This window comes from Ascaphus truei, chromosome 11, assembly GCF_040206685.1.
Source record: "Ascaphus truei isolate aAscTru1 chromosome 11, aAscTru1.hap1, whole genome shotgun sequence".
Taxonomy (NCBI): domain Eukaryota; kingdom Metazoa; phylum Chordata; class Amphibia; order Anura; family Ascaphidae; genus Ascaphus; species Ascaphus truei.
The window spans coordinates 54,464,753-54,527,127 of NC_134493.1; the positions used below are offsets into that span (position 1 = coordinate 54,464,753).

The 62,375-nt window shown below is 47.8% G+C and overlaps 1 protein-coding gene across 4 annotated transcripts; it reads left to right on the top strand.

The window, feature by feature from the left end:
* The first annotated feature begins 27,287 nt into the window (after positions 1–27,287).
* On the top strand, positions 27,288–55,858 carry PRR35 (proline rich 35). 4 transcript variants are annotated; one of them, XM_075566389.1, is made up of 4 exons: positions 36,827–36,915; positions 43,127–43,247; positions 51,593–53,188; positions 54,099–55,858. In XM_075566389.1, the coding sequence occupies exons 3-4, from the start codon at positions 51,699–51,701 to the stop codon at positions 54,727–54,729; spliced, it is 2,121 nt and encodes a 706-aa protein (XP_075422504.1). In that variant the 5' UTR covers positions 36,827–36,915; positions 43,127–43,247; positions 51,593–51,698; the 3' UTR covers positions 54,730–55,858. The 4 variants fall into 4 exon arrangements, with proteins under 4 accessions (XP_075422503.1, XP_075422502.1, XP_075422501.1 ...); XM_075566388.1 differs by lacking the exons at positions 36,827–36,915; positions 43,127–43,247 and adding an exon at positions 27,288–27,366; XM_075566387.1 differs by lacking the exons at positions 36,827–36,915; positions 43,127–43,247 and adding an exon at positions 30,354–30,524.
* Positions 55,859–62,375: the final 6,517 nt, after the last annotated feature.

Here is a 62,375-nt window from a genome sequence, read left to right on the forward strand (position 1 = left end):
ATTGGGTTAGTACAGGATACTGTGTGTGCAGAGAGGATATTGGGTTAGTACAGGATGCTGTGTGTGCAGAGAGGATATTGGGTTAGCACAGGATCCTGTGTGTGCAGAGAGGATATTGGGTTAGTACAGGATCCTGTGTGTGCAGAGGATATTGGGTTTGTACAGGATGCTGTGTGTGCAGAGGCTATTGGGTTAGTACAGGATGCTGTGTGTGCAGAGAGGATATTGGGTCAGTACAGGATGCTGTGTGTGTAGAGAGCATATTGGGTCAGTATAGGATACTGTGTGTGCAGAGAGGATATTGGGTCAGTATAGGATACTGTGTGTGCAGAGAGGTTATTGGGTTAGTACAGGATGCTGTGTGTGCAGAGAGGATATTGGGTTAGTACAGGATGCTGTGTGTGCAGAGAGGATATTGGGTCAGTACAGGATGCAGTGTGTGCTGAGAGGGTATTGGGTTAGTATAGGATACTGTGTGTGCAGAGAGGATATTGGGTTAGTACAGGATGCTGTGTGTGCAGAGAGGATATTGGGTCAGTACAGGATGCAGTGTGTGCAGAGAGGATATTGGGTTAGTACAGGATGCTGTGTGTGCAGAGAGGATATTGGGTCAGTACAGGATGCAGTGTGTGCAGAGAGGATATTGGGTTAGTACAGGATGCAGTGTGTGCAGAGAGGATATTGGGTCAGTACAGGATGCAGTGTGTGCAGAGAGGATATTGGGTTAGTACATGATGCTGTGTGTGTGAAGAGAGGGTATTGGGTTAGTACAGGATGCTGTGTGTGCAGAGAGGATATTGGGTTAGTACAGGACGCTGTGTGTGCAGAGAGGATATTGGGTTAGTACAGGATACTGTGTGTGCACAGAGGATATTGGGTTAGTACAGGATACTGTGTGTGCAGAGAGGATATTGGGTTAGTACAGGATCCTGTGTGTGCAGAGAGGATATTGGGTTAGTACAGGATGCAATGTGTGTAGAGAGCATATTGGGTTAGTACAGGATACAGTGGGTGGAGAGAGGATATTGGGTCAGTACAGGATGCTGTGTGTGCAGAGAGGATATTGGGTTAGTGCAGAGAGGATATTGGGTTAGTACAGGATACTGTGTGTGCAGAGAGGATATTGGGTTAGTACAGGATACTGTGTGTGCAGAGGATATTGGGTTAGTACAGGATGCAGTGTGTGCAGAGAGGATATTGGGTCAGTACAGGATGCTGTGTGTGCAGCGAGGATATTGGGTTAGTACAGGACGCTGTGTGTGCAGAGAGGATATTGGGTTAGTACAGGATGCAGTGTGTGCAGAGAGGATATTGGGTCAGTACAGGATGCTGTGTGTGCAGCGAGGATATTGGGTTAGTACAGGACGCTGTGTGTGCAGAGAGGATATTGGGTTAGTACAGGATGCTGTGTGTGCAGAGAGGATATTGGGTTAGTACAGGATGCTGTGTGTGCAGAGAGGATATTGGGTTAGTACAGGATGCAGTGTGTGCAGAGAGGATATTGGGTCAGTACAGGACGCTGTGTGTGCAGCGAGGATATTGGGTCAGTACAGGATGCTGTGTGTGCAGAGAGGATATTGGGTTAGTGCAGAGAGGATATTGGGTTAGTACAGGATACTGTGTGTGCAGAGAGGATATTGGGTTAGTACAGGATACTGTGTGTGCAGAGAGGATATTGGGTTAGTACAGGATGCTGTGTGTGCAGAGAGGGTATTGGGTTAGTACAGGACGCTGTGTGTGCAGAGAGGATATTGGGTTAGTACAGGATGCTGTGTGTGCAGAGAGGATATTGGGTTAGTACAGGATGCTGTGTGTGCAGAATATATTGGGCTAGTACAGGATACTGTGTGTGCAGAGAGGATATTGGGTTAGTACAGGATGCTGTGTGTGCAGAGAGGATATTGGGTTAGTACAGGATGCTGTGTGTGCAGAGAGGATATAGGGTTAGTACAGGATGCTGTGTGTGCAGAGAGGATATTGGGTTAGTACAGGACGCTGTGTGTGCAGAGAGGATATTGGGTTAGTACAGGATACTGTGTGTGCAGAGAGGATATTGGGTTAGTACAGGATACTGTGTGTGCAGAGAGGGTATTGGGTTAGTATAGGATACTGTGTGTGCAGAGAGGATATTGGGTTAGTACAGGATGCTGTGTGTGCAGAGAGGATATTGGGTCAGTACAGGATGCAGTGTGTGCAGAGAGGGTATTGGGTTAGTATAGGATACTGTGTGTGCAGAGAGGATATTGGGTTAGTACAGGATGCTGTGTGTGCAGAGAGGATATTGGGTCAGTACAGGATGCAGTGTGTGCAGAGAGGATATTGGGTTAGTACAGGATGCTGTGTGTGCAGAGAGGATATTGGGTCAGTACAGGATGCAGTGTGTGCAGAGAGGATATTGGGTTAGTACAGGATGCAGTGTGTGCAGAGAGGATATTGGGTCAGTACAGGATGCAGTGTGTGCAGAGAGGATATTGGGTTAGTACATGATGCTGTGTGTGTGAAGAGAGGGTATTGGGTTAGTACAGGATGCTGTGTGTGCAGAGAGGATATTGGGTTAGTACAGGACGCTGTGTGTGCAGAGAGGATATTGGGTTAGTACAGGATGCTGTGTGTGCAGAGAGGATATTGGGTTAGTACAGGATGCTGTGTGTGCAGAGAGGTTATTGGGTTAGTACAGGATGCTGTGTGTGCAGAGAGGTTATTGGGTTAGTACAGGATGCTGTGTGTGCAGAGAGGTTATTGGGTTAGTACAGGATGCTGTGTGTGCAGAGAGGTTATTGGGTTAGTACAGGATACTGTGTGTGTAGAGAGGATATTGGGTTAGTACAGGACGCTGTGTGTGCAGAGAGGATATTGGGTTAGTACAGGATGCTGTGTGTGCAGAGAGGATATTGGGTCAGTACAGGACGCTGTGTGTGCAGAGAATATTGGGTTTGTACAGGATGCTGTGTGTAGAGAGGATATTGGGTTAGTACAGGATGCTGTGTGTGCAGAGAGCATATTGGGTCAGTACAGGATGCTGTGTGTGTAGAGAGCATATTGGGTCAGTATAGGATAGTGTGTGTGCAGAGAGGATATTGGGTCAGTATAGGATACTGTGTGTGCAGAGAGGTTATTGGGTTAGTACAGGATGCTGTGTGTGCAGAGAGGTTATTGGGTTAGTACAGGATGCTGTGTGTGCAGAGAGGATATTGGGTTAGTACAGGATGCTGTGTGTGCAGAGAGGATATTGGGTTAGTACAGGTTACTGTGTGTGCAGAGAGGATATTGGGTTAGTACAGGATACTGTGTGTGCAGAGAGGATATTGGGTTAGTACAGGATGCTGTGTGTGCAGAGAGGATATTGGGTTAGCACAGGATCCTGTGTGTGCAGAGAGGATATTGGGTTAGTACAGGATCCTGTGTGTGCAGAGGATATTGGGTTTGTACAGGATGCTGTGTGTGCAGAGGCTATTGGGTTAGTACAGGATGCTGTGTGTGCAGAGAGGATATTGGGTCAGTACAGGATGCTGTGTGTGTAGAGAGCATATTGGGTCAGTATAGGATACTGTGTGTGCAGAGAGGATATTGGGTCAGTATAGGATACTGTGTGTGCAGAGAGGTTATTGGGTTAGTACAGGATGCTGTGTGTGCAGAGAGGTTATTGGGTTAGTACAGGATTCTGTGTGTGCAGAGAGGTTATTGGGTTAGTACAGGATACTGTGTGTGTAGAGAGGATATTGGGTTAGTACAGGACGCTGTGTGTGCAGAGAGGATATTGGGTTAGTACAGGATGCTGTGTGTGCAGAGAGGATATTGGGTCAGTACAGGACGCTGTGTGTGCAGAGAGGATATTGGGTCAGTACAGGATGCTGTGTGTGCAGAGTGGATATTGGGTTAGTACAGGATACTGTGTGTGCAGAATATATGGGGTTAGTACAGGATGCTGTGTGTGCAGAATATATGGGGTTAGTACAGGATGCTGTGTGCATAGAGGATATTGGGTTAGTACAGGATACTGTGTGTGCAGAGAGGATATTGGGTTAGTACAGGATGTTGTGTGTGCAGAGAGGATATTGGGTTAGTACAGGATGCAGTGTGTGCAGAGAGGATATTAGGTCAGTACAGGATGCTGTGTGTGCAGCGAGGATATTGGGTCAGTACAGGATGCTGTGTGTGCAGAGAGGATATTGGGTTAGTACAGGATGCTGTGTGTGCAGAGAGGATATTGGGTTAGTACAGGATGCTGTGTGTGCAGAGAGGATATTGGGTCAGTACAGAATGCAGTGTGTGCAGAGAGGGTATTGGGTTAGTATAGGATACTGTGTGTGCAGAGAGGATATTGGGTTAGTACAGGATGCTGTGTGTGCAGTGAGGATATTGGGTCAGTACAGGATGTAGTGTGTGCAGAGAGGATATTGGGTTAGTACAGGATGCTGTGTGTGCAGAGAGGATATTGGGTTAGTACAGGATACTGTGTGTGCAGAGAGGATATTGGGTTAGTACAGGATGCAGTGTGTGCAGAGCCTATTGGGTTAGTACAGGATGCTGTGTGTGCAGAGAGGATATGGGGTTAGTACAGGTTGCAGTGTGTGCAGAGGATATTGGGTTAGTACAGGATACTGTGTGTGCAGAGAGGATATTGGGTTAGTACAGGATACTGTGTGTGCAGAGAGGATATTGGGTCAGTACAGGATGCAGTGTGTGCAGAGGATATTGGGTTAGTACAGGATGCTGTGTGTGCAGGGAGGTTATTGGGTTAGCACAGGATGCTGTGTGTGCAGAGAGGATATTGGGTTAGTACAGGATGCTGTGTGTGCAGAGAGGATATTGGGTTAGTACAGGATGCTGTGTGTGCAGGGAGGTTATTGGGTTAGTACAGGATGCTGTGTGTGCAGAGAGGATATTGGGTTAGTACAGGATGCTGTGTGTGCAGAGAGGATATTGGGTTAGTACAGGATGCTGTGTGTGCAGAGAGGATATTGGGTTAGTACAGGATACTCTGTGTGCAGAGAGGATATTGGGTTAGTACAGGATGCAGTGTGTGCAGAGGTTATTGGGTTAGTACAGGATGCTGTGTGTGCAGAGAGGATATTGGGTTAGTACAGGATGCTGTGTGTGCAGAGAGGATATTGGGTTAGTACAGGATCCTGTGTGTGCAGAGGATATTGGGTTTGTACAGGATGCTGTGTGTGCAGAGGATATTGGGTTAGTACAGGATGCTGTGTGTGCAGAGAGGATATTGGGTCAGTACAGGATGCTGTGTGTGTAGAGAGCATATTGGGTCAGTATAGGATACTGTGTGTGCAGAGAGGATATTGGGTCAGTATAGGATACTGTGTGTGCAGAGAGGTTATTGGGTTAGTACAGGATGCTGTGTGTGCAGAGGGGTTATTGGGTTAGTACAGGATGCTGTGTGTGCAGAGAAGTTATTGGGTTAGTACAGGATACTGTGTGTGTAGAGAGGATATTGGGTTAGTACAGGACGCTGTGTGTGCTGAGAGGATATTGGGTTAGTACAGGATACTGCGTGTGCAGAGAGGATATTGGGTCAGTACAGGACGCTGTTTGTGCAGAGAGGATATTGGGTCAGTACAGGATGCTGTGTGTGCAGAGTGGATATTGGGTTAGTACAGGATACTGTGTGTGCAGAATATATGGGGTTAGTACAGGATGCTGTGTGTGCAGAATATATGGGGTTAGTACAGGATGCTGTGTGCACAGAGGATATTGGGTTAGTACAGGATACTGTGTGTGCAGAGAGGATATTGGGTTAGTACAGGATGCTGTGTGTGCAGAGAGGATATTGGGTTAGTACAGGATGCAGTGTGTGCAGAGAGGATATTGGGTCAGTACAGGATGCTGTGTGTGCAGCGAGGATATTGGGTCAGTACAGGATGCTGTGTGTGCAGAGAGGATATTGGGTTAGTACAGGATGCTGTGTGTGCAGAGAGGATATTGGGTTAGTACAGGATGCTGTGTGTGCAGAGAGGATATTGGGTCAGTACAGGATGCAGTGTGTGCAGAGAGGGTATTGGGTTAGTATAGGATACTGTGTGTGCAGAGAGGATATTGGGTTAGTACAGGATGCTGTGTGTGCAGTGAGGATATTGGGTCAGTACAGGATGTAGTGTGTGCAGAGAGGATATATGGTTAGTACAGGATGCTGTGTGTGTGCAGAGAGGATATTGGGTCAGTACAGGATGCTGTGTGTGTAGAGAGCATATTGGGTCAGTATAGGATAGTGTGTGTGCAGAGAGGATATTGGGTCAGTATAGGATACTGTGTGTGCAGAGAGGTTATTGGGTTAGTACAGGATGCTGTGTGTGCAGAGAGGTTATTGGGTTAGTACAGGATGCTGTGTGTGCAGAGAGGATATTGGGTTAGTACAGGATGCTGTGTGTGCAGAGAGGATATTGGGTTAGTACAGGTTACTGTGTGTGCAGAGAGGATATTGGGTTAGTACAGGATACTGTGTGTGCAGAGAGGATATTGGGTTAGTACAGGATGCTGTGTGTGCAGAGAGGATATTGGGTTAGCACAGGATCCTGTGTGTGCAGAGAGGATATTGGGTTAGTACAGGATCCTGTGTGTGCAGAGGATATTGGGTTTGTACAGGATGCTGTGTGTGCAGAGGATATTGGGTTAGTACAGGATGCTGTGTGTGCAGAGAGGATATTGGGTCAGTACAGGATGCTGTGTGTGTAGAGAGCATATTGGGTCAGTATAGGATACTGTGTGTGCAGAGAGGATATTGGGTCAGTATAGGATACTGTGTGTGCAGAGAGGTTATTGGGTTAGTACAGGATGCTGTGTGTGCAGAGAGGTTATTGGGTTAGTACAGGATTCTGTGTGTGCAGAGAGGTTATTGGGTTAGTACAGGATACTGTGTGTGTAGAGAGGATATTGGGTTAGTACAGGACGCTGTGTGTGCAGAGAGGATATTGGGTTAGTACAGGATGCTGTGTGTGCAGAGAGGATATTGGGTCAGTACAGGACGCTGTGTGTGCAGAGAGGATATTGGGTCAGTACAGGATGCTGTGTGTGCAGAGTGGATATTGGGTTAGTACAGGATACTGTGTGTGCAGAATATATGGGGTTAGTACAGGATGCTGTGTGTGCAGAATATATGGGGTTAGTACAGGATGCTGTGTGCACAGAGGATATTGTGTTAGTACAGGATACTGTGTGTGCAGAGAGGATATTGGGTTAGTACAGGATGTTGTGTGTGCAGAGAGGATATTGGGTTAGTACAGGATGCAGTGTGTGCAGAGAGGATATTAGGTCAGTACAGGATGCTGTGTGTGCAGCGAGGATATTGGGTCAGTACAGGATGCTGTGTGTGCAGAGAGGATATTGGGTTAGTACAGGATGCTGTGTGTGCAGAGAGGATATTGGGTTAGTACAGGATGCTGTGTGTGCAGAGAGGATATTGGGTCAGTACAGAATGCAGTGTGTGCAGAGAGGGTATTGGGTTAGTATAGGATACTGTGTGTGCAGAGAGGATATTGGGTTAGTACAGGATGCTGTGTGAGCAGTGAGGATATTGGGTCAGTACAGGATGTAGTGTGTGCAGAGAGGATATTGGGTTAGTACAGGATGCTGTGTGTGTGTAGAGAGGATATTGGGTCAGTACAGGATGTAGTGTGTGCAGAGAGGATATTGGGTAAGTACAGGATGCAGTGTGTGCAGAGAGGATATTGGGTTAGTACAGGATGCTGTGTGTGCAGAGAGGATATTGGGTTAGTACAGGATGCTGTGTGTGCAGAGAGGATATGGGGTTAGTACAGGATGCTGTGTGTGCAGAGAGGATATTGGGTTAGTACATGATGCTGTGTGTGTGAAGAGAGGGTATTGGGTTAGTACAGGATGCTGTGTGTGCAGAGAGGATATTGGGTTAGTACAGGACGCTGTGTGTGCAGAGAGGATATTGGGTTAGTACAGGATGCTGTGTGTGCAGAGAGGATATTGGGTTAGTACAGGATACTGTGTGTGCAGAGAGGATATTGGGTTAGTACAGGATGCAGTGTGTGCAGAGGCTATTGGGTTAGTACAGGATGCTGTGTGTGCAGAGAGGATATGGGGTTAGTACAGGTTGCAGTGTGTGCAGAGGATATTGGGTTAGTACAGGATACTGTGTGTGCAGAGAGGATATTGGGTTAGTACAGGATACTGTGTGTGCAGAGAGGATATTGGGTCAGTACAGGATGCAGTGTGTGCAGAGGATATTGGGTTAGTACAGGATGCTGTGTGTGGAGGGAGGTTATTGGGTTAGCACAGGATACTGTGTGTGCAGAGAGGATATTGGGTTAGTACAGGATGCTGTGTGTGCAGAGAGGATATTGGGTTAGTACAGGATGCTGTGTGTGCAGAGAGGATATTGGGTTAGTACAGGATACTCTGTGTGCAGAGAGGATATTGGGTTAGTACAGGATGCAGTGTGTGCAGAGGATATTGGGTTAGTACAGGATGCTGTGTGTGAGAGAGGATATTGGGTTAGTACAGGATGCTGTGTGTGCAGAGAGGATATTGGGTTAGTACAGGATCCTGTGTGTGCAGAGGATATTGGGTTTGTACAGGATGCTGTGTGTGCAGAGGATATTGGGTTAGTACAGGATGCTGTGTGTGCAGAGAGGATATTGGGTCAGTACAGGATGCTGTGTGTGTAGAGAGCATATTGGGTCAGTATAGGATACTGTGTGTGCAGAGAGGATATTGGGTCAGTATAGGATACTGTGTGTGCAGAGAGGTTATTGGGTTAGTACAGGATGCTGTGTGTGCAGAGGGGTTATTGGGTTAGTACAGGATGCTGTGTGTGCAGAGAGGTTATTGGGTTAGTACAGGATACTGTGTGTGTAGAGAGGATATTGGGTTAGTACAGGACGCTGTGTGTGCAGAGAGGATATTGGGTTAGTACAGGATACTGCGTGTGCAGAGAGGATATTGGGTCAGTACAGGACGCTGTTTGTGCAGAGAGGATATTGGGTCAGTACAGGATGCTGTGTGTGCAGAGTGGATATTGGGTTAGTACAGGATACTGTGTGTGCAGAATATATGGGGTTAGTACAGGATGCTGTGTGTGCAGAATATATGGGGTTAGTACAGGATGCTGTGTGCACAGAGGATATTGGGTTAGTACAGGATACTGTGTGTGCAGAGAGGATATTGGGTTAGTACAGGATGCTGTGTGTGCAGAGAGGATATTGGGTTAGTACAGGATGCAGTGTGTGCAGAGAGGATATTGGGTCAGTACAGGATGCTGTGTGTGCAGCGAGGATATTGGGTCAGTACAGGATGCTGTGTGTGCAGAGAGGATATTGGGTTAGTACAGGATGCTGTGTGTGCAGAGAGGATATTGGGTTAGTACAGGATGCTGTGTGTGCAGAGAGGATATTGGGACAGTACAGGATGCAGTGTGTGCAGAGAGGGTATTGGGTTAGTATAGGATACTGTGTGTGCAGAGAGGATATTGGGTTAGTACAGGATGCTGTGTGTGCAGTGAGGATATTGGGTCAGTACAGGATGTAGTGTGTGCAGAGAGGATATATGGTTAGTACAGGATGCTGTGTGTGCAGAGAGGATATTGGGTTAGTACAGGATGCTGTGTGTGCAGAGAGGATATTGGGTCAGTACAGGATGCAGTGTGTGCAGAGAGGGTATTGGGTTAGTACAGGATACTGTGTGTGTAGAGAGGATATTGGGTTAGTACAGGATCCTGTGTGTGCAGAGGATATTGGGTTAGTACAGGATGCTGTGTGTGCAGAGGATATTGGGTTAGTACAGGATGCTGTGTGTGCAGAGGATATTGGGTCAGTACAGGATGCTGTGTGTGTAGAGAGCATATTGGGTCAGTATAGGATACTGTGTGTGCAGAGAGCATATTGGGTCAGTATAGGATACTGTGTGTGCAGAGAGGATATTGGGTCAGTATAGGATACTGTGTGTGGAGAGAGGTTATTGGGTTAGTACAGGATGCTGTGTGTGCAGAGAGGTTATTGGGTTAGTACAGGATGCTGTGTGTGCAGAGAGGTTATTGGGTCAATACAGGATACTGTGTGTGCAGAGAGGATATTGGGTTAGTACAGGACGCTGTGTGTGCAGAGAGGATATTGGGTTAGTACAGGATGCTGTGTGTGCAGAGAGGATATTGGGTTAGTACAAGATGCTGTGTGTGCAGAGAGGATATTGGGTTAGTACAGGATCCTGTGTGTGCAGAGGATATTGGGTTAGTACAGGATGCTGTGTGTGCAGAGAGGATATTGGGTCAGTACAGGATGCTGTGTGTGTAGAGAGCATATTGGGTTAGTACAGGATGCTGTGTGTGCAGAGAGGTTATTGGGTTAGTACAGGATGCTGTGTGTGCAGAGAGGTTATTGGGTTAATACAGGATACTGTGTGTGCAGAGAGGATATTGGGTTAGTACAGGACGCTGTGTGTGCAGAGAGGATATTGGGTCAGTACAGGATGCTGTGTGTGCAGAGAGGATATTGGGTCAGTACAGGACGCTGTGTGTGCAGAGAGGATATTGGGTCAGTACAGGATAATGTGTGTGCAGAGAGGATATTGGGTTAGTACAGGATGCTGTGTGTGCAGAGAGGATATTGGGTCAGTACAGGATACTGTGTGTGCAGAGAGGATATTGGGTTAGTACAGGATACTGTGTGTGCAGAGAGGATATTGAGTTAGTACAGGACGCTGTGTGTGCAGAATATATGGGGTTAGTACAGGATGTAGTGTGTGCAGAGGATATTGGGTTAGTACAGGATGTGTGTGTGCAGAGAGGATATTGGGTTAGTACAGGATGCAATGTGTGTGCAGAGAGGATATTGGGTCAGTACAGGATGCAGTGTGTGCAGAGTATATTGGGTTAGTACAGGATGCTGTGTGTGCAGACAGGTTATTGGGTTAGTACAGGATGCTGTGTGTGCAGAGAGGTTATTGGGTTAATACAGGATACTGTGTGTGCAGAGAGGATATTGGGTCAGTACAGGATGCAGTGTGTGCAGAGGATATTGGGTTAGTACAGGATACTGTGTGTGCAGAGAGGTTATTGGGTTAGTACAGGATGCTGTGTGTGCAGAGAGGATATTGGGTTAGTACAGGATGCTGTGTGTGCAGAGAGGATATTGGGTTAGTACAGGATGCTGTGTGTGCAGAGAGGATATTGGGTTAGTACAGGATACTGTGTGTGCAGAGAGGATATTGGGTTAGTACAGGATGTAGTGTGTGCAGTGTGTGTGCAGAGAGGATATTGGGTTAGTACAGGATACTGTGTGTGTAGAGAGGATATTGGGTTAGTACAGGATCCTGTGTGTGCAGAGGATATTGGGTTAGTACAGGATGCTGTGTGTGCAGAGGATATTGGGTTAGTACAGGATGCTGTGTGTGCAGAGAGGATATTGGGTCAGTACAGGATGCTGTGTGTGTAGAGAGCATATTGGGTCAGTATAGGATACTGTGTGTGCAGAGAGCATATTGGGTCAGTATAGGATACTGTGTGTGCAGAGAGGATATTGGGTCAGTATAGGATACTGTGTGTGGAGAGAGGTTATTGGGTTAGTACAGGATGCTGTGTGTGCAGAGAGGTTATTGGGTTAGTACAGGATGCTGTGTGTGCAGAGAGGATATTGGGTTAGTACAGGATCCTGTGTGTGCAGAGGATATTGGGTTAGTACAGGATGCTGTGTGTGCAGAGGATATTGGGTTAGTACAGGATGCTGTGTGTGCAGAGGATATTGGGTCAGTACAGGATGCTGTGTGTGTAGAGAGCATATTGGGTCAGTATAGGATACTGTGTGTGCAGAGAGCATATTGGGTCAGTATAGGATACTGTGTGTGCAGAGAGGATATTGGGTCAGTATAGGATACTGTGTGTGGAGAGAGGTTATTGGGTTAGTACAGGATGCTGTGTGTGCAGAGAGGTTATTGGGTTAGTACAGGATGCTGTGTGTGCAGAGAGGTTATTGGGTCAATACAGGATACTGTGTGTGCAGAGAGGATATTGGGTTAGTACAGGACGCTGTGTGTGCAGAGAGGATATTGGGTTAGTACAGGATGCTGTGTGTGCAGAGAGGATATTGGGTTAGTACAAGATGCTGTGTGTGCAGAGAGGATATTGGGTTAGTACAGGATCCTGTGTGTGCAGAGGATATTGGGTTAGTACAGGATGCTGTGTGTGCAGAGAGGATATTGGGTCAGTACAGGATGCTGTGTGTGTAGAGAGCATATTGGGTTAGTACAGGATGCTGTGTGTGCAGAGAGGTTATTGGGTTAGTACAGGATGCTGTGTGTGCAGAGAGGTTATTGGGTTAATACAGGATACTGTGTGTGCAGAGAGGATATTGGGTTAGTACAGGACGCTGTGTGTGCAGAGAGGATATTGGGTCAGTACAGGATGCTGTGTGTGCAGAGAGGATATTGGGTCAGTACAGGACGCTGTGTGTGCAGAGAGGATATTGGGTCAGTACAGGATAATGTGTGTGCAGAGAGGATATTGGGTTAGTACAGGATGCTGTGTGTGCAGAGAGGATATTGGGTCAGTACAGGATACTGTGTGTGCAGAGAGGATATTGGGTTAGTACAGGATACTGTGTGTGCAGAGAGGATATTGAGTTAGTACAGGACGCTGTGTGTGCAGAATATATGGGGTTAGTACAGGATGTAGTGTGTGCAGAGGATATTGGGTTAGTACAGGATGTGTGTGTGCAGAGAGGATATTGGGTTAGTACAGGATGCAATGTGTGTGCAGAGAGGATATTGGGTCAGTACAGGATGCAGTGTGTGCAGAGTATATTGGGTTAGTACAGGATGCTGTGTGTGCAGACAGGTTATTGGGTTAGTACAGGATGCTGTGTGTGCAGAGAGGTTATTGGGTTAATACAGGATACTGTGTGTGCAGAGAGGATATTGGGTCAGTACAGGATGCAGTGTGTGCAGAGGATATTGGGTTAGTACAGGATACTGTGTGTGCAGAGAGGTTATTGGGTTAGTACAGGATGCTGTGTGTGCAGAGAGGATATTGGGTTAGTACAGGATGCTGTGTGTGCAGAGAGGATATTGGGTTAGTACAGGATGCTGTGTGTGCAGAGAGGATATTGGGTTAGTACAGGATACTGTGTGTGCAGAGAGGATATTGGGTTAGTACAGGATGTAGTGTGTGCAGTGTGTGTGCAGAGAGGATATTGGGTTAGTACAGGATACTGTGTGTGTAGAGAGGATATTGGGTTAGTACAGGATCCTGTGTGTGCAGAGGATATTGGGTTAGTACAGGATGCTGTGTGTGCAGAGGATATTGGGTTAGTACAGGATGCTGTGTGTGCAGAGAGGATATTGGGTCAGTACAGGATGCTGTGTGTGTAGAGAGCATATTGGGTCAGTATAGGATACTGTGTGTGCAGAGAGCATATTGGGTCAGTATAGGATACTGTGTGTGCAGAGAGGATATTGGGTCAGTATAGGATACTGTGTGTGGAGAGAGGTTATTGGGTTAGTACAGGATGCTGTGTGTGCAGAGAGGTTATTGGGTTAGTACAGGATGCTGTGTGTGCAGAGAGGTTATTGGGTCAATACAGGATACTGTGTGTGCAGAGAGGATATTGGGTTAGTACAGGACGCTGTGTGTGCAGAGAGGATATTGGGTTAGTACAGGATGCTGTGTGTGCAGAGAGGATATTGGGTTAGTACAAGATGCTGTGTGTGCAGAGAGGATATTGGGTTAGTACAGGATCCTGTGTGTGCAGAGGATATTGGGTTTGTACAGGATGCTGTGTGTGCAGAGGATATTGGGTTAGTACAGGATGCTGTGTGTGCAGAGAGGATATTGGGTCAGTACAGGATGCTGTGTGTGTAGAGAGCATATTGGGTTAGTACAGGATGCTGTGTGTGCAGAGAGGTTATTGGGTTAATACAGGATACTGTGTGTGCAGAGAGGATATTGGGTTAGTACAGGACGCTGTGTGTGCAGAGAGGATATTGGGTCAGTACAGGATGCTGTGTGTGCAGAGAGGATATTGGGTCAGTACAGGACGCTGTGTGTGCAGAGAGGATATTGGGTCAGTACAGGATAATGTGTGTGCAGAGAGGATATTGGGTTAGTACAGGATGCTGTGTGTGCAGAGAGGATATTGGGTCAGTACAGGATACTGTGTGTGCAGAGAGGATATTGGGTTAGTACAGGATGCTGTGTGTGTAGAGAGGATATTGAGTTAGTACAGGACGCTGTGTGTGCAGAATATATGGGGTTAGTACAGGATGTAGTGTGTGCAGAGGATATTGGGTTAGTACAGGATGTGTGTGTGCAGAGAGGATATTGGGTTAGTACAGGATGCAATGTGTGTGCAGAGAGGATATTGGGTCAGTACAGGATGCAGTGTGTGCAGAGGATATTGGGTTAGTACAGGATGCTGTGTGTGCAGAGAGGTTATTGGGTTAGTACAGGATGCTGTGTGTGCAGAGAGGATATTGGGTTCGTACAGGATGCTGTGTGTGAAGAGAGGATATTGGGTTAGTACAGGATGCTGTGTGTGCAGAGAGGATATTGGGTTAGTACAGGATACTGTGTGTGCAGAGAGGATATTGGGTTAGTACAGGATGCAGTGTGTGGAGTGTGTGTGCAGAGAGGATATTGGGTTAGTACAGGATACTGTGTGTGTAGAGAGGATATTGGGTTAGTACAGGATCCTGTGTGTGCAGAGGATATTGGGTTAGTACAGGATGCTGTGTGTGCAGAGAATATTAGGTTAGTACAGGATGCTGTGTGTGCAGAGAGGATATTGGGTCAGTACAGGATGCTGTGTGTGTAGAGAGCATATTGGGTCAGTATAGGATACTGTGTGTTAGGGGCTTACCTTGGCAGCTAACGGTCTCGGCAGTGAAAATAACCGTTTATCCAGAGTGTGAAAATACAGATTAGTTGTTCCTACAATTATCGGTTCGGCACAGGTTTCTTTGCAGTTCCAAATATCAGTTATTATTCTAGAGGCAGTTACACATAAGCTTCAGGCATCAACAGGCATTTACAGGTTAAGAATGGAGGACATCTCCTCGGGCTGTGTATTTTCTGTTCTGATGCATCTACTCTATGAACACGATTCATATAGTTCTTTACCAAGCTACTAAATGAACCGCTGTTACAATGCAATTACACTGATACAATCCGGGCACACAGCCTATCTTATCCTAGCCTGGGACAGCCTTTGTTCTTTTCCCATAATTAATCTCCACGCATTTCCCCAGCTAATAGCACTGGCTCCTAAATCATCTTGCGGAGAGATTTGGAAAGAGTCAAGAGCTGTGGGTCCTACCTGGGACCCACCGGTTACTGCTTGGACCACTCTTCTCAGCCTCTGTCCCTGTGTCACATCAGTATGGAAAGTGCCATCAAGGTGTCGTGCCACCTCTTCCGTGCTATTGTCTATATGTGATGCTAGCCATAAATGTAGTGCTTGGCAGGCAACTTCATCCTTCAATTCAAACCTTTGCACACAACTTTCAAACACTTCCATATTTTAGAAAGGGACCTTTTTGCAACAGCGTACGGGGTCATAGATGGTACTGATTTCATTAGCACCTGTTTTTCTTTCAAATCAGTTTTGCGAAGTGGAAGGGGAACGCCCCTGTTTATGCTGGAGAGTTGTTCCCTTACATTTGTTTTTACGAGGAGGGGCTGGGGCTCCTCTCCCAGGAGGGGAAAATCCCAACCGGGGGAGATGGAAATTGTATGTCATCCATCACTTTTTTCTTTTCCTTTATCAGGTTAGAAGCTGTCATGTGGTCTTCTGTGTCATTATAATCTGGCCACTCAGGAGGGATCTGATATCGTTCGCCACCTCTCACTTCTCTAAAGTCTCTAAGGAATTTCTTTAAATCGTTCCCAAATGTCCTTCACATTAGGTTGAGTATCTGATATAGAAGCATCATCAGTCTCGTCATCACGACCTATAGTCCCCTCTGCTTTAGCCTCTGCATTGCCCACCATACATATCTTATGGATCGCAGATATGGTCTGGCAAATTCTGGAGCCTTTCTGTAATGAATCCTGCAGGTACCGATTCTGATACCATAAACCTGGGCATTTTTTTTTACAGGTAGAGTCAGTATCACATTTCTAAGGCCTCGGGCATGAGCGCTGACCTGTGCTGAGGCGCGCTGGTGCTTACCAGTGAGCCCTTATAGCTGCAATGAGAGCTGCTTTAGTAGGGGCTCGCCTACGCTTCCGCAAGCGCGCGGAAGCGTAGGTCTTATCCAAATTTTAGAGTTGGCGCACGCCGGAGCGCAGGGCCGTTCACGTGAGCGGTTCGCCCAATGAGGGCGAACCAGCTCCGTGACGTCACTGGCCCGCCTCCTACACGCGCGCGGTCTAAGGCCAGGGAAAGCACTTGCTTTCCCTCAGCCTCCGCGTGCCTCAGCACGGGAGAAGGCACACTGGACGCAGCCTTACACAAATGATCCTGACGTTTGGAAGATCTCACCTCTTGCTCAGGGATTAGCGCCACCTTGGCAGAAAACTGACATGTCTTTATGTCTTTAACAGCGCCAAACTTCTTGTCATCAATTTCCTCCAATGCGTAGATAACCTGCTTCCATGAGGAATCCCAGGTATCCACACACCCGGCATCTTTGGGTGGGATCAGCGAAAACCTTACTAACGTTTGCCTGCACCTCGATAAAACTCATGGCACTTTATGTAAAAACCCTTCAAACTATCACGGCGAATAGTGGGGTAATATATCAGGTTGCTTTCCAACTCTGAAGCTTTTATAATAGGACCGTCCTATTATATACACTTGAGCTCTAGTGAATATCCCCCGTCAAGTGCCTTTCAAAATAAGTAGGACCCCTTCACCAAAAGCTGTGGGTTAGCATTTTGAACATAGGAGCGCCTCACTTCGGATCTCTTTGAGTTTGTTCCTTCAGGAAGCTGCAGTCCTGAACACCTCGTGTGTCTCAGTCTTAATTAATCTCCGGAAAGCAAAGTCTTGAAATGTCTGTGTAATCACTGGATCTTCTTCTTCTTCTGGAAAATCTTACTTCGTCACGTTCGTTGATCAAGACCATGTACTTACAACATTGTTGAGAAAACAGTTTTGAGACTCACCCCTAAGACCCGGGGCTCTCCCTCCCGTCGTACGTACAGTGTGGCTCGGATTCGACTGTGGCTCGCCATGGAAAATAACCGTTTATCTATTGTGGGAAAATACAGAATCTTTGTTCCAATAATTATCGGTTCGGCACAGGTTTCTTTGCAGTTCCAAATATCATTTATTATTCTAGAGGAAGTTACACATAAGCTTCAGGCATCAACAGGCATTTACAGGTTAAGAATGGAGGACATCTCCTCGGGCTGTGTATTTTCTGTTCTGATGCATCTACTCTATAAACACGATTCATATAGTTCTTTCCCTAGCGACTAAATTAACCGATGCATAGCTTGTTACAATGTAATTACACTGATCCAATCCTCGCCCGGGCACACAGCCTATCTTATCTTGACCTGGGACAGACTTCATGTTGTGTACCCAAAATGTACTAGAAACAATGAACTTATTCTAACTTTTCTACCAAATAAGTTGTTTCCCTTAAATGTGTTCTTATATTGCACAATCTTTCCCAGTTCAGTCTGAATAGAGTGTGGAGAAACAAAATGGATACAAACAGACAACATGGATTCCAAAATCACTTGGATTCCATTTACAATATCTCTCATCTCTCCTTCTCTCTCCCCTCTTTCCCGTTCTCCCCTCTTTCTTTTCTATCCCTCTCTCCCCTCTATCCCTCTCTCACTCTCTATCCCTCTCTCACCCTCGATTGCTCTTCCCCATAAATATCTCATCTCCCCCTCTATCGCTCTCCCCCATATCTCATCACCCGCTCTATCTCTATTTTCTCCTCTCTCCCCTCTCTGTCTCTTTCCTCTCTCTCCCCTCTCTTTCCGTCTCTTCTCTCACACCCCTGCTCCCTTTCTCTCTATTTCCCTTCTCTCTTTTACATTCTTTTCTTTCTCAAGTACTCCACCCACTTCTCCCCTCGTTATCTCTCCCCTCGTTATCTCTCCCCTCGTTATCTCTCCTCTCGTTATCTCTCCCCTCGTTATCTCTCCCCTTACCTGTATTCTTCTACATTTCCCACCTCTCTTTTTCTGCTGTATTTCTCTCTCTCACACTCTTTCATACTCTCACACTCTTTCATACTCTCTCACACTCTTTCATACTCTCACACTCTTTCATACTCTCTCACACTCTTTCATACTCTCTCACACTCTTTCATACTCTCACACTCTTTCATACTCTCTCACACTCTTTCATACTCTCACACTCTTTCATACTCTCACACCCTTTCATACTCTCTCACACTCTTTCATACTCTCCCACACTTTCATACTCTCACACTCTTTCATACTCTCACACTCTCTTTCATACTCTCCCACACTTTCATACTCTCACACTCTTTCATACTCTCACACCCTTTCATACTCTCTCACACTTTCAACTCGCTCACACTCTTTCATACTCTCCCACACTTTCATACTCTCACACACTTTCATACTCTCTCACACTCTTCATACTCTCCCACACTTTCATACTCGCTCACACTCTTTCATACTCTCCCACACTTTCATACTCTCTCACGCCCTTTCATACTCTCACACTCTTTCATACTCTCACACTCTTTCATAGTCTCACACTCTTTCATACTCTCCCACACTTTCATACACTCCCACACTTTCATACTCTCCCACACTTTCACACTCTCACACTCTTTCATACTCTCTCACACTCTTTCATACTCTCCCACACTTTTATTCTCTCACACTCTTTCATACTCTCCCACACTTTCATACTCTCCCACACTTTCATACTCTCCCACACTTTCATACTCTCCCACACTCTTTCATACTCTCCCACACTTTCATACTCTCCCACACTCTTTCATACTCTCACACACTTTCATAGTCTCACACTCTTTCATACTCTCTCACACTCTTCATACTCTCCCACACTTTCATACTCTCCCACACTTTCATACTCTCTCATACCCTTTCATACTCTCACACTCTTTCATACTCTCACATCTTTCATACTCTCTCCCACACTTTCATACTCTCCCACACTTTCATACTCTCACACTCTTTCATACTCTCACACTCTTTCATACTCTCACACTCTTTCATACTCTCTCACACTCTTTCATACTCTCCCACACTTTCATACTCTCACTCTTTCATACTCGCTCACATTCTTTCATACTCTCCCACACTTTCATACTCTCCCACACTTTCATTCTCTCACACTCTTCATACTCTCCCACACTTTCATACTCTCCCACACTTTCATACTCTCACTCTTTCATACTCTCTCACACTCTTTCATACTCTCCCACACTTTCATACTCTCCCACACTTTCATACTCTCCCACACTTTCATACTCTCACACTCTTTCATACTCTCACACTCTTTCATACTCTCACACTCTTTCATACTCTCTCACACTCTTTCATACTCTCCCACACTTTCATACTCTCACTCTTTCATACTATCTCACACTCTTTCATACTCTCCCACACTTTCATACTCTCCCACACTTTCATTCTCTCACACTCTTCATACTCTCCCACACTTTCATACTCTCCCACACTTTCATACTCTCACTCTTTCATACTCTCTCACACTCTTTCATACTCTCCCACACTTTCATACTCTCCCACACTTTCATACTCTCCCACACTTTCATACTCTCCCACACTTTCATACTCTCTCACACACTTTCATACTCTCACACACTTTTATTCTCTCACACTCTTTCATACTCTCTCACACTCTTTCATACTCTCCCACACTTTCATACTCTCTCACACTCTTTCATACTCTCACACACTTTTATTCTCTCACACTCTTTCATACTCTCTCACACTCTTCATACTCTCCCACACTTTCATACTCTCCCACACTTTCATACTCTCTCATACCCTTTCATACTCTCACACTCTTTCATACTCTCACATCTTTCATTCTCTCCCACACTTTCATACTCTCCCACACTTTCATACTCTCACACTCTTTCATACTCTCTCACACTCTTCATACTCTCCCACACTTTCATACTCTCCCACACTTTCATACTCTCACACTCTTTCATACTCTCACACTCTTTCATACTCTCTCACACTCTTTCATACTCTCACACTCTTTCATACTCTCACACTCTTTCATACTCTCACACCCTTTCATACTCTCTCACACTCTTTCATACTCTCCCACACTTTCATACTCTCACACTCTTTCATACTCTCACACTCTCTTTCATACTCTCCCACACTTTCATACTCTCACACTCTTTCATACTCTCACACCCTTTCATACTCTCTCACACTTTCAACTCGCTCACACTCTTTCATACTCTCCCACACTTTCATACTCTCACACACTTTCATACTCTCTCACACTCTTCATACTCTCCCACACTTTCATACTCGCTCACACTCTTTCATACTCTCCCACACTTTCATACTCTCTCACGCCCTTTCATACTCTCACACTCTTTCATACTCTCACACTCTTTCATAGTCTCACACTCTTTCATACTCTCCCACACTTTCATACTCTCCCACACTTTCACACTCTCACACTCTTTCATACTCTCTCACACTCTTTCATACTCTCCCACACTTTTATTCTCTCACACTCTTTCATACTCTCCCACACTTTCATACTCTCCCACACTTTCATACTCTCCCACACTTTCATACTCTCCCACACTCTTTCATACTCTCCCACACTTTCATACTCTCCCACACTCTTTCATACTCTCACACACTTTCATAGTCTCACACTCTTTCATACTCTCTCACACTCTTCATACTCTCCCACACTTTCATACTCTCCCACACTTTCATACTCTCTCATACCCTTTCATACTCTCACACTCTTTCATACTCTCACATCTTTCATACTCTCTCCCACACTTTCATACTCTCCCACACTTTCATACTCTCACACTCTTTCATACTCTCACACTCTTTCATACTCTCACACTCTTTCATACTCTCTCACACTCTTTCATACTCTCCCACACTTTCATACTCTCACTCTTTCATACTCGCTCACATTCTTTCATACTCTCCCACACTTTCATACTCTCCCACACTTTCATTCTCTCACACTCTTCATACTCTCCCACACTTTCATACTCTCCCACACTTTCATACTCTCACTCTTTCATACTCTCTCACACTCTTTCATACTCTCCCACACTTTCATACTCTCCCACACTTTCATACTCTCCCACACTTTCATACTCTCCCACACTTTCATACTCTCCCACACTTTCATACTCTCCCACACTTTCATACTCTCTCACACACTTTCATACTCTCACACACTTTTATTCTCTCACACTCTTTCATACTCTCTCACACTCTTTCATACTCTCCCACACTTTCATACTCTCTCACACTCTTTCATACTCTCACACACTTTTATTCTCTCACACTCTTTCATACTCTCTCACACTCTTCATACTCTCCCACACTTTCATACTCTCCCACACTTTCATACTCTCTCATACCCTTTCATACTCTCACTCTTTCATACTCTCACATCTTTCATTCTCTCCCACACTTTCATACTCTCCCACACTTTCATACTCTCACACTCTTTCATACTCTCTCACACTCTTCATACTCTCCCACACTTTCATACTCTCCCACACTTTCATACTCTCACACTCTTTCATACTCTCACACTCTTTCATACTCTCACACTCTTTCATACTCTCTCACACTCTTTCATACTCTCCCACACTTTCATACTCTCACTCTTTCATACTCTCTCACACTCTTTCATACTCTCCCACACTTTCATACTCTCCCACACTTTCATACTCTCACACTTTCATACTCTCACACTTTCATACTCTCTCACACTCTTTCATACTCTCCCACACTTTCATACTCGCTCACACTCTTTCATACTCTCCCACACTTTCATACTCTCACACTTTTATACTCTCTCACACTCTTTCATACTCTCCCACACTTTCATTCTCTCCCACACTTTCATACTCTCACACTCTTTCATACTCTCACACTCTGTCATACTCTCACACTCTGTCATACTCTCACACTCTTTCATACTCTCACACTCTTTCATACTCTCTCACTCTCTTTCATACTCTCCCACACTTTCATACTCTCACACTCTTTCATACTCTCACACCCTTTCATACTCTCTCACACTTTCAACTCGCTCACACTCTTTCATACTCTCCCACACTTTCATACTCTCACACACTTTCATACTCTCTCACACTCTTCATACTCTCCCACACTTTCATACTCGCTCACACTCTTTCATACTCTCCCACACTTTCATACTCTCTCACGCCCTTTCATACTCTCACACTCTTTCATACTCTCACACTCTTTCATAGTCTCACACTCTTTCATACTCTCCCACACTTTCATACTCTCCCACACTTTCACACTCTCACACTCTTTCATACTCTCTCACACTCTTTCATACTCTCCCACACTTTTATTCTCTCACACTCTTTCATACTCTCCCACACTTTCATACTCTCCCACACTTTCATACTCTCCCACACTTTCATACTCTCCCACACTCTTTCATACTCTCCCACACTTTCATACTCTCCCACACTCTTTCATACTCTCACACACTTTCATAGTCTCACACTCTTTCATACTCTCTCACACTCTTCATACTCTCCCACACTTTCATACTCTCCCACACTTTCATACTCTCTCATACCCTTTCATACTCTCACACTCTTTCATACTCTCACATCTTTCATACTCTCTCCCACACTTTCATACTCTCCCACACTTTCATACTCTCACACTCTTTCATACTCTCACACTCTTTCATACTCTCACACTCTTTCATACTCTCTCACACTCTTTCATACTCTCCCACACTTTCATACTCTCACTCTTTCATACTCGCTCACATTCTTTCATACTCTCCCACACTTTCATACTCTCCCACACTTTCATTCTCTCACACTCTTCATACTCTCCCACACTTTCATACTCTCCCACACTTTCATACTCTCACTCTTTCATACTCTCTCACACTCTTTCATACTCTCCCACACTTTCATACTCTCCCACACTTTCATACTCTCCCACACTTTCATACTCTCCCACACTTTCATACTCTCCCACACTTTCATACTCTCCCACACTTTCATACTCTCTCACACACTTTCATACTCTCACACACTTTTATTCTCTCACACTCTTTCATACTCTCTCACACTCTTTCATACTCTCCCACACTTTCATACTCTCTCACACTCTTTCATACTCTCACACACTTTTATTCTCTCACACTCTTTCATACTCTCTCACACTCTTCATACTCTCCCACACTTTCATACTCTCCCACACTTTCATACTCTCTCATACCCTTTCATACTCTCACTCTTTCATACTCTCACATCTTTCATTCTCTCCCACACTTTCATACTCTCCCACACTTTCATACTCTCACACTCTTTCATACTCTCTCACACTCTTCATACTCTCCCACACTTTCATACTCTCCCACACTTTCATACTCTCACACTCTTTCATACTCTCACACTCTTTCATACTCTCACACTCTTTCATACTCTCTCACACTCTTTCATACTCTCCCACACTTTCATACTCTCACTCTTTCATACTCTCTCACACTCTTTCATACTCTCCCACACTTTCATACTCTCCCACACTTTCATACTCTCACACTTTCATACTCTCACACTTTCATACTCTCTCACACTCTTTCATACTCTCCCACACTTTCATACTCGCTCACACTCTTTCATACTCTCCCACACTTTCATACTCTCACACTTTTATACTCTCTCACACTCTTTCATACTCTCCCACACTTTCATTCTCTCCCACACTTTCATACTCTCACACTCTTTCATACTCTCACACTCTGTCATACTCTCACACTCTGTCATACTCTCACACTCTTTCATACTCTCACACTCTTTCATACTCTCTCACACTCTTTCATACTCTCCCACACTTTCATACTCTCACTCTTTCATACTCTCTCACACTCTTTCATACTCTCCCACACTTTCATACTCTCACACTCTTTCAAACTCTCACACTCTTTCATACTCTCTCACACTCTTTCATACTCTCTCACACTCTTTCATACTCTCCCACACTTTCATACTCTCTCACACTCTTACTTACTCTCCCACACTTTCAAACTCTCACGCTTTTTCATACTCTCCCACACTTTCATACTCTCTCATACACTCTGACATACTCTCACACCATCATACTCTCTCACACTTTCTTCTGTATTTCTCACACATACTCACACTCTCATACCCTCTCATATTTTCTCGCACTCTTTTTTCTGTATTTCATATTCTCTCACACTCATACTCTCTCATACACATTCCCTCTCACTCTCTCATACACATTCCCTCTCACTCTCTCATACACATTCCCTCTCACTCTCTCATATACACATTCCCTCTCACTCTCTCATATACACATTCCCTCTCACTCTCTCATATACACATTCCCTCTCACTCTCTCATACACATTCCCTCTCACTCTCTCATACACATTCCCTCTCACTCTCTCATATACACATTCCCTCTCACTCTCTCATACACATTCCCTCTCACTCTCTCATATACACATTCCCTCTCACTCTCTCATACACATTCCCTCTCACTCTCTCATACACATTCCCTCTCACTCTCTCATATACACATTCCCTCTCACTCTCTCATACACATTCCCTCTCACTCTCTCATATACACATTCCCTCTCACTCTCTCATATACACATTCCCTCTCACTCTCTCATACACATTCCCTCTCACTCTCTCATATACACATTCCCTCTCACTCTCTCATACACATTCCCTCTCACTCTCTCATACACATTCCCTCTCACTCTCTCATACACATTCCCTCTCACTCTCTCATATACACATTCCCTCTCACTCTCTCATACACATTCCCTCTCACTCTCTCATACACATTCCCTCTCACTCTCTCATACACACTCACACTCTTTATTCTGTATTTCTCATACTCTCTCATACACACTCATACACACTCACACTCTTCTGTATTTCTCATACTCTCTTATACACACTCAAACTCTTCTGTATGTTTCATACTCATACTCACTCATACACACTCACACTCTTTCTTCTGTATTTCTCATACACACTTAAACTCTTGATTCTGTCTATCTCAAAGAAACACACATGCTCTCTCATACACACTCACACTTATACTTGCACTCATACACACTCACAATCTTCTGTATATCTCATACTCACTCACACTTTCTTCTGTATTTCTCATACTCTCTCATACACACTCACATTCTTATACTCTCTCCTACACATACAGTATACACACACATACTCTCATACACACTCACAATCTTCTGTATTTCTCATACTCTCTCATACACACTCACATTCTTGTACTCTCTCCTACACATATACACACACATACTCTCTCATACACGTTCACACTTTATTCTGTATTTCTCATATACACTCACACTCATACTCTCTCATACACACTCAAACTCTCATACATACTCACACTCTCATACACACTCACACGTCCTTCTGTTTTCATATATATACACACTCACACTTTCATACACACACACTCTCTCATACACACTCACACTCTCATACACACACTTTCTTCTGTATTTCTAATACACACACACTCAGTCTCATAAACACTCACACTCTCATACTCTCACACTCTCATACACACTCACTCATACACACACACTCTCATACTCACCCATACACACTCACACTCTTCTGTATATGTCATACACTCTCATACACACTTTATTCTGTATTTCTCATACTCTCTCATACAGACTACAACTACTCTCTCATACGTTCTTCTGTATTTCTCATACACACACTCATACTCTCTCATACACATTCACACTCTCATAATCTCACGCTTTTATACACATTCATACTCTCACATACACTCATACACACACATACTCTGACACACACTCATACACACACTCTGTCACACTCTCATACACACTCACATTTTTCTGTACTTCTCATACTCTGTCATACTCTCTCATACACACTCACACACTTTTCTGTATTTCTCATACACACTCACTTCTGTATTTCTCATACTCTCTCATACACACTCACCCTTCTGTATTTCTCATACACACTCAAACTCTCATTATCTCTCATACTCACACACACTCACACTCATATTCTCACATATACACTCTCATGCACACTCATACAGGCAGTCCTCAGTTATCCAACGGAACCCGTTCTGGAAGTAGCGCTGGATAGTTAAACCGCTGTAAAGTGAGTCCCATGTTAATCAGTGGCGGTGAGCGTTGGATAACGCATTCAGGCGTCGGATAACACATTCCGGCGTCGGATAACGCATTCCGGCGTCAAAAAACGGCCCGTAGGGGAGGCATTGTAAAGCGTTGGATATGCCATTCCTTGTAAAGTGAAACGTTGGATAGCGTGGGCTACCTGTACACACACACACACTCACACTCCCATGCACACTCATACAGTACACACACACTCCTGTATTTCTCATACTCCCATACACACTCACACTTTCTTATTTCTCACTTTCTTTCTCATCTTTCTGCTCTTTCCTCATCTTTCTCTTTTCCACCCACTTTTCCTTTTTTCAGAAGTCTTTTCTTCCTCCCCCCTTACATGTTTATTCTCTCTCCCTCCTTCCCCCTCTCTCTCTCTTTCTTTCCCCCCTCTACTCCTCCTATCTCTCCCCCCTCTTTCTCCACCCCCCTCTATCTCTCCTTCTACCCTGTCTCTCTCTCCTCCCCATCTCTCTCCTCCTCCCTCTCTCCTTCCTCTATCTATTTCCCCTTCTCCCCCTCCTTCTCCATCTTCCCTCTCCTTCCCCTCGCTCTTTCTCCTTCCTCTCTCTTTGTCCCTCTCTCTTTCCCCCCTCTCTGGTCCTTTCTCTCCTTCTCTCTCTATCCCCTTTCACTGCCCCTTTTTCCCTTCATCCCTCCACCCTCTCTCCATCTCTCTCTCTCCCCTCTCCCTCTCTCTCTTTCCCCCTCTCTGGTCCTTTCTGTCCCTCTCTCTTCCCCTTTTCCCTTCCTCTCTCTCCTCAGCCTCCCCTCCTTTCCACCTCCTCCCCCCTCTCTCTTTGCCATGTGGATGATGGCTGGGGGCACTGAGTGGTACCCCACCCACCCATAGAGGGGCAGGGAAGTCCAGGGAAGGAAGCCCTAAGGCCAGACTAGCAGACAGTATACTTACTGCACCATCCACACACTTCCCATCCTCACACACAGCAGGCTGGGCAGCCAGAGACATAGGGACCAGCACAGAGGTGAGTTACACACACACACTGCCTTACCTGTCAGACACACACACACACACACACACACACACACACACACACACACACACACACACACACACACACACACACACACACACTGCCTTACCTCTCAAACACACACACACACACACACACACACACACACACACACACACACTACCTTTCCTGTCAGACACACACTGCCTTACCTGTCAGACACACACACACACACACACACACACACACACACACACACACTGCCTTACCTGTCAAACACACACACACACACACACACACACACACACACACACACACACACACACACACACACACACACACACACACACACACACACACACACTACCTTTCCTGTCAGACACACACACACACACACACTGCCTTACCTGTCAGACACACACACACACACACACACACACACACACACACACACATACACATACTGCCTTACCTCTCAAACACACACACACACTGCCTTTCCTGTCAGACACACACTGCCTTACCTGTCAGACACACACACACACACACACTGCCTTACCTGTCAAACACACACACACACACACACACACACACTACCTTTCCTGTCAGACACACACACACACACACACTGCCTTACCTGTCAAACACACACAAACACACACACACACACACACACACACACACACACACACACACACACACACTGCCTTTCCAGTCAGACACACTGCCTTACCTGTCACACACACACACAAATACTGCCTTACCTGTCAGACACACACACTGCCTTACCTGTCAGACACCCACACACACCCACACACCCACACACACTGCCATACCTGTCAGACAAATACACACACACACACACACACACACACACACACACACTGCCTTACCTGTCACACACACACTGCCTTACCTGTCAGACACACACACACACACACACACACACCATGCCTTACCTGTCAGACATATACACACACACACACTGCCTTACCTGTCAGGTACACACATATACAATGCCTTACCTGTCAGGTACACACACACACACTGCCTTACCTGTCAGGTACACACACACTTACACACACTGCCTTACCTGGCAGACACACATACACACACACACATATACAGTACATTTCAGCTTTGCATATATATGTACGTGTGTGTACGTGCACAACTTTGCATGCTTTAGTAATAAGTCCTTACTCAGCTATATACAGTATATATATACAGTATGGGCAGGCGTGTGTGCGGGGCTTTACAGAGACACATGCCTGTGTGCGTGTCCTTACTGTCACTGTGTACAAACCGCTCGTGTTGCAGGGGCTTTGAGAAGATGTTCTTATAATGAGGGGGCATTTCTTATATGGCTATTCCACACGGAAAAGTATGTTTAGGTTACAAAGGGGGGATTTTAGGTGATAAATGGATACCCTCATTAGGAGCACGTGTGTTTCTGCTATAGGGATGTCAGGGGAGGATGTCCTTATAACAGGGTTTCTCATATAGGATTAGACAAGGTGGTGTGAGGTGTTCTTATAAAGGTGGGTTTCTTATAACAGGGTTTCTCATATAGGATTAAACACAGTGTTGTGAGATGTTCTTATAAAGGTGGGTGTTCTTATAACAGGGGTTCCTCATATAGGATTAGACAAGGTGTTGTGAGGTGTTCTTATAAAGGTGGGTGTCCTTATAACAGGGTTCCTCATATAGGATTAGACAAGGTGTTGTGAGGTGTTCTTATAAAGGTGGGTGTTCTTATAACAGGGTTCCTCATATAGGATTAGACACGATGGTGTGAGGTGTTCTTATAAAGGTGGGTGTTCTTATACCAGGGGTTCCTCATGTAGGATTAGACAGTGTTGTAGGTGGGTGTTCTTGTAAAGGGTGATGTTGTAATAGGAAGGGTTAAGTGAGTAATAGGGTAACCTAAACTAGGAAGCTTCTTATATGAGGGATATGGCTTATAACAGGCATACCACACACAGGGTGGTGTAAAATGTTCTTATAACAGGGGTTTCCTTCTTGGTATTATGAGGAGGCGTTGTTATAAGAGGTATGTTCTTATCATAGGGGACCCTTCAATAGGAAATATTTAGACTGTTCTTATAAAGGGGTTCTTCTAAAATAATGTCAGACAATGTTCTTATAAAAGGGCTTCCTCTCTCAAGCAGGGATGCAGTAGGTTGTAATGTTCAGGAGATGTTCTTATAAGAGGGGTGTTATATCGGTGCCGTGATGGGATGTTAAGTTCCTATATAAAAAAAGGCTGCTCTTATAACAGGGTATCCTAAAATATGAAGCTTTGAAGGTGTGAGACGTTCTTATAAGAGGGATCTTCCCATAACGGTGGGTGTCCTTATAACAGCAGTCTTCTTATAAAGGGTGGGAGGGGGGGGGGGAATATTAGGAAGAATATTTGAAAACCTTTTCGGCAGGGGTTAAAAAGCTAATAATGTTGGCCCTAGAATAGGGAACGAGATAACCCCCCACCCTCACTCACCCCCCCTCCCCACCTCCCCACTCACCCCCCCCCCCACTCACCCTCTTTCCCACTCAGCCCTTCCCCCCATCACTCACACCCCCTTCCCGCGCCCCCCCCCCCCATTCCCCATTCACCCCCTCCCCCCCTTTCCCACTCAGCCCTTCACCCCCATCACTCACACCCCCTTCCCGCGCCCCCCCCCTCCCCACTCACCCCCTTGCCGCGCCCCCCCCCCTCCCCCACTCACCCCCCCCCCCTCCCCCACTCACCCCCTTCCAGCGATCTTACAGATAAGTAGGATTCTGGCATATTGGGGAAGGGGGGGGGGTGGGGGGGTGTCAGACCCCTATACATTTTTGATGAAGCCCCGGCCCTCCCAGGCAGAGAGAGAGAACTTCACAGCGCCCGCTGTGCTCCTCCTGCGCTCCCTGCAGCGCCGGTCCGGCGGAGTATTGATCCCGGGCTGGGTATTTGAACGCAGACCCCCCTCTCCCCTCCCCCCCCCATCCTAAAAACAAACCCTACATCTTTTGTCGCCTTGATCTCTGCGCCTCTTCTGATTGGCCGAGAGCTTTTGGTACTTGTTACTGCTGTATATGTAACCCTGTCAGTACCAGAAACACATACTTCTGCGCTGTTACTCCTGCCTGTCTGGAGTACTGGTACCCGGATCTGCTACTGTGCCGAGGTAATGTTACCCCTTGCTGTGTGTGCTGTTGCATGAATACCTTTGCTTGCTCCCATGCCGGTGCTGAGGTACTGTTACTCCTAAGTGCTGAAGTATTGTTCCTTGTGTGTATCCCTTTGCTGTATTGGTACTCCTATCTGACTTGTTCTGAAAAAGTATTATTACCCCTGACTTTAGATTTGCTTAAGTACTGTTATTCTTATCTATATTATTTAAGTAGTTACACTTGTGTATATATTTGCTGCTAGTGATGCTTTCTGCGGGTACTGATACTCCTATCCATAATTCTGTTGAAGTACTGTTACTCCTGCATGTAAGTGAACTACTGTAACTCCGGTCCACTACTTTTCTCGCATGTATACTCCCTGTTGGTATTGATACTCCTATCCCCAGCTGTGCTGAGGTACTATTACTTCTCTCTGCCACTTTGCTGGCACTAATACTCTAGTCGTACCCTTGGCTGTGCTGCAGTATAGACAGTTAATCCTGTCATTGTTGAAGTACAGTTACTCCTGTCTATCACTTCTCTTGTACTGATACTCCAACACCTAGCTATAATAAAATACTGTTACACCTAAGTATAACTTTGTCGGAGTACTGTTACTCCAATCACTTTGCTGGAGCACTGTTACTCCTACATATACCTAGGCTAAAATACTGCTGCTCCAGTATGTGTGAAAAGGAAAGATCCAGCGCTCCGCGGATTTGCAAAAGTATCACATTTATTGCGCCATACCCAACGACCGTTTCGACCTAGGTAGGTCTTTTTCAAGTGAAAAGGCATGATGCCTACGAAGGTCGAAACGGTCGTTGGGTATGGCGCAATAAATGTGATACTTTTGCAAATCCGTGGAGTGCTGGATCTTTCCTTGTCACAGTTCGCGCTTGGATATTTGTGACGGGTATCCCTTTGAACCAGCAGCACCGGTAATACTGCTTTTGTTTTGTGACTAATGGTGTGCAGCATATCACGGTTAATTTGACTATTGCTCCAGTATGTGTAACAGCGCTGCTTGTTACCCTCACATATATCTCGGCAGAAATAATGTTACTCCCTCGTGCACCTGTTCGGAAGTATCGTTACTCCTACCCGTGCTGTGTTTACTCCAATCTCTTGCTGTTCTGGAGTACCTTGTTCTGGGTCATTGTTACCCCAGGGATTCAGACTGACCGTATGAATGTGGCCGCAACAGGTTCTGTTATCTGTTACCTGTTCTGAAAGCGGTCCAAACTCCCGGGGGTTTGGGATATAAAGGTTTATGACCTGGCTAACCCCTTCCCTGCAGAGCATCGCTCCATTAACCCCATCCCGTCCACACCCTGCAGAGCATCTCTCCATTAACCCCTACTCGGCCGAGCATTGATTCATTAACCCCTTCCATAACCTGCAGAGCATCACTTCAGTAAGCCCTTCCACACCCTGCAGAGCATTGCTTCATTAACCCCTTCCCTTCTACACCCTGCAAAGCTTCACTCCATTAACCCCTTCACTCCTGCGCCATGCAGAACATTGCTTTATTAACCCCTTCAATGCTCTGCAGAGCACCGCTTCATTAACCCCTTCTCTTCTGCGCCCCTGCAGAGCATCCCTTAATTAAACCCCTTCAATACCCGGCAGAGTATCACTTCATTAACCCCTTCAATACCCTGCAGAGCATCGCTTCATTAACCCCTTCCGTACGCTGTAGAGCATCCCTTCATTAACCCCTTCCGTACCCTGCAGAGCATCACCCCATTAACCCCTTCTGTACCCTGCAGAGCATCGCTCCATTAACCCTTCACAAAAAAGAGCCCCCCCCCCCCTGATTCAATGGAGATTTTCCCCCAATAAATCCCGGGATTATTATTTTTTTGGTGACAGGGAACAGCGATAAATGCCCTTTCTGGCTAAATACATCATTATGTAATTACATGGGTAATACATACATTAAATTACATATATATATATAGCGCATAAAAATATCACGTGTGAGCACATTCACATGTCTTAGACAGGTCTGCAACCCGCCTTTCACCATTATCACCTAGGTATATATATGTGTATATATACACTTTATATAACATATATACATTATATGAAATTGTATTGCTGAATACTCAAATAATTCATATTTTAGGATACCCTGTTATAAGAGCAGCCTTTTTATAGGAACTTAACATCCCATCACGGCACCGATATAACACCCCTCTTATAAGAACATCGCCTGAAAATTACAACCTACTGCATCCCTGCTTGAGAGAGGAAGCCCTTTTATAAGAACATTGTCTGACATTATTTTAGAAGAACCCCTTTATAAGAACGGTCTTAATATTTCCCATTGAAGGATCCCCTATGATAAGAAAACTCTCTTTATAAGAACATACCTCTTATAACAACACCTCCTCATAATACCGATACGCTCTCGCTTAAGAAGGAAACCCCTGTTATAAGAACATTTTAGTCTCTACCCTTCTGTGGCATTCCCTGTTATAAGGACATCCCTCATATAAGAACATTTCAAAGCTTAGGACACCCTGTTAATCACAGCATCCCCCTGTTGTAAGAACACCCCCCTTTATAAGAACATCGCCTCACAACACCGTCAGGAAACCCTGTTATAAGGACATCACTCATACTGTATATGAACTAAATGCATTGAAGCTTGCTGGGGCATACTTCGAAAGGTATTGGGAGGACAGAAGTGACATATATATATATATATATATATATATATATATATATATATATATATATGTGAAACAGCCGTGTTAGTCCAGTTGTGATAGTGCAGAATAATTTATTTGGACTAACAATTTATGTCATAGGACAAGCTTCCGAGAGTTCTCCTCTCTACCTCAGGTCAGCAATACTGATTAACACAGGAATCTATGGTTAAAACAGAGGTTAGGAAAGCAGAAAACAAACCAAAAAACAAACAGATAATGTGGGGTGACAAATGGATGTCTGAAGACATTGGAAGGGTTAATAAAACAGTGACAAGTAACAGCATGGAGGGGAAGGGGATGCTGTGGGGGGAAAGTTGTGGATAAGAACATTGGCAGAGAGGCAGGCAGGATAATTACAAACAATTGTGATAGTGTGTGAGAAACCCCATATCCGCATTAAGTCCTCTTGTTTTGGTGTCAAAGAGTCTTATCATTCTGAGCTCAAATGTTTCCCGTTCTTGGGTGCTTTTAAACATTCCATTGAGGATTTTTATTTTTAAATAATTTATGGAATGATCTGGTTGTGAGAAGTGATGTCCCACAGGTGAGCAGTATCTTCCTTCTTCCTGATGGAGTATGGAGTGTCTGTGCATATTCATTCTGCCTTGAAGTTTTTGGCTTGTTGCAACACACGTTGCAAACTCTGCAAACATATTTGCCAAGATCCCACAGCCAGTCACAACCATGGAACACTCATGTTAAAGGATCATACTGCTGCACATCCAGGAACGTAGTTTATATGATTCAATGCAACAAATGTGACCAAGGTTGCTACATTGGGGAAACCAGTCAAAAACCTCAAGACAGAATGAATATGCACAGACACTCTATTCTCCACCCCAAAGAAGGAAGATACTGCTCACCTGTGGGACATCATTTCTCACAGCCAGATCATTCCATAAATGATCTAAAAATCATAATCCTCAATGGAATATTTAAACGCCTTCAAGAACGGGAAACATTTGAGCTCAGAATGATAAGACTCTTTGGCACCAAAACAAGAGGGCTTAATGCGGATATGGGGTTTCTCACACACTATCACAATTGTTTGTAATTATCCTGCCTGCCACTCTGCCAATGTTCTTATTCACAACTTTCCCCCCACAGCATCCCCTTCCCCTCCATGCTGTTACTTGTCACTGTTTTATGACCCTTCCAATCTCTTCAAACATTCCCTTTGTCACCCCTTTGTTATCTACAGAATCTGTCTGTCTGTCTCTCTCTCTCTCTCTCTCTCTGAACCACCTGTGCTGAAGCAGGGATATCCTGAGCACCTGGCCTGTTGGTGGCCCTTGAGGAGTGGAGTTGGCCACCTCTGAGGTCAACTTTTTTTTCCGGATGGGGGGGGGGGGGGTCTACCCCGTTACCCTGTTACCCTTTTTCGCTCTTCACCAAATTCTTCATTTTTTCCCCAATCCATTGGAATAGAATATGACATGATGTACGATGGAATATATGGATATTACACGTGTGTGCTGGGTGCAATCAGTGCACTTTGGTCCTAGGTGGGACTGCCGCATGAGAAAACGTCCCCCCTTTATAAGGACATCTTTTTATAGCCCGAACATGCGCCTTGTCTATAAGGAATCTTTTCTCTGAAATTATCCTTCTGATCAGGACACAGCTAATTGCTTTCTTAAACAGCCCCCAAGCCAGCCATGAAATAAACCCAAGGAAAAAAAGCGCCGGGTAAATGATTGAAAGCAGAAATAATATTTTATAAACAGCCATATTTTTTTCGTTCCGCTCAAATAAGTTTACCTGGTTTCCCTCCGACGGCGCGGAGGAATGCTTCAAATAAACAAGCTGGTAGTTGAGCGCGCGAATAAGTATAGTTTTTTTGTTTAACTAAGCGCTGATCGCAGGTGAGCGTGTGTGCATGCGCACGAGCGCTGCGCGCACCGCGTGAGCGGGGACTTACATATATCTATATATGTAAGTAAGCGCCGCCCGCTCAGCGCTAGCGTGGACGCAGCCTGAGAGGTAAGATGGGAGACTTAAGAGACATCAGGTGAGGGAATAAGTGCTGTAGGTGGCAATAATTGCTGTAGATGGGATGTGAGAGAGAAAAGAGGGAGGGGGGGATGTGAGAGAGAAAGGAGGGAGAGGGTGTGTGATAGAGAAAGGAGGGAGAGGGGGATGTGAGAGAGAAAGGAGGGAGAGGGGGTGTGATAGAGAAAGGAGGGAGAGGGGGATGTGAGAGAAAGGAGGGAGAGGGGGATGTGAGAGAGAAAAGAGGGAGAGGGGAATGTGAGAGAGAAAGGAGGGAGAGGGGGATGTGAGAGTGGGATGTGAGAGAGAAAAGAGGGAGAGGGGGATGTGAGAGAGAAAGGAGGGAGAGGGGGATGTGAGAGAAAGGAGGGAGAGGGGGATGTGAGAGAAAGGAGGGAGAGGGGGATGTGAGAGAGAAAGGAGGGAGAGGGGGTGTGATAGAGAAAGGAGGGAGAGGGGGATGTGAGAGAAATGAGGGAGAGGGGGGTGTGAGAGAGAAAGGAGGGAGAGGGGAATGTGAGAGAGAAAGGAGGGAGAGGGGGGATGTCAGAGAGAAAGATGGGAGAGGGGGATGTAGGGATGATTTTTCATGAAAATAGTAATCCTAGAACAAGAGGTCATTCTTTGATACTGTAACCTCATGGGCAATATGAAGGTTTCTTCACTAAAAGAGTAGTTGATTGATAGAACAGCCCCACAGCAGATGAGGTGAAGATTGATACAGTAAAGGAACTGAAAGCTGCTTAGCACAGACACAAGGGGATCCTAATTATTTTTACCCTCGGATATTTTCTTGTTTGCTCCAGTAAGGATTTTTTTTTTCACTACGCATTTAATCTTTGTTCTGAGAATTCCCCTAAAGCTAAATAATAACAGGTAGAAACAAATATTACCCCCTGCTAAAGAAACGTTTGTACAATCTTAAGATCATCTCAGGTTTAATGTCTGTGAGGTCTCTTTGCACTGGAAAAGACTAAAGGAAACTGAATTTAACTGGGCAGTCCCTCCTAGGAGCAACGTGTACTAATGATTGTGACATATTTAAGGGGTCAGTCCCTCCTACGGGCAACCTGTACTAATGGCAGTGACATGGTTAAGGGGTCAGTCCCTCCAAGGGGCAAAGTGTACTAATGGCAGTGACATGTTTAAGGGGTCAGTCCCACCTAGGAGCAAAGTGTACTAATGGCAGTGACATGGTTAAGGGGTCAGTCCCACTTAGGGGCAAAGTGTACTAATGGCAGTGACATGGTTAAGGGATCAGTCCCACCTAGGGGCAAAGTGTACTAATGGCAGTGACATGGTTAAGGGGTCAGTCCCTCCTAGGGGCAAAGTGTACTAATGGCAGTGACATGGTTAAGGGGTCAGTCCCACCTCGGAGCAAAGTGTACTAATGGCAGTGACATGGTTAAGGGGTCAGTCCCTCCTAGGGGCAACGTGTACTAATGGCAGTGACATGGTTAAGGGGTCGGATCATCGATTTTTACACCAAATACTTTTTAGGGGTGTAGGAAGATACGGGGCGGTCCTCCTCCGTGTGGGTGGAGCTTATGGGGTTGACTAACCAGCTGGCATGGGGCAGGGCCCCACATTCGATCAGAATGTCCCTTCAACTGAAGGCTGATTGGGATTTTTAAAGGGCGGGGAGACAGAGCAGCATTCGGACTGTGGATCCCATATACCAAACCCCAGCGACGTAAGTTCCCATCTTCATTACGTTGCGATCTGAATGCGTTTCCCTCTGGCCAGCGACAGGTTAAACACCGGGGTTTCTCACGCGATTGGTCGAATAGCCGAGGTTACTGGGAGGTCTCCGCAGCCCGGCAGGGGTTAATGGCGAAATGCTTTCTGCAGCCGAGACCCCCAGCTCACAGAGCAAGCGTAGAGTGCGTGTCCCGTCCCCCCCCCCCGACAGGGAAGGGGTTAATGGAGTGGTCTCTCTCCCCTAGGGTGACCCGTTTGACCCCTACAGGGTGCTGCCGGGCTCCCGTGGCACGGAAGGGGTTAATGGAGCGGTCTCTCTCCCCTAGGGTGACCTGTTTGACCCCTACAGGGTGCTGCCGGGCTCCCGTGGCACGGAAGGGGTTAATGGAGCGAGGATCGGTGAGTCTATGGGTTCATAATTACACGGTCCGCTGATAATTAGAGGTAATTAAGATGAATGAAACTATGGGAGCAGATCACCTGCTAATAACGAAACGCTCCAACGATTGCTTTTTTTTACGGTCCGGAGAGCAGAGATTTGGGGACAGACAAGACGTTTTTGGCGACCGGTTTTGAGACCCTCGTCCCGCATTCGGAGGGAGAAACTTTTTCAGTAGAGAGTTGGGGAGGAACGTGGGGTCGGTTTTTTTTGGTGGGGGGGGGAGATTTCTGCCTAACGACAAACTCCTGCACACAATTTAGGGCTTAAATGTGAAACGCGTTGGTTGGTAATTAACGAGGGTAACCCGAATTTGGGAAAATGAACAATGAAAGTGTTGTTCTTTTATATACAGAATTCAGTTAATTATTAGTGTTGTCTAAGTATGAATAGATAGATAGTGTGTGTGTATGTATGTATGTATGTATGTATATATATGTGTGTGTAGAGGTATCTGTACCGCATTAGCCGAGCTTAATAATCAAAAACAAATACTCAATACCGTTCTGTGGCTAACGAAATGCTTGTATTTGTGCGAGCTTTCCACATACACTGATCTCTTCTTCTAGCGATGCTGCAATCACCCGAAGAAGAGATCAGGGTATCTCGAAAGCTCGCACAAATACTATCGCTATTGGACTAACACGGCTATTTCCGTTTTATTGAAATATATATATATATATTACGGAGAGAGAGATTTTTTCATTATTGGTGCTAAAGCCTAAAGCAGCAGAACTAACTTGATGGACAAATGTCTAATTTTTCAACCTCATCTACTATGTAACTAAATACTGTACTTCTCTTATTATTTCTTTTGTTTAAGGGCTAATATTGTTTCGTTGTGAAGTAGTGGGTGTTTTCTAAATAGGTGGCAGATGTTGCATCTGTCCAAAACGGGAATAATTTTTACAAGTGTTTAGTGTTATGTAATACACAAACCCCATGCAACAGCTAATAGCGTATATACTGTATAGTGCAAATCCCATGCAACAGCTAATAGCGTATATACTGTATAGTGCAAATCCCATGTAACAGCTAATAGCGTATATACTGTATAGTGCAAATCCCATGCAACAGCTAATAGCGTATATACTGTATAGTGCAAATCCCATGCAACAGCTAAAAGCGTATATACTGTATAGTGCAAATCCCATGCAACAGCTAATAGCGTATATACAGTACTGTATAGTGCAAAACCCATGTAACAGCTAATAGCGTATATACTGTATATTGCAAATCTAGCAGCAGCCAAATATTCCACCCGTTTCCTTAAATCAAACTCGCAGGAAAATCTCAATAATGGTAATTATAGATAGGTACAAAGAATTAGAGATAGATATAATTATATAGATAGAAAACTTTAGAGATGGTTGAATGGATAGATACACAGATAGACAGACGGATAGATACACAGATAGACAGACGGATAGATACACAGATAGACAGAAGGATAGATACACAGATAGACAGACGGATAGATACACAGATAGACAGAAGGATAGATACACAGATAGACAGACGGATAGATACACAGATAGATACACAGAAAGACAGACGGATAGATACACGGATAGACAGACGGATAGATACACAGATAGACAGACGGATAGATACACAGATAGACAGACGGATAGAAAGAAGGATAGATACACAGATAGACAGACGGATAGATACACAGATAGACAGACGGATAGATACACAGATAGACAGAAGGATAGATACACAGGTAGACAGACGGATAGATACACGGATAGATACACAGATAGATACAAAGAATTAGAAATAGATATATAGAATTAGAGAGAGCGATAATTAGAAATACTGTAAGTATGTAGATAGACAAATAAACAGATCCAGACAAATGGGAAAAGAATTGCATGAAAGCAGTTGTCAAATTGCCTTAAAACAGGAGTAATACTCAGGTTTGAAAATGAGAAAGCACTGCTACCTTCCAGCACATCCCCATACAGACCGCGCTGCCGAATACTGCATGTGGGGAGGTATTTATCTGCAGGGTCTGGGCGCGGGGACTCATAAAGGCTACTCACAGCAAGATTAAAAGGCAAATGAGTGGAGATTATGTTATGGAATGGGGGTAATGTTAGGGGGGATATTATGGGGCACGATTTGATTGCAGAATAAACGTTAAAAATAATATGTATCTAAAATACTGAAAACTAGCAATGCATTGTAACAGCTGGAATATAGAAATACTTAATTAAAAGCCTCGTATCCAAAACAAAACGATAAAATATAGAATACGTACAGTAGCATTGCATTATAAAACAGGTATATAAAACTCTATATATATATATAATCGCGGGTCGGGGGAGGGGTGTGGGATCCCAAAGTTGGTGGGATCCCAAAGTAATAATGGTTTTGTAGAGAGCTCTTCTCACGACTCGGAGTGTCTTAAGACAGGGGTGGTTAACTCCAGTCTTCGCACCCCCCCCCCTCGCCCCAGCAGGACCAGGCTTTCAGACTATCCCTGCTTCAGCACAGGTGGCTCAATTAGTCCCTGCTTCAGCTCTGATTGAGCCACCTGTGCGGAAGCAGAGATATCCTGAAAACCTGACCTGTTGGGGTGCCTTGAGGACTGGAGTTGAGAACCCCTTTTTTAAGTGACCCTTTTTTTTTAGGGCTGAAGGTGTGGCTCCGTGAGTAAAGACACTGACTCCGATGGTGTCCCATGGAACCTGGTCGGAACCTTGAGCGAGTCACTTTATCTCCCTGTGCCTCAGGCACCAAGAATATAGAGTGTGAGCTCAGCGGGCCAGGGACCGGGGCCGGCACAATTCCATGTGCGCTACACAAGAAAAAAATATTATTATTATTAGGAGCGACGTTTCAGACGCGGGACGGGGGCATTCCTCAGGGCCTCGAGAAAGATGTGCGGAAACAGATAAAACCATCGGACCCCATTAACCCTTCCTCTGCTGTATAGCGTGATATTTCCTGACGGCGATCCGCTCACGAAACTGAAATCTCAATGTAAATGGCGCCGGTTTGCGTTCTATGTTGCTAGCCTGAGTCAGCGGCGCACAGAGTTGGCTGGCGCTGGGCGTGTTAGCGCAGGATAAAATGGAGTGTCTTTTTTTTCACGGTATGGCTCTTATACTAGGGCACTGATAATTGATCTTTACCAACGCTAGTTATAAATAATAAAAAATAAAGAAATACGCCTCATTCTGGTTTCATTTCAATTGTAGCCGTCGGGTGTTCGACACGGTGTCAACATTCATTTCAAACAACTAAGGCCGAGCTCACACTGCCTGCTACGGCCACGCGCTTCCATGCGCGCCTCCGCCGCGCGCTTCCGTACCGAGTTGGGTCGCGGCGATTGGGGGCGTGGCGGGGGGGGGGGCGTGACGAACGTGTCACGGAGCTGGTTCGCCTTTATTGGCTGAACCAGCTAACGTGACGCGACTGCAGCCCGAAATGTCAATTTGGGTGGTGGCGGCGGCAAAATGTCGCAGCGTCAACGCTGTAATTTGCCGCCACAAGCAGTTTCTAGTGTGACAAATGTCATCCACTAGCCTGAAAGAGTGCCGAGCGTGCGCACGTCGCGTAGCAGGCAGTGTGAGCTAGTCCTAAGTTTGCGTGGCGTCTTCATATCAGGCAGATTTTAGTTCGTTGTTAGTTCTTCAGCACCACCATTTAATACCCATAATGCATACCCACCGAGGGGAGGAGCGTTCCGATGCCCTCGCGCTCAGTAGAACAATATCGCATCCATACATTTTAACCGCCGTTTGGCCACTCGTATGCAAACCATATGCTAATGAACCTTTTACATAATATCGAAAATACTGAAACCTCCAGTAAAGCAGAAAAACGTGCGAAATCTTATATGCTTTAAAAAAAAAACAATCAGTTTTAGTAAATAGTTTTTTTTTAAATATATTTCTTTTTATTCAACTCTTAATGCCATTTTTATGAGTATTAAAACATCCTGTGATTTCTATAGCAGGCTTTAGCACACCTCCCCAGCAGTGCAAGATCTGTGCAACACTTTCCTGTTTGGGATAATGTGTTGCCAATGTTCCCAGCAGTTTGAGCTGCAAACTGTAACAATAGATAATGTTACGTTGGCTATATCAGGATACATTGTAGCTGCTGAGTTATACTGACTGAAGGATTGATTGAAACTGAAAGGCGGCCATTATGTTAGGCACACAAGCAGGATTGTGACAGATTTATAACAGGAGCACTAAACCAGGGGGGCGCAAAATTTTTTCCCTGCGCCTCCCTGCCGACAGTCTCGTCACTCCTGCGCCACCCCCACACCTCCGCTCCGGCGTCATGACGTCACGTTGCCATAGCAACGTGACATCACATGACCTCGCGGCTTCATTTGACACCAACGCGGGAAGGAAGCCGCCGGAGCCAATGTAAGTAAAGGCTTACCGAGGCTCTGCAGCTCTCCCGGCACTTAATTTAAGTGCCTTCGGGAAGCGCGCGGGGCCTCTGTAAACCCCGCGCCCCCCCGCCGGCAGTCTCGCGCCCCCCCAGTTTGCGCACCGCTGCACTAAACGATTGCCAGCTAAGGTAAGAATGTACAATTATACATTGCCACGCGCTTTACATACGGTATACAGATAATAGACAAGGGGGACGTAGTATTGCTGCTTTGTAATGTTATTCCCCTGCGCTAACGCCACCGTAATCAGGTCACAGAGAAACCTGCCGGTACCCACATCCCAGACCCTGATTAGCATAGCGTTATTTTCTGGAAGAACCTACCAGCCATGTGCTTTCGGACTTAACCCTTTCATTACAAAACGTTACACGTGTCATACAAAGATATAGACTACGGATCATATAAATGTCTGAAACACATCATAAACTAGACATGGCGCGGCCAACTGCAGGACACCAACAGGTTTTCAGGATATCCCTGATTGAAGCAGGGACTGATTGAGCCACCTATGCTGAAGCAGGGACTGATTGAGCCACATGGGCTGAAGCAGGAACTGATGGAGCCATCTGTGCTGAAGCAGGGACTGATTGAAGGGAGGGGCTTGAGAACTGGAGTTGGAGCAAAACCGTCTACTACGTCTGTACCCGCACTTGTATGGGATATCATACATTCTTACTTGAATGACCGTCCCCAGAAAATGACCTTCAGGTTACCTTCATCCTAAGCGCACAACCTGTTCTTCAGTCTTACGGTATAGTTCTGTTTAGAGAAATATATTCAAAAAGTCGATATAGAGTAGACGTGTGCCTCAAGAGGAAAGTTTTGGGTCAGTGTATTCTGCCCGGGGATGGGATGGAGACCCCAAGTGTGAAGATAATTCAGAAGCTCCAGATAATGCAAAGAAGTATGGTGAGAAGTTCAACAAATGGAACTAGAAGAAGTTGAAGACTGTGTCTACCTTGGTCGTCAAGAAGGAATGGATGGGAACCTTGGGAATTCACTGGGATGGAGGTATGTGGAAGAAACAAGACAATATTTCAACAGGACTTTCCACGGTGCCTGAAGAGGAAAGTTTTTGATCAGTATCCTGGCCGTGCTCACGTATGGGTGACCCGTGTATCCTGGCCGTGCTCACGTATGGATGTGACCCGTGTATCCTGGCCGTGCTCACGTATGGATGTGACACGTATGGATGAGAAACTTGGACCCTAAATGCGAAGATCATTCAGAAGCTTCAGACAACGTAAAAAAGTATGGAGACATGCATGCTGGGTATTACCCAGAGACATGAAACACAATGAATGGGTTTGTAACCAAACAAAAGTCTGTGATATCATCCCACAGGTGAAGAAATAAAAATGGCGGCTGGGCCGGACATATCACAAGAAGGAATTACCATCGTTGGACAGAGATGGCGCTCGACTGGATTCCAAGAGAGATTAAAAGACCAAGACAACGACCAAAAGTAAGAGGGGATGAGATCAGAACATGTGTGGGAGCGACATGGAGAAGAGAGGCTGTAACCGCAGTACCAGGGAGATCATTGGGGGGCTTCACCCAGCAGTGGGGAGACCAGGGCTGGAGAGGATGGGATGAGGGAATGTGTGGGAGCGACGTGGAGAAGAGGCTGTAACCGCAGTACCAGGGAGATCATTGGTAGAACAAGTAGTGATCCACCCCCAGTTGGTGCTGACAGTGTACGCAAAGCTGTACATAGAGTGTTGAGGGCACGAGTACCTGCAGAGCTTACACTCTAATTTTCACACAGAGCAGTTAAGGGATTTGCTCAAGGTCAAAAGGTGAAGCTGGGAACCAGCGTCCCCCCCCCACTTCAAAGACAAAGACCTTACCACTCATCTGCTGCTCCGGCCTCTGCGCCTCCTACTTAAAGGCTGTAATTAACCTATTACACATGGGCCCATGTTTACTAAGTGGTGGCCTTCAATACGACACCTTGCGGTCTATCCTAAAGAACGGAGCGTACGGTGTCTTCTGGAAAAGCCGTGCTTTGTAAACATGGGTCCATGCGACAATCCCTCCTGCTGTCCGAGCTCGATGTCCGCATAGGACTGGTGTGCATGTATATAACATACATAATATAATACAATACACACAGGGGGGGACTTCCCATCAGGAGGCCCGGGCGGCAGAAATGTCCGCCCCCATGTGCATGTGCCGCGCTCTCGGGCTCACATGTGCCGGCCGCCTCCTTGCTGCCGCCCTCTTTCCGATTCGCGGCATCAAGTGACGCCGCAGACCTCACCAACGTGACGTCACGCGGCGTCTCGTTGCCCTGGTAACGTGACATCACGGCGTCAAATGCCATCGTGTAGTCGCGTTACCATGGCAACGAGACAACGTGTGTGACTTCACGTTGCCGACGTCCTGACGCCGCAAATCGGAAGGAGGAAGAGGGTGATAGCAAGGGGGCGGCGGGCACATGTGACTTCCCATCAGGCCCGAGTGCGCGGCACATGTAATTGCGGTGGGGCGGCGGATTTTCAAATCCTGGATACACCCTGTGTTCAGTTAAAAACTGGACCCCTTTTATTTTTCGTCATATCTTGCAGAATAAACACGACTTTTTCCTGTATTTGAGTAATTATAAGTCGGTCACAGTATTACATTAAAGAACGATTTGCTCATCTAATAAATATTCTTTGGAATTGGGGACGGCGTGACGACCTCATCAAGTGCGCAGTTACAAAATGGTGTTTAGCGCAGAAGATAGGCGCGTTAGAAAGTGCTGGACACAGCGCAGGAATTATGGTCCAAAACGCTTCCATAAACTTTCTCCTGATAAAGGGCGGTCGCTGGGGGGACCGAGAACGCCTTCGTAAAACAACGCATCGTGCGGGAGCAGCTGGAAACGCGCGTTATCGGGGAAGGGATCAGCGCGTTATCGGGGATGGGATGAGCGCGTTATCGAGGATGGGATCAGCGCGTTATCGGGGATGGGATCAGTGCGTTATCGGGGAAGGGATCAGCGCGGTATCGGGGATGGGATCAGCGCTTTATCGGGGATGGAATTAGTGCGTTATCGGGGAAGGGATCAGCGCGTTATCGGGGATGGGATCAGCACGTTATCGGGGATTGGATCAGCGCGTTATCGGGGATGGGATCAGCGCGTTATCGGGGATGGGATCAGCGCGTTATCGGGGAAGGGATCAGCGCGGTATCGGGGATGGGATCAGCGCGTTATCGGGGATGGGATCAGCGCGTTATCGGGGATGGGATCAGTGCGTTATCGGGGAAGGGATCAGCGCGTTATCAGGGATGGGATCCGCGCATTATCGGGGATTGGATCAGCGCGTTATCGGGGATGGGATCAGCACGTTATCGGGGATGGGATCAGCGCGGTATCGGGGATGGGATCCGCGCGTTATCGGGGATGGGATCCGCGCATTATCGGGAATGGGATCAGCGCGTTATCGGGAATGGGATCAGCGCGTTATCGGGGATGGGATCAGCACGTTATCAGGAATGGGATCAGCGCGTTATCGGGGATGGGATCAGCACGTTATCGGGGATGGGATCAGCGCGTTATCGGCGATGGGATCAGCGTGGTATCGGGGATGGGATCAGCGCGGTATCGGGGATGGGATCAGCGCGGTATCGGGGATGGGAACAGCGCGTTATCGGGGATGGGATCAGCGCGTTATCGGGGATGGGATCAGCGCGGTATCGGGGATGGGAACAGCGCGTTATCGGGGATGGGATCAGCGCGTTATCGGGGATGGGATCAGCGCGGTATCGGGGATGGGAACAGCGCGTTATCGGGGATGGGATCCGCGCGTTATCGGGGATGGGATCAGCACGTTATCGGCGATGGGATCAGCGCGTTATCTGGGGATGGGATCAGCGCGTTATCGGGGATGGGATCAGCACGTTATCGGGGATGGGATCAGCGCGTTATCGGGGATGGGATCCGCGCGTTATCGGAGATGGGATCAGCGCGTTATCGGCGATGGGATCAGCGCGTTATCTGGGGATGGGATCAGCGCGTTATCGGGGATGGGATCAGCACGTTATCGGGGATGGGATCAGCGCGTTATCGGGGATGGGATCCGCGCGTTATCGGGGATGGGATCCGCGCGTTATCGGGGATGGGATCCGCGCATTATCGGGAATGGGATCAGCGCGTTATCGGGAATGGGATCAGCGCGTTATCGGGGATGGGATCAGCACGTTATCGGGGATGGGATCAGCGCGTTATCGGCGATGGGATCAGCGCGTTATCGGCGATGGGATCAGCGTGGTATCGGGGATGGGATCAGCGCGTTATCGGGGATGGGATCAGCGCATTATCGGGGATGGGATCAGCGCGTTATCGGGGATGGGATCAGCGCATTATCGGGGATGGGATCAGCGCGTTATCGGGGATGGGATCAGCACGTTATCGGGGATGGGATCAGCGCGGTATCGGGGATGGGAACAGCGCGTTATCGGGGATGGGATCCGCGCGTTATCGGGGATGGGATCAGCGCGTTATCGGCGATGGGATCAGCGCGTTATCTGGGGATGGGATCAGCGCGTTATCGGGGATTGGATCAGCGCGTTATCGGCGATGGGATCAGCGCGTTATCTGGGGATGGGATCAGCGCGTTATCGGGGATGGGATCAGCGCGTTATCGGGGATGGGATCAGCGCGGTATCGGGGATGGGATCAGCGCGTTATTGGCGATGGGATCAGCGCGGTATCGGGGATGGGATCAGCGCGTTATCGGGGATGGGATCAGCGCGTTATTGGCGATGGGATCAGCGCGGTATCGGGGATGGGATCAGCGCGGTATCGGGGATGGGATCAGCGCGTTATTGGCGATGGGATCAGCGCGGTATCGGGGATGGGATCAGCGTGGTATCGGGGATGGGATCAGCGCATTATCGGGGATGGGATCAGCGCGTTATCGGGGATGGGATCAGCGCGTTATTGGCGATGGGATCAGCGCGTTATCGGGGATGGGATCAGCGCGTTATCGGGGAAGGGATCAGCGCGTTATCGGGGATGGGATCAGCGCGTTATCGGGGATGGGATCAGCGCGGTATCGGGGATGGGATCAGCGCGTTATCGGGGATGGGATCAGCGCGTTATCGGGGATGGGATCAGCGCGTTATCGGGGATGGGATCAGCGCGTTATCGGGGATGGGATCAGCGCGTTATCGGGGATGGGATCAGCGCGTTATCGGGGATGGGATCAGCGCGTTATCGGGGATGGGATCAGCAGCCGAAGTAAGACATTTTGAACACACACTTTGAACACAAACGTTACAGTGCTCTCAGTGCTTCAGATTAGATTACAACAGTTTATCACATTTACGAGCTACGAAGGACAAACCCGCCCGCAGTGTACCTGGTACTTGTTGTTGGCCTGATACAGTGACATGGATTTAGTTCACATCAGTTGATTGTCTACATCGTGCTCCTTACTGTATATAGTGTTACTGTGCTCCTTACTGTATATAGTGTTACTGTGCACAACAGGACGACAGATTATCATGGGGATTGAGCGAGAAATATACAAGGCTCCTTTTTTCCTGAACCCCCCCTCACTACTTTCTTTAGAACACGATTACAGCTGCCTCATATATATATATATTTGTGATGGCATTAAAGATAATAAACATATGATTCATTAAGAAACACAAGTTACCAATCCTATAAGATACTTTGTAGAGGTTTGCAGACCCCTGTAGCAGTGATTGGGGGTTACTGCTGCTTTGCGTTGGTACTGCGGTGTGGCAGGGAAGGGGTTACAGAGCTGTGCATTTGGTGCACAGGATATAACCAGCAGTCTGTGCCCCCTCGGGTAACTCCTCGGGCCCTCAGGGGCCCGCACACAGGAGGCTGCGCCATTTGTTAGTGGCCGGGTGCCGCCTGTGGCATGGAAGTGTGGAACATGAGAAATGGGTCTGTACCAGGCTCTCTCACCAGCCAGCTGCTGCGGGAGGGGGCACTCCCCCCCCCCCAACCCCCTTCCATCCGTTCCTCCCCCACGGGGGGCAATCTGTGTGCACCACCACATCTCCATGCTGCCCAGTGACTCCCTGTGCTCCCCGCTCTGTGTGTGACTCCCTGTGCTCCCCGCTCTGTGTGTGACTCCCTGTGCTCCCCGCTCTGTGTTTGACTCCCTGTGCTCCCCGCTCTGTGTGTGACTCCCTGTGCTCCCTGCTCTGTGTGTGTGACTCCCTGTGCTCCCCGCTCTGTGTGTGACTCCCTGTGCTCCCCGCTCTGTGACTCCCTGTGCCCCCCGCTCTATGACTCCCTGTGCTCCCTGCTCTGTGACTCCCTGTGCTCCCTGTTCTGTGACTCCCTGTGCTCCCCGCTCTGTGTGTGACTCCCTGTGCTCCCCGCTCTGTGACTCCCTGTGCTCCCTGCTCTGTGTGTGACTTCCTGTGCTCCCTGCTCTGTGACTCCCTGTGCTCCCCGCTCTGTGACTCCCTGTGCTCCCTGTTCTGTGACTCCCTGTGCTCCCCGCTCTGTGTGTGACTCCCTGTGCTCCCCGCTCTGTGACTCCCTGTGCTCCCTGCTCTGTGTGTGACTCCCTGTGCTCCCTGCTCTGTGACTCCCTGTGCTCCCTGCTCTGTGTGTGCGACTCCCTGTGCTCCCTGCTCTGTGTGTGTGACTCCCTGTGCTCCCTGCTCTGTGTGTGACTCCCTGTGCCCCCTGCTCTGTGTGTGACTCCCTGTGCTCCCCGCTCTGTGACTCCCTGTGCTCCCCGCGCTGTGACTCCCTGTGCTCCCCGCTCTGTGACTCCCTGTGCTCCCCGCTCTGTGACTCCCCGTGCTCCCTGCTCTGTGACTCCCTGTGCTCCCCGCTCTGCGACTCCCTGTGCTCCCTGCTCTGTGACTCCCTGTTCTCCCCGCTCTGTGACTCCCTGTGCTCCCCGCTTTGTGACTCCCTGTGCTCCCCGCTCTGTGACTCCCTGTGCTCCCCGCTCTGTGACTCCCTGTGCTCCCTGCTCTGTGTATGACTCCCTGTGCTCCCTGCTCTGTGACTCCCTGTGCTCCCTGCTCTGTGACTCCCTGTGCTCCCCGCTTTGTGACACCCTGTGCTCCCCGCTTTGTGACTCCCTGTGCTCCCCGCTCTGTGACTCCCTGTGCTCCCTGCTCTGTGTGTGACTCCCTGTGCTCCCTGCTCTGTGTGTGACTCCCTGTGCTCCCCGCTCTGTGACTCCCTGTGCTCCCCGCTCTGTGACTCCCTGTGCTCCCCGCTCTGTGACTCCCTGTGCTCCCTGCTCTGTGACTCCCTGTGCCCCCTGCTCTGTGACTCCCTGTGCTCCCTGCTCTGTGACTCCCTGTGCTCCCTGCTCTGTGACTCCCTGTGCTGCCCGCTCTGTGACTCCCTGTGCTCCCTGCTCTGTGACTCCCTGTGCTCCCTGCTCTGTGACTCCCTGTGCTCCCTGCTCTGTGACTCCCTGTGCTCCCTGCTCTGAGGCTCCCTGTGCTACCCGCTCTGTGACTCCCTGTGCTCCCTGCTCTGTGACTCCCTGTGCTCCTCGCTCTGTGACTCCCTGTGCTCCCCGCTCTGTGACTCCCTGTGCTCCCCGCTCTGTGCTCCCTGCTCTGTGACTCCCTGTGCCCTCTGCTATGTGACTCCCTGTGCCCCCTGCTCTGTGACTCCCTGTGCTCCCCGCTCTGTGACTCCCTGTGCTCCCCACTCTTTGACTCCCTGTGCTCCCCGCTCTGTGACTCCCCGTGCTCCCTGCTCTGTGACTCCCTGTGCTCCCCGCTCTGTGACTCCCCGTGCTCCCTGCTCTGTGACTCCCTGTGCTCCCTGCTCTGTGACTCCCTGTGCACCCCGCTCTGTGACTCCCTGTGCTCCCCGCTCTGTGACTCCCTGCTCTGTGACTCCCTGTGCTCCCTGCTCTGTGACTCCCTGCCTTAGGACTTTCTTTCCCTCTAAACCTTACTACTTCTCTCTCTGTATCTCTTTTTCTCACTGCTCCACTTCATCTCTCCCTCTGTCTTCTCCCCGATCCCCGTCTCTTTTCTATGTATCTCACCTTCATTCTCTCTGCCTCCCTCCCTCTCCCCCCTCTGCCTTCTTCCCTATTCCCCTCTCTCCCCCTCGCTTCACTCTTTCTCCTGTGCTTCTCTCCTCTCATCTTCACCCTCTGCCTCCCTCCGCGTATCTTGACCCTCTCTGTCTCCCTTGATCTCCACCTCTGCTCCCCCTTCTCTCCCTCTCCTCTCTCCCTTCCTTCTCTTCTCATCTTCACCGTCTCTGTCACTCTTGGTCACCACCCCCACCCCAACCCATCTCTCCTCCTCTCTTCTCATCTTCACCCTCTCTGTCTCTCTATTCTCATCTTCACCCTTGGCCTCCACCTCCCTCCCCTCTCTCCCTTCCCTCTCTTCTCATCTTCACCCTCTCTGTCTCCCTTGGTCTCCCCCCTCCCATCCCTTCTCTCCCTCTCCTCATCTTCACCCTCCTTGCCTCCCCCCCTCCCCCTCTCTCTTTCCTCTCCCTCTCCCCCCGGCTGGTTTGAGGCTGCCCTCAGTGTGAGGCTATGCAGTGATACAGTAATTCCCATGCACAGGTGCAAAGTCCCTGATGCTATGCTGCCTTCAGGCTCGTCCCCCCCTCCCCTCGCCTGACAGACCAGTGGAAGTAATGTCTTGTGGCAGGTAGAGGAATCCAACAGACCAAGAAGATATGTTAGGATGTGTTTGAGAGACCGCAGCTCAAACACCTGTCTCTCCCTCTCTGACCTGCCTCCCTCCCTCTCGTCTTACCGCTCTCACACTCCTTGCTTCACTTATACTCCATTAATTGATCCACTCTAGTTCTCCTGGTGCCTTCTGCTTCTGACAGCATCGCTGGTGGAAGGAGAGAGGTTCTTCCAAAGCAGGAAGAACCTCAGTGCAGAGACTGGGAGTCATCTCTAGCATGGGGAAACTCGGGGGGTACCTGACATGTTAAGACTGAAAGGTTCTGGAGATGGGCACAGAGAAGCATAGCCTGTCACACCTAGTGCTAGACGCTTCATGGGTTAAGGGCTCGGGTGCAGTGCCTGACATCTTTAAGGCTAGAGGATGGGCCCAGGAATGCAGAGCCGTAAATAAGGTTCTAGGTTCAGTGAATAAGGACAGGAATGCAGTACCTAGAACATCTAGAGCTAGGTCAGTGAAAGGGATTTGCAAAACACCTAATTCTGGATAGTTCAAGTGCTAATATTAATAGCCTATATCATGCCTGTAGGAGCAGGCAGGCGTGAGACTGCCTTCCACTCATTGAAAGACAGTCTCATTAATTGGCAGTCTCACCTATTATGGGATAGTCTCATTCAATGAAAGACAGTTGCATCCATTAGAAGGCAGTCTCATATATTAGAAGGTATTTTCACTCATTAGGAGACACTGTCACCCATTAGAAGCAAATCCCACCCATTAGAAGACAGTCCCACTCAGTAGAAGTCATTCTCACCCATTAGAAGACAGTCCCACCCATTAGACGACAGAGGGACAGAAGACGTCTTCAGAAGAGTTCATCTTCATTCAAGTGAATGGGACTAAAATTTTCTTAAGCGCCGGGTAAACAACTTGACAGCTTTACACTTGAGTAGCCCTCAGTGTATCACTACCGTAGGTCCTCATACCAAAAGCTAAGAAACCCCTGATCCATTCTACTCATTGCTTTCCATCCCAGTGTTTACTGTGTGAAGTGTACTCCATATTTTAAACAGAAAGAGCAATTACAGTGCATGGTGTTGAGTAAGAGGATAGGGTCTCAGAATAACACGACAGTAGTTATATTGTGACAGCTCATTATGAAGGGGCCACTAATTGGTGTCTTTGTCACCATTGCAGGCTGGGTTACGCTACTTGAATGACCCGATCCTACGTTCAGTTGGGTATAAGAGCCCTCTCTGGTATCTCGTAAGGGGATCAGACGCAGGTGACCTCATAAGGAGCGATGTCTAAAGAGGAAGAAGGTGGCTGTAAGCTGAGCTCAGCCTGTAAACACAAGGAACGCAAGCCCAAGAAGCCCCATTACATCCCCCGGCCATGGGGCAAACCGTATAATTACAAATGCTTCCAGTGTCCCTTTACCTGCATGGAGAAGTCACACCTGTACAACCACATGAAGTACAGCCTGTGTAAGAACTCCCTGTCCCTCCTCATAGAGTCCGACGGGCTCTACAAGAGCAGCAATTTCCTCATCCCCGAAATGCACCTCCTTCAGGATCCACCGCAAGATAGCGGTGTGGATTGGCAAGAAGCCTGTGACTCCACGGGGCCTAACACCAGAAGGGGCAGGCAGGGTGAGGAGAAGGGGCCCTCCGACATGGTGAGGTTCCCAGACGAAGGGGAGGAGGGAGAGGAAGAGGACGAGGAAGCAGTGGGGAGATGTCAAAAGGAGGGCAGAGGCTTCTCGTCTCGACAAGCCAGCCCCAGCAAGAGTGAGGCTATTGGTATCCTAGCAGGACTAAAGGGCAAGAGGGAGAGACCAGGCAAAGAGGGGGAGCCTGAGTTTATCATCACGGACGTGTTCTCCTTGGAGAGACAGTGTGACAAGGAAAGTGAAGAGCAGAGATTTGGCAAGATCTCCAGGAAGCCCACCGAACACACAGGAGGGGCAGGGGCTGAACAGTGGAAGCTGTTGACCAGTGCACAGAAGAAAGGGGGAGCAGAAGTGCCAGTGGGGTGCGAGGGGGCTAATACCATCCCCTGCTACCCACCACCAACGTACACAGACTATCAGGAGCATCAGGGCCTCTCCCTGCTGGGTATCAACTACCCACTGAACACCAACCTGTTCTCCTATCTCAGCCCCACTATGGCCAGTGGCACGGCCCAGCTACCCTTCTTAGCCTCCATGGCCCAGCTCATGCACCCTGCCCATTCCTCCCACTTCCAGGCCCTGCAAAATACGGAGCGGTCCTCCTTCCTCCCCAGGTTCTACTACCCTCTGTTGTTCGAACAGGCATTCAACACTGCCGAGAGCAAAATTGCACAAGGCAAACCAGTGAACCAGGCCCAGCCAGGGCCCACGTCCTTCACCGCAACTCCGAAGGCCAAAATGCCAACGGAGACCCTGAAATCCTGCCTCCACAGGGCCCCAGAAGCCAAAAGTGCCGTTTCTTGGGGGTTTGGAGACAATGGACCAAAGCAGACACTATCCCACGATAAACTGACACAGGAGAGGATGGGGAAATGGCCACCCCAAGCCATGAGAGGCGTCAATCAACACCTGAAGCTGATACCAGGGTGCTATGGGGCACCAACCTCCAGCATGAATGAAGGGTCCATTCCACAGAAGAGGGTCGGCGATGGGTCAATTTGGGCAGACGCACGTCCTGCAGGGTGCATGAAGAGGAAGCCCTGTTTGGAGAGAGACAAGTCGGAGGCAGTTATGGATCAAACATCGTCACTGGTGGAGGGAGAAAGGTCCTTCCAATGCAGGTATAACCTCAGTGCAGAGACTGGGAGTCACCTCTGGGATGGAGAGACTCGGGGGTTACCTGACATGTCTAAAACTGGAAGGGTCAGGAGATGTGTACATGGAAGCATAACCTGTCACCCGCTAGGGCTAGAAACTTAAGGGGTTAAGGGCAAGTACATCTAGGGCTGGAAGGGTGAGGAGGGGCGCCGGAATGCAAAGCAGTAAATAAGGTTCTAGGTTCAGTGAATAAGGACAGGTATGCAGTACCTAGTACATCTAGAGCAAGGCAGTAAAAGGGATTTGCAAAACACCTCTCTCTAATACTGGATTGTCCAGGTGCTAATATTAATATTCTAATACCTCTAAGGGCTGGAGTGAGACTTATTAGAAGACAGTCTCACTCATTAGAAGACAGCCTTACGCATTAGAAGACAGTCTCACCCATTAGAAGACAGTCTCACCCATTAGAAGACAGCCTCACTCATTAGAAGATAGCCTCACTCATTAGAAGATAGCCTCACTCATTAGAAGACTGCCTCACTCATTAGAAGACTGCTTCACTCATTAGAATACAGTCTCACTCATTAGAAGACAGCCTCACTCATTAGAATACAGTCTCACTCATTAGAAGACAGCCTCACTCATTAGAAGACAGTCTCACTCATTAGAAGACAGCCTCACTCATTAGAAGACAGCCTCACTCATTAGAAGACAGCCTCGCCCATTAGAAGACAGTCTCACTAACCGGTGGACAGCCGCACCATCACAGGGAACTGGACAGCACAGGGATTCAGAGCTGGAAGCACAGGGATGCAGAGTCGGACATCTCTAGAAGTGGACATTAGATGGTCAGTGCAGGGATCCAAAGTCTCGGGATTCAAAGACATTAACCCCCACCCCTTCTATTTTTTCCCATTCTGTCTTCATCAGCTCCTGCTCTCCCCCACTGGCATCACCTGAGCCCTGGTGTGAGAAAACTCCCATCCCGGAGGCGGCTGCCGGTAAAAGGAGGCGAGGGTCCGAGCCAACTGCAGACAACACGGCACCTATGGGTGACACCTCTCTGCTCATTGGGGACCTCTCCAGGACCCTGGAAGAGTATGGCAGAGTGGAGAAGAGGCTGGTAAACCTGGCATCCGGGGACAACAGCCGGCAGAATGCGCTGGGGGAACAACTGGGCAAGATACGCATGGAGCTCTTGCATATACACCATGCACTGGAGAAGGCATCTTGCCCACATGAGGGACCTTTAGACCTCTCAATCAAAAGGGCAGAGGACATGGGAAAAGTGGGGGCAGTTGAGACCCCCAGTGAGGAGGACCCGGTGCCCCTGCCACTCTCCAAGTGCCAGCCCAAGCAGCTGGTGAAGGTTGAACTGTTGCCCCCAGAGCTGGCATCCTGCTACGCCCGCCCCACCAAGTGCGAGGCAGACTCCAGCGTGCCGCTGTGCCCTGAGGGCAGGGGTGGGAGTGCCGGATTGGCACAGCCGCAGGTCTCTGCTCAGGAGGAGAGGGTGGGTGTAGGGTTTGAGAGAGGGGGGCAGCAGGTGGAGAGTGTGTGAAGACTCTGCACCCCCCTTTCAAAACAGAGGGTTCCCCCTCCTACACCAACCCGTAATCCCCTTTGATGCTTTGCTCATCTCCCTCCCTTAACCCCTCAGTGCAAAAGACACGCAGAGCATTGCGTCTCTGACAACGTAACAATGAGATCTGCAGAGCATTGCTCCTGGGTCAACATAAGTAGATGACATCGGCAGAGACCTCACTGTGATCGCAGAGCATCTTTACTTTAATGGGAGAAATTGGTAGATAGCTGCACTCAAATGAAGACAGTCTCGCTCATTAGAAGACAGTCTCGCTCATTAGAAGACAGTCTCGGTCATTAGAAGATAGCCTCACCTATTAGAAGACAGTCTCGCTAATCAGAAGATAGCCTCACCTATTATAAGGCAGTCTCGCTCATTCGAAGGCACTCACCAATTAGAAGACTTGCTTAATCATTACAACACTCACTCACTAGAAGCCTGTCTCTCTCATTAGAAGGCCGTCTCACTTATTGGAAGTCGGTCCCACAAAGTGGAAGAGCATATCACACACGAGAAGACATTCTCACGCGTTACAAGGCAGCTATTAGAAGTCTCAGTCACTGGAAGGTAATCTCGTCAGACGACAGAGCCACCCGTTAGTAGACAGTCTCATTTATGAGAAGACAATCTCACTCATTGGAAGACAGCTTCATCCATTAGAAGGCAGTCCTACTCTTTAGAAAAGAATCTCACTCATTGAAGGGCAGGATAGTGTAGACTGGAAGACGGTCTAAACTATTAGAAGAGAGAACCACCCATTAGAAAACAGTCTAACCCGTTAGAAGACAGTCTCACTCATTAGAAGACAGTCTCACTCATTAGAAGATAGTCCCTTCTATTACACTAGTTCTACCTATTAGAAGACAGTCCCACCCACCAGAAATGTGTATAGAGAATGGGTTGGTGCTCAAGTGCTTGGTCCCACGTAGATAATGGTTATAAGTGATCAAAGAGAAGACAGTCCGTGGGGTCTATAGATCCATAATTCAGTGATACCAGTGATCAATCATTGAAACCTATATAAGGGCTCTATAACTCCCTAAAGATGGAGTGTAGCATAAATTATACCTTTCCCCTCCTCATTGGGGAGGCCCTATAGGTCATGCAAAAACGGAGGATGCAACACTCCAACGCGTTTCGTGCATCACGCACTTTATCACGCACGAAACGCGTAGGAGTGTTGCATCCTCCGTTTTTTAATGCAGCTTAAATACAGAATCTTTATCTTTATGACCTGGCTCTCTGTTGCTGTGCGCTGGAACTACACTTTTTTGGATACCACACACACTAGAAGACAGTCTCTCCCACTAGAGGACAGTCTAAACCATTAGATGAAAGTCCCTCCCATTAGAAGACAGTCTCACCCACAAGTCACCCATTAAAAGACTGTCTCACTCAGTGGATGTCTCCTGCACTTCAATCTCACTCCGAGCTCATTAAAATCTCATTTCCTTGTTCTCCGAAACCACCAAACGCCCCTGACCCTGGGTCCCCAGACCACTCACCACGATCTGACTGGTGTCCGGAGAGGGCCCTCGTGCGAGGGGGGTCTGTGCTGGGACTGGAAGACGTGGCAGAGCCTCACACCGGCGGGCACTGCTGCCAGCCCATGCAGATGAGTGAATAAGGAAGCCAGCAGAGTTCATATAACCCAGGGGACAGCCATAGGATACTGTCACCGCGCATCAGCGTCACTGTCACCGGACCTCACTGCTGCCCCATTAAACACAGCTGCGGGCACATGTAATTGGCTCAGACTACGGGTTACCCTTAAACACAGAGCGTGGCTACCAGCGGTTATACACAGCAGGTCCCCGGCTTTAACCCCTTGGCTGCCGGGAGGGCCTGCAGCCCCCTCTGGCAGGGCTTTAAAGGCACAGCACGGAGTTTGGAACAGTTGGGGGGACACTGCATTTTGCCTGCAATAAACGTTCCTATAGTTTAAACACTGTGATCCTGGGAGTTGTAATGTTTGGGGACGATGCTGTTCTCTCTCCCTGTGTGTGTCTCCTCTCTCTGCCTGTGTGTGTCTGTCTCCTCTCTCTACCTGTGTGTGTCTGTCTCCTCTCTCTCCCTGTGTGTCTGTCTTCTCTCTCCCTGTGTGTGTGTGTGTGTGTGTGTCTCCTCTCTACCTGTGTGTGTCTGTCTCCTCTCTCTCCCTGTGTGTCTGTCTCCTCTCTCCCTGTGTGTGTGTGTCTCCTCTCTACCTGTGTGTGTCTGTCTCCTCTCTCTCCCTGTGTGTGTCTGTCTCCTCTCTCCCTGTGTGTCTGTCTCCTCTCTCTACCTGTGTGTGTCTGTCTCCTCTCTCTCCCTGTGTGTCTGTCTCCTCTCTCTCCCTGTGTGTCTGTCTCCTCTCTCCCTGTGTGTCTGTCCTCTCTCTCCCTGTACCTGTCTCTTTCCCTATTCCTTTCTCTCTCTCTCTGCCTGTCTCCCTATTTCCCTCTCCTTACCTGTTCCTCTGTTCCCTAACTCTGTCTCTCTTCTTGTTCCTCTCTCCTACTGCAAGTTCATATTTCTCCTTCTTACTTTCATCTCTCTCATTTCCCCCTTTCTCTCCCTCCCTTTCTGTTTCCCTTCTCTCACTTTCCCTATTTCTTTCTCTCTTCCCTCCCTCACTCTTACTGTCTCCTATATCCAAATACTTTATTTGTACCAATAAATAAAAAAAGGGGGTTTAAGATAAAATGTATGTCAAACAGTACGTGACTGTCATCTGTAACGTAACTCTGGTAAGTTAGGTTGATGTAACGTGTGGAGATCCCTGATAGATGTTCAGGATCCGTTGCTATTGTATAGCTGCCTATAAATATGGGACTGGGGCCGTAAAGGGCCCACTGTTCAGATACTGTCTTGTCCCCGCAGGGACGGATCAGAACATATAGTAATTAACTATGTAATAGTGCGTTAATGATCCGTGGCAAGGGTAGCGATGATAGTTTAAATCCATGTGACCACCTATATATATGATCAGTACAGAATCAGTGGGTAACCTCCTTGACTGTATGGTAAGTGATAGGGTTATGCTAATAGCATTGGAGAAAGACCCAGGTAAGAGTTTCTTCCCCACACCCCCACTAGCCTATAGGGTGATATAGTGTGCACTGTGAGGTGACTTTGTAACCCTCACAGTGTAGTCATTACTCAATTACAGCCAGATAAGTACTGATATATGCTCTGGCTGAGGCTAATGCAGGGGATAGTATTGTGTCCCCCCGAGGTGGTATACTGTACAGCTTAAGCCATTACGGCCTCATTCCTATATTTATAGGCAGCTATACAATAGCAACGGATCCTGAATATCTGTCAGGGATCTCCATACGATAAATCAACCTAACTTACCAGAGTTACGTTACAGATGACAGTCACGTACTGTTTGACATACATTTTATTTTAAACCCCCTTTTTTTTTTTTTATTGGTACAAATAAAGTATTTTAATACATTCACTATACATTCAGTTGTGACAGAGTGCTTATATACTAGGTTTCCTTTTCTCCTTGATACATTCTTGTCCCTACCTAGTTAGCACCTCACATTGGTTCATTGCTCAGCTGTGCGGGTGTTCTTTGTATACATAGTTTCTCCTATATCCCTCTTACTTTTTCTCTCTCTCAGCCCCCCCCATTTATATTCACCCCCCCCCGATATCTCCCTCTCTGTCCCCCCCTGTCACTCACCCTTCTCTCCCCCTCTGCTTGCTAGATGGATAGGTTGTGTCAGACTCAAACAGCCGTGTCTCTTCATACCCCCCAGCTTGTTACTGTCACTTATCTCTGTCACAAGGGAGGGGCGTCCTGTCAGAACACACACACTGCTTTATTTCCAGATCAGGACTGAGTGGCAGTGACAGTGTGTGTGTATATGTGAGTGTGTCACAGCGTGTTTATGAGACCTAGTGTGTGTGACATTGTATGTATATGTGTGTGTGTGTCACAGCATGTGTATAACTGTGAGTGTGTCACAGCGTGCATGTGAGTGTGTTGCAGCGTGTGTATGAGACCTAGTGTGTGTGACATTGTGTGTATATGTGTGTGTCACAGCGTGTGTATGAGTGCGAGTGTGTGTCACAGCGTTCATATGTGTGTGTTACAGCGTGTGTATGAGACCGAGTGTGTCTGTGTGACAGTGTGTGTATTTGTGTGTGTCAAAGTGAGTATGTGTGGTTGTCACTATGTGTGTATTAGTGCGAATGTGTGTGACAACGTGTGTATCTGTGACAGTGTGTATATGTGAGTGGGTGTGTGTGACTGTGCATACGAGTGTGTCACAGCGTGTGTATGAGTGCAAGTATGTGTGTGACAGCGTGTGTGTGTGTATGTCTGACAGTGTTTGTAAATGTGAGTGTGTGACAGCGTTTGTATATGAGTGTGTGACAGCGTATGTGTGTGTGCGTGTGACAGTGTGTCTATATGTGACAGTGTGTGTATGACAATGTGTATGTTTACTAGTGTCTGTGTGTGACAGTGTGTATATATGTGTGTGAGAGCATGAGTGAGTGACAGCGTATGTACAGTATATGTGAGTGTGTGTGCAGTGTATATGTGTGTGAGAGCATGAGTGAGTGACAGCGTATGTACAGTATATGTGTGTATAATATGAGCATGTGGCGGCCGAGCTTCCGACAGGCCTCCCTCTCACGCCGTCGCGCGCCGGAAGCAGAGCGCTGACCTCAGAGAGGCCCGTCGGCGTGGGACAGAGGGATAGAGTCATGCAGGCTGCTGCTAAGGGAGAGCTGTGGCCCGGTCGTGAGAGGACCGGCAGACGGGCCTGGCCAGGTCGAGCCCAACTTGTGCTGGCCTGGCCCCCCCGACTCACCGGGCCCGGGACGCCAACCCCGGCAGACCCACCCTGTTGGCGGCCCTGAATATGAGTGTGCATATATGTGACTGTGTGTTAGTATATGTGACAGCGTGAGTACGTGTGTGTGTGTGTGTGACAGCCTGATTATGTGTGTCGGCGTGTGATTGTGAGTGTATAATATGAGTGTGTGTGTATATGTGAGTGCATGTGAGCAAATGTGTATGTGCGAAAGCGTGTGCATATATGTCTGACATTGTGTATATGCGAGTGTCTGTGTGAGAGTGTGTATGTGAGCGAGTGTGCATGTGTGGGCACATGCGTGTAAGTGTGACTGTGTGTGTGAGAGAGCATGTGTATATGTATGCGAGCATGTATATATGTGTGCATGTGTATTAAAAAACGTTATTTTTAAACAAAACATGGTAAAAAGACCCGAATCCCCAGGCAGCCATGTTTCCTGGTCCCCGTCGTGTTTCCTGCCTTTGTTGGTCTTCCTCATCGCTCCCCTATACGTTTTCTGGGATGAGCGTCTTCCCCAAGTTCCTACGCGCGCTTGTACCGAGTTTCTTAGTGAGTGGCGAGGTACGAGAAAATAAAATAAATATGTTATTAAGTAATGAGTGTGTGTGTATGAGTGATTGTGTGTGAGAGCATGTGAGTGTGTGTGAGTGTGAGAGCATGTGCATGTGCGAGCCTGTGAGTATGTGTGAGAGCAAGTGTATGTGTGCGTGACAGTGTATATGCGAGTGTGTGAATGTGTGCGAGAGCATGTGTATGTGTGAGTGACAGTGTGTATGCGTGAGTGACAGAGTGTATATGCCAGTGTGAATGTGTAGGAGTATGTGTGAGCGTGTGTGTACATGCAAGTGAGTAGCTGTGCGAGTGTGAATGTGTAAGAGTATGTGTGAGTGACAGTGTATATGTGTAAGCGTGTGTACATGTGAGTGAGTATGTGAGCACAGACATGTGAGGGTGTGTATATATATGTGAGTACATTATGTGTGCAAGTGCATGTATGTATATGTGAGTGTGTGAATAATGTGAGTGTGACAGTGTATATATGCGTGTATGTATTTGAGTGCATGCGTTAGAGCGTGGGTATATGTGACTGAGTGAGTGTGCATATGTGAGTACTGTATTTGTATGTATGTGTTTATGTGTGAGTAGGGTGGTAGTTAGTACAGGAATAGCAGAGGTTGGTGCTGTAGTATAGCTGTGAGTGGGTGTGGATGCTGATAGCAGCGGGGGCGTATTGCTGTGAGTGGGGGCAGTATAGCTGTGAGTGGGTGTGGATGCTGATAGAAGGCGGGCAGTATAGCTGTGAGTAGGTGTCGATGCTGATAGCGGGCAGCATAGCTGTGAGTGGGGGCAGTATAGCTGTGAGTGGGTGTGGATGCTGATAGCAGGGGGCAGTATAGCTGTGAGTGGGTGTGGGTGCTGATAGCAGGGGGCAGTATAGCTGTGAGTGGGTGTGGGTGCTGATAGCCGGGGGGCAGTATGGCTGTGAGTGGGTGTGGGTGCTGATAGCAGGGGGCAGTATAGCTGTGAGTGGGTGTAGGTGCTGATAGCCGGGGGGCAGTATAGCTGTGAGTGGGTGTGGGTGCTGATAGCAGGGGGCAGTATAGCTGTGAGTGGGTGTGGGTGCTGATAGCAGGGGGCAGTATAGCTGTGAGAGGGTGTGGGTGCTGATAGCAGGCGGCAGTATAGCTGTGAGTGGGTGTGGGTGCTGATAGCAGGGGGCAGTATAGCTGTGAGTGGGTGTGGGTGCTGATAGCAGGGGGCAGTATAGCTGTGAGTGGGTGTGGGTGCTAATAGCCGGGGGGCAGTATAGCTGTGAGTGGGTGTGGGTGCTGATAGCAGGGGGCAGTATAGCTGTGAGTGGGTGTGGGTGCTGATAGCAGGGGGCAGTATAGCTGTGAGTGGGTGTGGGTGCTGATAGCAGGGGGCAGTATAGCTGTGAGTGGGTGTGGGTGCTGATAGCAGGCGGCAGTATAGCTGTGAGTGGGTGTGGGTGCTGATAGCAGGGGGCAGTATAGCTGTGAGTGGGTGTGGGTGCTGATAGCAGGCGGCAGTATAGATGTGAGTGGGTATGGGTGCTGATAGCCGGGGGGCAGTATAGCTGTGAGTGGGTGTGGGTGCTGATAGCAGGGGGCAGTATAGCTGTGAGTGGGTGTGGGTGCTGATAGCAGGGGGCAGTATAGCTGTGAGTGGGTGTGGGTGCTGATAGCAGGGGGCAGTATAGCTGTGAGTGGGTGTGGGTGCTGATAGCAGGCGGCAGTATAGCTGTGAGTGGGTGTGGGTGCTGATAGCAGGGGGCAGTATAGCTGTGAGTGGGTGTGGGTGCTGATAGCAGGCGGCAGTATAGATGTGAGTGGGTATGGGTGCTGATAGCCGGGGGGCAGTATAGCTGTGAGTGGGTGTGGGTGCTGATAGCAGGGGGCAGTATAGCTGTGAGTGGGTGTGGGTGCTGATAGCAGGCGGCAGTATAGCTGTGAGTGGGTGTGGGTGTTGATAGCAGGGGGCAGTATAGCTGTGAGTGGGTGTGGGTGCTGATAGCAGGGGGCAGTATAGCTGTGAGTGGGTGTGGGTGCTGATAGCAGGGGGCAGTATAGCTGTGAGTGGGTGTGGGTGCTGATAGCAGGCGGCAGTATAGATGTGAGTGGGTATGGGTGCTGATAGCCGGGGGGCAGTATAGCTGTGAGTGGGTGTGGGTGCTGATAGCAGGGGGCAGGTGGTTAGCAGGAGTAAGGTGCAGCATGTGTTCGGGGGAGAGGGGAGGGCAGTACTAGAATTGTATAGGGTGCCCCGGAGTATGATACTAAC

Excerpts from the sequence above, each read along its gene's own strand:
- PRR35 (XM_075566388.1), top strand. The coding sequence starts at position 51,699 with ATGTCTAAAGAGGAAGAAGGTGGCTGTAAGCTGAGCTCAGCCTGTAAA. Across the intron at positions 53,189-54,098 it reads GAAAGGTCCTTCCAATGCAG|CTCCTGCTCTCCCCCACTGG; the intron begins GTATAACCTCAG and ends TGTCTTCATCAG.